Genomic DNA, 72,089 nt, shown 5'->3' with positions numbered 1-72,089 from the left:
TTGGGTAACTTTTAGTTGGGCGCTCGAGGCTGCATTCCTCGGCTGTCAGGAAACGAGTCCATCTGTCATTGAGTAAGCCCTGATTGTCTTGCAGTTGCTGTCGCTTCTTTTTCAGGCTTCTTGCTATGGCGATTAGCCGGCACTTGAAGCGCTCTTTCTCGAGGGGGTCCTCTGGTATGATGAATTCCTCGTCGCCCAGGCTCTCGTCCTCTTCGGAGGTTGGAAGGTAGTTACTATCCTCCGAGCCCTCGTCCCCGATAGGATCATCGGGGTTGACTTGCCCCTCTTCCCAATCATCCTATTCGGATGTTGGCTCGACAGGGGCTTCTTGGTCTTCGGCATTATCCAGAGTATTGTTGTTTCTGCTGCGTGAATTGTTATCTTTTTTGCGACGCGATTTTTATCAGCGTCGCTGACGTCGATGCTTCGTGGGTGCTTCAGCTGGTTCATCTTCTCGAATCTTCTCGGCGTTGGTGTCGTTCTCTTTGGGTGTGTCCACCATGTATACGTCATACGAAGAAGTGGCCGTCCAGCGGCTGGTGAACGGCGGGTTCTGGCCTTGCTCTGATGTGCAATGAATCAAGAATGACATGCATGAAAGAATTATGAAAGGTGGCTTTACCACAAATACTATATCAACTACATGATCATGCAAAGCAATATGACAATGATGAAGCGTGTCATAATAAACGGAACGGTGGAAAGTTGCATGGCAATATATCTCGGAATGGCTATGGAAATGCCATAATAGGTAGGTATGGTGGCTGTTTTGAGGAAGGTATATGGTGGGTGTATGGTACCGGTCAAAGTTGCGCGGTACTAGAGAGGCTAGCAATGGTGGAAGGGTGAGAATGCGTATAATCCATGGACTCAACATTAGTCATAAAGAACTCATGTACTTATTGCAAAATCTATTAGTCATTGAAACAAAGTACTACATGCATGCTCCTAGGGGGATAGATTGGTAGGAAAAGACCGTCACTCGTCCCCGACCGCCACTCATAAGGAAGACTATCAATAAATAAATCATGCTCTGACTTCATCACATAACGGTTCACCATACGTGCATGCCACGAGAATCACAATCTTTAACACAAGTATTTCTACAATCCACAATTACTCACTGGCATGACTCTAATATCACCATCCCCATATCTCAAAACAATCATAAGAAATCAAACTTCACATAGTATTCAAGGCACTTTATATGGAAGTTTTTATTATATCCTTCTTGGATGCCCATCATATTAGGACTAAATTCATTACCAAAGAAAATTACCATGCTGTTTAGATAGACTCTCAAAATAATATAAATGAAGCATGAGAGTTCAACAATTTCTATAAAATAAAACCATTGCCATGCTCTAAAAAGATATAAGTGAAGTACTAGAGCAAAATTTCCTAGCTCAAAATATATAAGTGAAGCACATAGATATAAGTGAAGTACTTGGGTTGGCTAGGCCTTGAGGCGCCGGACGTCCAGTCCTGGTCGGACGTTCGCTGGTTGGAGCTTCAGGCGCCGGACGTTCGGTCCTGGGCGGACGTCTGCTCACTAGAGCTTCTTTGGTACCTCTTCTTCTTGTCCTTCATACTCGGTGTCCTCGCCGTCTTGGGCATTGGATGTGGCTGTTCCGTGGCCTTCTTCCAAGTACCTGATCACACATAGTGTTTCTGCTTGAGGTAGTAGCCATGTCTCATGTGTAGGAAGGGGTAATTCGGAGAGGAGCGAGTTTACCTTATCTTCGATAGCCTTTGTTCGAGCTCTTGTTATTGGTCCAAGTGGTGTCGTGGGAGATGTAGATACGTCCATGGGGATGATCATGGGATGCTCCGCATCATCTCCCCCCCCCTTTGGGAAAGATCTGACCTCGGATCGAAAGCTTCATCACCATGGTATAGCGAAAGGTCTTTGAAATTGAAGATGTCGCTCACGTTGTTGTCGGATATCAGGTTCCGGCAAAACCCTTAAGGTTCAAACTCTGGGGTGCGCACGAAGATCTTCTCCCTACCTATCCACGCCCAAAACCTCGCCGCGATGCTAAGCTAAAATGATGAACAACACAAGGGACGCAGGGTTTATACAGGTTCGGACCACCATTGTGGTGTAATTCCCTAATCATGTGTGTGGTGTGGTGGATTGCCTCTTTGGCTGATGATGAACAGTACAGAGGAAGGACAGCCTCGCGAGGCGAGGTGTTCTTGTGGTGGTGGTGTGTAGATCAGCTAGGTTCCGATCCCCTTTCTACTGTGATGGCTATCTCTATTTATAGAGGCCCTGGTCCTCTTCCCAAATATTGAGCGGGAAGGGATTCCACAACGGCGGGATTTGAAAGGGGACAACCAGTACAAGCTATCCTGACTAAAGGTGGTCTTCGACTGCCAAAGGCACTAACAATGGCGCCGTCTTGGGCTCCATGGTGACCTCTGTCCTGCTGTCCGGCTGGTCTTGGTCTTGTTGCACCGATATGGAAACCTTTGCTTGATGCCTCGGTACTCCGCGCCTGCGCTAGCCCACTTTGCACCAAAGAGGAAACAAGGACACTGTGAAGTCTGGTGCTCGCCTGGCCTTGATCGTCATGGCTTGCGTCATGAGCACCTCGCGAGGTACCCTTGCCTTGATCTCTTGGCCTCCTTGCGAGCCTGCCTGGTGAGGCCGCCCCTAAGGTGGACTTGCGTCGTCCGCCCCGCGAGGCCTAGCCCCTCGCGAGGGTCTTGATCTTGGGTTGATGAAGACGGACCGCACTGGGCCACTGCTGAGCCACGCCGCTGGCCGCAGGCAAGCAAGTCTGGATACCCCCATATCCAGAACGCCGACAGTTGTACTTGTTGCTTGGGAGGTCGATCTTGTAAGCATTGTTGTTGTAGCATGCTAGCACCTTGAAGGGTCCATCGGCTCGGGGTAGAAGTTTGGACTTGCGTTCATTGGGGAAGCGGTCCTTGCGAAGGTGTAACCACACAAGATCTCCGATGTTGAATATCATGGGTTGCTTGTTGATGTTGAGCTTGGTCGCGAGTCATTGTACTTGGCGCTCGATGGTGTGCCTTGTATCTTCATGCATCTTCTTGAGGTAGCTTTCTCGTGCGCTCGCGTCCATGTTGGTGCGCTCTTGTAGTGCAAGAGGTAAGATGTCCAATGGGGACAACGGGTTGAAGCTGTAGACGACCTCAAAAGGGGACTTGCCGGTTGTGGAGTGTCTTGCATGGCTGTAGGCGTACTCGGTGATGGGGAGACGCTCCTCCCACTCCTTGATGTTCCTCTTGATCAGCACGTGTAGTAGAGTGGAGAGTGTTCGGTTCGTCACCTCCGTTTGGCCGTCGGTTTGTGGATGGTATGCCAAAGAGAACAAGAGCTTGATTCTGAGCTTGGTGCATAGAGTCTTCCAAAAGTAACTCAAGAACTTGACGTCGCAGTCTGAGACAATCGTCTTTGGCACTCCATGGAGGCGCAAGATTTCCCTACAAAAAAGATTTGCATTATGTGAAGCATCGTTTATCTTGTTGCATGGGATAAAATGAGCCATCTTAGAGAATTGGTCCACAACAACAAACACGGAATCCTTTCCATTTTGAGTTCTAGGCAAATCAAGTACAAAGTCCATGCTAATTTCTTCCCAAGGTTGATAAGGAGTAGGAAGAGGCATGTAAATACCATGGGATTGAGCTTTTGACTTAGCTTTGTGACATGTGTAGAGCATCGGTTGGTGAAGAGGGAGACGTCGTGGAACATCTTGGTCCAAAAGTAGTTCTTGGAGAGCGTGGCGAATGTCTTGTCGTGTCCAAAGTGTCCCATGAGTCCGCCTTCATGAGCCTCTTGCAAAAGGATCAAACAAAGAGAAGACTCGGGAATGCAAAGTTTGTTAGCTCTCATAAGATAATTATCCTTTATGTAATATCGTTCCCAAGATGTATGCGTCAAACATTTGGCATAAGGAATAGCAAAAGTAGGATCATGCGTATACAAACCTTTTATGTGCTCAAAGCCAATGACATTCAATTCAAGTTTAGTGACAAGCGTGCATATGCGGGGAAAGAGCATCCGCCACTACATTTTCCTTAACCTTGATGTACTTGATGACATAAGGAAATGACTCAATGAATTCACTCCATTTAGCATGATGCTTGTTCAACTTAGTTTGTCCTTTTAAGTACTTAAGTGTTTCATGATCGGTATGAATGATAAATTCATGAGGGCGAAGATAATGTTCCCATTCACGCAAAAATCGCACTAAAGCATATAGCTCATTGTCATAGATGGGGTAGTTGAGTTGCGCTCCAGAAAGTTTCTCACTAAAGTATGCTATGGGGCACTTCTCTTGTGTTAACAGACCTCCTATGCCATTACCACTAGCATCACAATGAATTTCAAAGGGTTTGTCAAAGTTGGGTAAGGCAAGCACGGGAGCATGAGTAAGCAAATTATTAAGCTCATTAAATGCGGTATCTTGGGATGGTCCCCAAACAAATGGCGCATTTTTCTTACTCAAGGAATGTAAAGGTGAAGTAATGGTGCTAAAATCCTTCACAAATCTATGATAGAAACCGGCTAAACCAAGAAAACTACGCACTTGTTGCAAGTTTGTTGCTTGGGACCAAGTTTTAATAGCATTGATATTAGATTCATCTACATGAACACCCTTAGAAGACACAAAAAAACAAGAAAACAAGCTTATCAACACCGAAAATACATTTGTCCGTATTAGCATAAAGTCACTCTTTCCTAAGGGTTTGCAACACAGTTCTAAGATGGGTGACATGATCTTTGAGGGATTTCCTAAAGACAAGAATATCATCAAAATAGACCACAACAAGTACACCAATATAAGGACGAAGAACAAAGTGCATGACTTGCATGAAAGTACCGGGTGCTTCGGATAAGCCCATTGGCATAAGTAACCATTCATATAAGCCAAATTTGGTCTTAAATGCGGTTTTCCATTCATCACCTTCTTGGATGCGTATTTGATAGTAGCCACTTTTAAGATAAATTTTAGAGAAAATGGCGGCTCCGCTAAGCTCATCAAGCATATAATCTAAGCGTGCAATAGGGTAACGATATCTAACGATGATAGCATTGATGGGACGACAATCGGAAACCATGCGATAAGTACCGTCTTTCTTTGGAACAAGTATGACCGAAACGGCACAAGGGCTCAAGCTTTCACGTACTTGACCATTGTTGATGAGTTGTTGTACTTGCCATTGGATCTCCTTAGTTTCCTCGGGGTTGATGCGGTAGGGATCTTTGTTAGGTAGAGGTGCTCCGGGTATGAGGTTGATTCGGTGTTCAATGCCTCGTAGTGGAGGTAGACCCGGAGGTAGCTCATCGGGGAAAACATCTTGGAATTCCTACAAAAGAGAAGACAACACTAAACATAGATCGTGAGAGGTGTTACTTTTTGGTACCTCGTCCTTGCACACGAGGACGTAGTGCATAACACTTGATGGGTTCACACACACTTCTCTCATCTCACTTTTGGTGGCAAATAGGACTAAGTTCTTCTTGTCGCTCATCGTGGAGGCACTCGATTTTGGCTTGTGGCACTCACTCTCTTTTTGGTGGGTCACTCTCTCACTCCTTTCTCCATGATGGATGGCTTGCTTGTCAGCGATCACTTGACTTGGAGACATAGGTCGTAGCACGTACTCCTTTCTTTTCATCTTGAAGCTATAGTGATTGGTACGCCCGTTGTGGATGCTGCCGCGATCAAATTTCCATGGTTGACTAAGGAGGTGGCAAACGGACATCGGGACGACATCACACTCCAAAGTGTCTTCATATGCTCCAATTTTGAAGGAGACTTTGACCATATGCTCAACTTGGATAGTGCCAGAATCGCTTAGCCGTTGAACCTTGTAGGGGTGCGGGTGCTTCATCTTGACCAATTGGAGCTTGGAGCATAGTCCCTCACTTGCCAAGTTGTGACAACTACCTCCATTGATGATGACCTTGACGGACCTTCCATTGATGTCGGCCTTGGTGTGGAAGATGTGGCATCGTTGGTCTTCGCCTTGTTGATGTTGAAGAGTCAAGACTTTGGAGACAACGAGAGCGGGGCTCGAACCCTCATCACAAAAGACTTGATCATCTTCATCTTCGTTCACGCGCCGGTGAATGGCCACTTGCTCAAGGGCTTCCGTTTCCTCTTCACTCATAGAGTCATAGGTTCTGTCGTCATTGAGGATCATGGTGCGCTTGTTGGTACACTCAAAGGACTTATGGCCTCGGCCGCTGCAAGTGAAACACTTGATAGAACTTGTCTTGATGTTCTCATCGGTTGGAATAGATGATGAAGCGCGGCTTGAAGTTGCTTGTAGAAGGAGGACAACTTGAGGTTGTTGAAGTTTTCTTGTAACTCGACTTGTCTTTGTTATTTGTAGATGGCTTGCTTGAGGTAGAAGGTGTTGGAGTCGTTGAAGCATGGGTGTTGGAGAAGCCGTAGCTCTTGGACGAGTACTTGGCGTACTTGAAGTCATCTTGCACTTGACATTCCGCTTTGGTAGCTTGATGCACGAGCTCGATGAGGTTGGAGAAGGGCTGGAAATCAGCAATCTTCTTGATGGGATGATTGAGGCCATTCAAGAAATGGGCCGTAGTTTGCTCGTCATCTTCCATAACATTGGCTCTTATCATGGCTATCTCCATTTCCTTGTAGTATTCTTCAAGGGTCTTTGTTCCTTGCTTGAGTAGTTGGAGTTTCTTGAAGAGATCGCGGTTGTAGTAGGTTGGCACAAAGCATGCACGCATGACATCTTTCATCTCCTCCCATGTGGTGATTGGTGGTTCACCTTTTGCTTTTCGGCGCTCAAGGACTTGTTCCCACCATATGAGCACATAGTCTTGGAACTCAAGGGATGCCATAGCGATCTTCTTCTCTTCCTCATAGTTGTGAAAACGAAAGATTGTGTCGACTTTCGATGCCCATGAAAGGTACTCTTCGGGATCATTGCTTCCATTGAACTTGGGCATGGTGAACTTGAGCTTGCCATAGTGTTGCTCTTCATTGTGTTGGGGTCGAGGGTGATGATGACGCCCTTGACATGGAGGATTATCAACCTCGTGTTGCTCTTGGCATGGAGGATTTCCATAGTCATCTTGCTCTTGATGAACTTGAGGTCGTGGAGGAGCTTTTCGAGCTTGTGGAGGAGCTTGAGGAACTTGTGGAGGAGCTTCAGGAACTTGACGATGCACTCTTCCTTGGTAGTGTCACTCTTGAATTTCTTCGCGAAGTGCTTCCTCTTGATTGCACCTATCTCGGTTGCGGTTGGCAATGGCTCGACTTGATTCTTGAAGGGCACGTTGCACCTCAAGAGCTTGTGCTTCACGTTATTGTTGTTGAAGACGTTGAGCTTCATCATCTTTTTCGTCTTGATGTTGTTGCTCTCGCTCTTCCTCTTGGAGACGTTGATGTTGCCTTTCTTATTCTTGTGCAAGAGGAGCTTGGTGTTGACGATGACGATGTGGTTGCTCATCAAATTGCTCTTGTGGATAATTGTCGTGTAGAGGATTGCAATTTGCTTGACGGTCTTGACGCACGGCTTGACGTAGAGTGTTTGATGTCGGTGTACTTGAGCCGGAGAGGGTGTCGTCGGATTGTAGACTCGAGCGGCTCTGTCTTGAGTAGGAAGAAGTGGAAGAATGGCGGTTCACCAACAAGGCATGAATCTCGTCCATTCTTGCATCATTCTCTTGTTTGTGAGCGTCGATCCTGTTGTCGAAGTAGTCTCTTGTTCGTTACTCGGAGAGTCGCAAGTCGGTGGCAAGATTGTCGATGTGGTTGCTCATTGCTTGTTGTTCTCGATGCAAAGCTCGCTGTGCACCGAAGAGGTGGCTCTTGGTGACATAGGATGACATGTCGTTGTCTTGTTCGATGAAGAGTGGGTTGGTATAAGAACTTGGCCTATCCATCATTCCAAGCAAATATGTGAGTGGGAGAAAGATAAGAACTTATACCAAATGTACCTTGACCGATGTTGAACATGGATCAATGATCACTCAAATGTGGAACAAGGAAATAGCACAATTGGTACCAATTCTTTTCGGTTCTCACACCTACACAAGTAAAAGCTTATGGTGGAGCTCGGTTAGGATGGTGGCACAAATTTGATGCAATAGTTAGTGAGCCTCAATAATGTTGGAAAAGATTCACAAATTTGCAAATGCAACAAGTAGACCAATAGCAAGATGTGGTACACGAAAACACACACGCAAATAGATAAAAGGGGTCGTGCAACCAAGGAATGAGCCAAAATGTGGAATCCACGAAAATGCTCTTGTTGCACAACACTAGAGAGATGCTAGCACGATTGCACAATAGGCGGATACGGAACTTGTGCACAACCTACTACGCGAAAAAAAATGCAACGACTTCTATCCCAAGTATGCTATATGTATGGTATTCCGGCGGTATGATCCAAGATGATCGAGTATGACAATATTAATGTAGTATGATGCTATGGTTCTTGCTTATAACCTCTTTGCTTATCTTTCCTTCTTGCCTAAAAGCTTGTTTGGCTCTTTCACTATTGAGCTCTTTTCTTATGCAAAACTTCATGAACCAAGATAGCAATTGTGTATATGCGATGACAACTTTGTGACACAAGAGATGATACCAAGATATGCACCACGATGATATAGTATGTATGCTTTGTGGAGTATGATCACTAATGTGCACAAGTCACGTTGCCGGCAATACTCAAAGGCTAGTCTCGGTGGGTAAGCAATGCAAAAGTAAGGCTATGTGGTTATCAATGCAATGGAATGGAATAGACAAAGATGTCGTCGAGGTTACCGCCATGGTAGTTATTTGTAAGCACGGACGGTTGTTGGCGATGACGAGTCCTTGGTGAAAATGAGCGGTGGTGATGTTGATGTCGCACCGTACCTATATAGCCAAAACACAATAGGACACGGGAACCACAACTCAAATTCTCAAAGACCAAAACGGGTCAAAATTGTTAGAGGTGGGAGCGGTTAAGAAATGGTGGTGCTTGCGGAAAGCAGTGGTGGTATAGGAGTGCATATGCGGTGGTGGAATGGTAGTTGAAGTGCGTATGCGGAAGTGGTGGTGGTGGCTGAAAATTTTCGGGTGCAAAAAATTCAGTTTCGTCAGGAAACAACGGACGTCCGGTCATGGGCCGGTCGTCCAGTCGTTAGACGTCCGGTGGCTAGTGGACGTCCGGTGCCTCGGCGATTGCAGGCACGGGATGAACAACTTGGGTTCGTGGTGGAGGCTGGGAATTTGGTCAAATCCGAGCGATTTTGTGGATGGAAAAGGTGTAGATGATGGGGGAAAGCTAGATCCACTCATGGCAAAACAGATCCATGGATCAAATCCAACAAAACTTCATCACACCAACAAATCACAAAAAAAATTGGGGCTATTTCTGGTGGGGATTTTCAAAAATGGGGAAGAAACACAACAAAATCAAGCTAGAAAACAAAGGGTAGGGGCTCCAAAATCGTGATCAACGTGGCTCATGATACCAAGATGATGTAGGGTAGAACCCTAGATGCCCGATCTTTCATGTTTGGAGGGGATCCTACCAAGAACACGAAGAACACAAGTGGGGAAATGAGGGGAACACGAGATAAATCACTCAACCAAGAAGATATAGTCACACATATGCTAGATCCTCGAAACACAAAGAGTGATACACGATTCAAAGTCAACAAGGGACGATACAAAGGGTCTTCTCCGTTAGGAGGTCTTGAAGGTTCTTGCCATGAAGGGGTCTTGAATCTGCTTGGGGGATCTTCTCCAAAGAGGTCGTGAGCTCCGAGGAGAAGTAACCAAGTGGATGAGCAAAGCTCTATCTCAAATATGAGCTATCACAATGCTAACCCTAACTAGGAGGAGGAGGAGTTCTATTTATAGTCTAAGTGCAAAAGGGGGTGGAATGAAGGGGTACATGGGCTTCAGGCCCGAGGCTGTGCACACACAGGCAGGGGTCGTCCGGTCTCTATTGGTCGTCCGGTTGCTCGCGCAGGTCCGGACGTCCGGTAGGGCTCAGACTTCCGCTAATTTCATTCTGTGATCGAGTTGTCGGACGTACGGAGGTGGTTGGTCGTCCAATTGCCGGTCGTCTGGTGGCTTCGGTTTTCCGCTGAAATGCTTCGGGTGTGGATTTGCCGGCCGGCCGGTGTGGCCAGTCGTCCGCTCGCTGGGCCATGTCACCGGTCGTCCGGAAGGGGTCGGACATCCGCTCACTGTAGCTCTCGTCGGCTGGGACTTGGGTTGGTTGGGCCTTCAGGTGCCAGACGTCTGGTCCTGGTCGGGCGTTCGCTGGCTGGAGTGTTAGGTGTCGGACGTCCGGTCCTGGGCGGACGTCCGCTCGCTGGATCTTCTTAGGTACCTCTTGTTCTTGTCCTTCATACTCGGTGTCCTCGCCGTCTTGGCCATTGGATGTGGCTGTTCCGTGGCCTTCTTCCAAGTACCTGATCACACATAGTGTTTCATCTTGAGGTAGTAGCCATGTATCATGTGTAGGAAGGGGTAGTTCGGAGAGGAGCGAGTTCACCTTATCTTCGATAGCCTTTGCTCGAGCTCTTGTCATTGGTCCAAGTGGTGTCGTGGGAGATGTAGATACGTCCATGGGGATGATCGTGGGATGCTCCGCTTCAGTATTCTAATAAATCATGATTCATGCGTGTCCCTCTCAAAAGATGTGTACAACAAGGATGATTGTGGCAAACTAAAAGGTAAAGACTCATATCATACAAGACGGTCCAAGCAAAACACATATGATGTGGTGAATAAAAATATAGCCTCAAGTAAATTTACCGATAGATGAAGACGAAAGAGGGGATGCCTTCCGGGGCATCCCCAAGCCTAGGCTCTTGGTTGTCCTTGAATATTACCTTGGGGTGCCTTGGGCATCCCCAAGCTTAGGCTCTTGCCACTCCTTATTCCATAGTCCATCAAATCTTTACCCACAACTTGAAAACTTCACAACACAAAACTCAACAAAAAATCTCATGAGTTCTGTTAGTATAAGAAAATAAAACCACCAATTTTGGTACTGTTGTGAACTCATTCTTTATTAATATTGGTGTAATGTCTACTGTATTCCAACTTCTCCATGGTAATATTAGAGAATTCTAGGAAAATCCTTTGTATGCAAGGATGCATATGAACAAATTGTCTTTCAAGTTCAATTATGAGCAAAGTTATAGCATCCGCAAGACTATTAGTTTTATTAAGAATGGATCCTCCTAACATAGGTAGCATGCTAGCACAAGTAAAGAAATCTTGAATAACACCTTTTCCGATGATATTACCGCTACCAATACGGATATTCTTTGTATGCATAATAGTAGTTTCTTCATGAGGATCATTATTAGCATAGTCATCAAAGTTTTCATCAAGATTATTATTATCTTTTTCAACAAAAACATCCTCGGATTCAGACATAGTGACAACAAATCGATCTAACAAATGGGCAAATAAGAAGCGAATGAAAAGACGAACGGAAGAAGGGCGAAGAAAAGGGCCAATCTTTTTGAAAATCGTTTTAGAAGTGGGGGAGAGGAAAACAAGAGGCGAATGGTGAATGGCGAATTATGTAATGCAAGAGATGAGAGTTTATGATGGGTACTTGGTAGGCTTTGCGTAGATCTCCTCGGCAACGGCGCCAGAAATTCTTCCTGCTACTTCTTGAGCTTGCTTTGGTTTTTCCCTTGAATAGGAAAGGGTGATGCAGCACAGTAGAGATAAGTATTTCCCTTAGTTAAGAACCAAGGTATCAATCCAATAGGAGAAACGCGCAAGTCCCCAATAGATGCACCTACATAAACAGTCAAACACTTGCACCCAACGCGATAAAGGGGTTGTCAATCCCTTCACAGTCACTTGCAAATGTGAGATCTGATAGGGATAGGTAAAACTAAACAAAACATAAAATATTTTTGGGTTTTTGGTTTATACTAAAAATAAAAGATTGCAAAATAATAGATCAGGAACTAATATGATGGAAAATAGACCCGGGGACCATAGGTTCACTAGAGGCTTCTCTCTTGAAGGCAAATAATATGGTGGGTGAACAAATTACTGTTGAGAAATTGATAGAAAAGCACAAAGTTATGACGATATCCAAGGCAATGATTATGCAATATAGTCATCACGTCCGTGTCAAGTAGACCGACTCCTGCCTACATCTACTACTATTACTCCACACATGTACCGCTATCCAGCATGCATCTAGAGTATTAAGTTCATAAAGAACGGAGTAACGCCTTAAGTAAGATGACATGATGTAGAGGAATAAACTCAAGCAATATGATGAAAACCCCATCTTTTTATCCTTAATGGCAACAATTCAATGCGTGTCTCGCTACCCCTATTTTATCACTGGGTGAAATCACGCAAGATTGAACCCAAAGCTAAGCACCTCTCCCATTGCAAGAAAAACCAATATAGTTGGCCAAACCAAACTCATAATTCAAACAGAAATACAAAGATATCAAATCATGCATATAAGAATTCAGAGAAGATTCAAATAATATTCATAGCTAAGCTGATCATAAATCTATAATTCATCGGATCACACACACCGCAAAAAAAGATTACATCGGATAGATCTCCAAGAACATTGAGGAGAACATGGTATTGAGAATCGAAGAGAGAGAAGAAGCCCTCTAGACCCATAGGTCTATGATAAACTACTCACACTTTATCGGAAGGGCAATAGAGTTGATGTAGATGCCCTCCATGATCGAATCCCCGTCCGACGGAATGCCGGAAAAGGCCCCAAGATGGGATCTCATGGGAACAGAAGGTTGCGGCGGTGGAAAAGTGTTTTCGTGGAAGCTTCTGAGGTTCTGGAATATATGTGAATATATAGGAGGAAGATCTAGGTCAGGGAGTCACTGAGGGGCCCACAAAGTAGGGGGTGTGCCCTCCACCCTTGTCGCCACCTCGTGTGTAGCGACCCGACCCGAATGGATCAAATCTCTGTGCATCAGTGTCATCCCTGGATCGGTAATGCTGACATGCACAGTACTCAAGGATTTATAACAAAGTTGCAATCACATACTTATTACAACGAATGTCTCAAAAGAGAACTTATTACAATAATATGGCTTAAGGCCATCTAAATATGATAACAGCGAAGGCTTGGAAGATAAAGTGAGTCCATCAACTCCAACGACATAGCTGAGTGAACGACAACGACCTATGGCACCTTACTCGTCGTCTGAAAAGTCTGCAACATGATATGTTGCAGCCCGAAAATGGGTCAGCACATGGAATATGCTGGCAATGTAACACATAGAGTAATGAACAGAATAATTGCTACCACTACATGCATATAAGGCTGGTGGAAAACTCTATGGTTACAGTTTTGCATAAAGCCAATTTTTTCCTACAACAAAGGAATAAATCTATTTAACTATCATGGTGGTTGTTAAACATTGAGAAGGTTCCTCCAACTCAGTCCCAATTAAACATCATCAATTACCCAACAAAATTAATTTAGAGTGATGAGATCAACATGATAATCCAAGATCCAGATACTCAAAATGTCCATAACCAGGGACACGGCTAACCATGATTAGTTTGTACACTCTGCAGAGGTTTGCGCACTTTTCCCCACAAGACTTGATCTCCTCCGTTAGATTTCTCGCACTACATGGTGTTTGAGAAACGGATGACCAAGACATAGTCTTTCAGAAGCATTAACTCTTTACTCTGGGTAGACAGTACCAACCTACATCCCCTACATCTGCTAGTCTACCACTGAAAGAGGTCACACAACATACTCAACTATGCTAGAGCCCATAATAGCTTGTGGCTGCACACAAAAAGTTTCTAGCACGAATAATCTTATGATCCCTTTGAGCCTGGGTGGCGGACCTTGGGATGATCACACGGAACCCCGGGATATCCTAGGACAACACTGGATTCTCCAGGTGCCCACAAGCAATCCACCCAGATGTGATTTTAAGTAGCCACCTTAAGTTAACCATTAATTAACAATACTCAATTTGTCATGGATACACTCACCCAATCCATGTCTACGAGCATAGTATAGCATAGCATTCTAAGCATAACGTAGAAGTAACTCCCAAAGGTTTGATAATAAACAGGGTAATAGGTTCTACCACATCATCTACTTCCGAAACCCACATGTTATTCAGATCCTAACCACGCAATATTTGAGGGTGTAGACTAATGCATAAAAACTGGGTAATAAAGGGGTATGATCAAAGTGTTACTTGCCTTGCTGATGATCCGCAAACCCTAGAGACTCGTAGTAGCACGCTTTGCACTCCGGAAACTCTATCGCAATCAAACAATAGCATACATAAGTACTCAACTAAATGCACAGGTAAAACTCAAATAAGAAGATCTAACCAGAAAGTTCAACTTAAAAACTCCGGTTTGCAAAAAGAATCAAAACGGAGAAATTAAACTCAAACTATAAAAGAAACAAGATCCGATTATTAATCTGGACTAAATTCAAATTTTATAGTACCAAATCTTGTTCAAGTTGGTTAAACAGAAAGAGGGCTTTGAGACGAAGATCTAGGCGCTTGAATCCCCTGATTTCGATAAACGAGCGAATAGATAAACTAAAACGAAGATCTGGGCTGAAATCGCGATCGAAAATAATCGCGGAAAAACCCTGGAAAAAGAAAACTGACAAACAGGCTAAAGAACGAACGTTCGCTGTCTGCGGCTAACTGACGAACAATGTTCGTTAAAATGAACGTACGGACGAATGTCCGCTAATTAACTAGACCAAAAAAACAAACCAGAACTAATAAAAAAACGCATCTAGGGTTTAAACAAAACCGAAAAAAACACGGCGCATCCGGATCGGATCGGGGACGGCGGTGGCTCCGGCGGCAAGGTGGCGGCTCCGGCGAGGCGAGGGGCTGCGGCCGCGGGGTGCGGCGGGGTGCGGTGGCGTGCGGCAGCGCAGGCAGCGACGGTGACAGCGGCGGGCGCTGCTGCGTGCTGCTGCTGCTGTTGCGGGAGGCGGGGGCGAGGTGGGGGTCGAGGCGGCGGCGGCGGTAGTATATAAAGGGGGGACGGGGCTCGACTTGGGCAAGGGGAAACCAAGGCGGCGGCGGTGTCCCGGACTCCGGCGGAGTCCGGCTCAGGCACGGCGTGCGGGCGCGGGGAAGGCGGCGGCGGTGCCGGGCCGGCTGGGCTTCGGCCCAGTTCTGTCCGCGAAGAGTTTAAAAAAAACAGATTCTGCCGAAAAATCCTAAATAAATAAAAATAAAATTCTAAAAATGCCACAACAAATTTTCACCGTCTAAATCAAAATATTTAGAACAAAGTGAACATTTTCTTGGCCTAAAATGCACTTTTGAAAATGATGCATATTTTTCTAATGCAAATAAAATAGCAATTAAAACTCCAAAAAGAACTAAAATTTGATTTAAATATTTTTCCTCCAATATTTCTTTTATTTTGGAGAAATCATATTATCTCCTCTCATTTATTTTTGAAATTGGAAATATTTAGGATAGAAAAATAATTAAAACCAAATTATCCTTTTCTAAATATTTGAGAAAACTCAAATATGAAAATAACGAAATCCCCAACTCTCTCCGTGGGTCCTTGAGTTGCTTAGAATTTCTAGGATCAACCAAAATGCAATAAAATATGATATGCAATGATGATCTAATATATAACATTCAAAATTGAAAATTTGGGATGTTACAAACCTACCACCCTTAAGATGAATCTCGCCCTCGAGATTCCGGTTGGCTAGAAAATAGGTGTGGGTGGTCCTTCCGTAGGTATTCCTCTCGTTCCCAGCTTGCTTCCTCCTCGGTATGGTGGCTCCACTGAACTTTGCAAAACTTGATAACCTTGTTGCGTGTGACTCGGCTGGCAAATTCGAGAATCTTCACTGGTTTCTCCTCATAAGACAAATCGATTTCCAGCGGAATCGCTTCTAGTGGAACTGTATCCCTCAAAGGAATATCGGCCATCTCCGCATGGCACTTCTTCAACTGGGAAACCTGAAACACATCGTGAACTCCTGACAATCCTTCTGGTAATTTCAGCTTGTAAGCAACCTCTCCCATACATTCCGAAACTTTCTATGGTCCAACAAAACGTGATGCTAATTTTCCCTTAACTCCAAAACGATTAACTCCTCGAAGTGGGGATATTTGAAGATATACTCTTTCTCCGACTCGTAAACCATTTCCTTGCGTTTAGAATCCTCATAACTCTTCTGCTTGGACTGGGCTACCTTGAGTCTGTCATGAATCAACTTAACTTTCTCTTCAGACACCTTAATCAAATCTGGTCCAAACAACTGACGGTCTCCAACTTCATCGCACAACAACGGTGTCCTGCACCTCCTTCCATACAAGGCTTCGAAAGGGGCCATCTTCAAACTGGCTTGATAGTTGTTATTGTAAGAGAACTCTGCATACGGCAAATTCTCGTCCCAACTAGATCCATAATCTAGCGCACAAGCTCTCAACATGTCCTCCAGAATCTGATTGACTCTCTTGGTCTGTCCATCTGTCTATGGATGAAAGGTCATACTGAACTCTAGCCTAGTACCCAAAGTTTCATGCAACTGATTCCAGAACTTTGAGGTAAACTAGGTTCCTCTATCTGATACAATGGTCCTCGGAACACCATGCAGACATACAATCCTGGTCATATATATCTTTGCCAACTTAGCACTTGTATATGTGGTCTTCACTGGGATGAAATGTGCTACTTTCGTCAAGAGATCGACTACAACCCATATAGAGTCATAGCCAGAACGAGTCCTGGGTAATCCCATAATAAAATCCATGCCTAGCTTATCCCACTTCCATTCGGGTATCGGCAATGGCTGTAGCAATCCTGCCGGCTTCTGATGATCAGCCTTCACTCTCTGACATACATCACATACTGCTACATACTCTGCAATATCCATCTTCATTCCGGTCCACCAGAACCTTTCCTTCAAATCCAGATACATCTTGGTGTTTCTTGGGTGAATTGAATACGGTGAATCATGGGCCTCCTGCAGAATCAACTTCCTGATCTCGGCATCATTAGGCACGTATGCGATCCTCAAACCATAAAGTATCATGCTCATCCTCACGAAATCCTTTGGCCTTTCCTTTGTGTTGGGGAACATTGCAGAAAATGAAAAAATTCTATGCTTCACCAAGATCAATCTATGGAGTCATCTAGAAATGAGAGAGAGGAGTGCATCTACATACCCTTGTAGATCGCGAGCAGAAGCATTCAAGAGAACAGGGTTGATGGAGTCGTACTCGTCGTGATCCAAATCACCTAAGATCCTAGTGCTGAACAGACGGCACCTCCGCGTTCAACACACATACAGTTGGGAGAGACGTCTCCTCCATCTTGATCCAGCAAGGGGGAAGGAGAGGTTGATGGAGATCCAGCAGCACGACAGCGTGGTGGTGGAAGTAGTAGGGAATCTCGGTAGGGCTTCGCCAAGCTCAGCGAGAGGGGGAGGTGTTGCGGGGGGAGAGGGAGGCGCCAGGGGCTTGGGTGTGCATCCCTCCCTCCCCCCTCTTTATATAGGGGCCCTGGGGGGCGCCGGCCCCCTAGAGGTCCAATCTCAAGGGGGGGGCAAAGGGGGAACTTGCCCCTAAGTCAGGTGGGGCGCCCCCCCACCCCTAGGGTTTCCAACCCTAGGCGCAGGGGGAGGCCCAAGGGGGGTGCACCATCCCACCAGGGGCTGGTTCCCTTCCCACTTCAGCCCATGGGGCCCTGCGGGATAGGTGGCCCCACTCGGTGGACCCCCAGGACCCTTCCGGTGGTCCTGGTACAATACCGGTGACCCCCAAAACTTTCCCGGTGGCCGAAACTGGACTTCCTATATACAAATCTTTACCTCCGGACCATTCCAGGACTCCTCGTGACGCCTGGGATCTCATCCGGGACACCGAACAACTTTTGGGTTACCGCATACTAATATCTCTACAACCCTAGTGTCACCGAACCTTAAGTGTGTAGACCCTACGGGTTCGAGAATCACGTAGACATGACCGAGATAGCTCTCCGGCCAATAACCAACAGCGGGATCTAGATACCCATGTTGGCTCCCACATGTTCCACGATGATATCATCGAATGAACCACGATGTCAAGGATTCAAGTAATCCCGTATACAATTCCCTTTGTTAATCGGTACGTTACTTGCCTGAGATTCGATCGTCGGTATCCCAATACCTCGTTCAATCTCGTTACTGGCAAGTCACTTTACTCGTACTGTAATGCATCATCCCGTGACCAACCACTTAGTCACATTGAGCTCATTATGATGATGCATTACCGAGTGGGCCCAGAGATACCTCTCCGTCCTACGGAGTGACAAATCCCAGTCTCGATCCGTGTCAACCCAACAGACACTTTCGGAGATACCTGTAGTATACCTTTATAGCCACCCAGTTACGTTGTGACGTTTGGTACACCCAAAGCACTCCTACGGTATCCAGGAGTTACACGATCTCATGGTCTAAGGAAATGATACTTGACATTAGAAAAGCTCTAGCAAACAAACTACACGATCTTGTGCTATGCTTAGGATTGGGTCTTATCCATCACATCATTCTCCTAATGATGTGATCCCGTTATCAATGACATCCAATGTCCATAGTCAGGAAACCATGACTATATGTTGATAAACGAGCTAGTCAACTAGAGGCTCACTAGGGACATGTTGTGGTCTATATATTCACACATGTATTACGATTTCCAGATAACACAATTATAGCATGAATAATAGACAATTATCATGAACAAGGAAATATAATAATAATCATTTTATTATTGCCTCTAGGGCATATTTCCAACACTTTGCTCATCCTTTCCTTTATCTCGGCAATCTCATGGTCCGTCTTCTGAGCTTCTCTTATCTTATCCATCAAAGTGGAATGAATTTCCAACACTGCTACATAACCTCTCGGAACTATTTCCAAACATAGGTCACGAAGATCCTCTGCTAACTCCTTGGGTAATTCTTTGGTTATGAGTGTATTAATATAGCTCTTGCGACTCAACGCATTGGCTACTACATTAGCCTTTCCGGGATGATAGTGCAATTTCATATCATAATCCTTAATGAGCTCCAACCATCTCCTTTTCCTGAGATTCAACTCCTTCTGCGTGAAGATATACTTCAGACTCTTGTGATCCGTGTACACCTCATAGTGGTTTCCGATGAGAAAATATCTCCACTTCTTCAAAGCATGCACTACTACCACTAACTCCAGATCATGGGTGGCATAATTTAGCTCATGAGGTTTAAGCTGTCGTGCGGCATAAGAAACAACTCTTCCCTCCTGCATAAGCACTGCTCCAAGTCCTCGACGTGAAGCGTCGCAATACACTTGATAATCCTTACGTTGGTCTGGAAGAATCAGCACTGGGGCTGTAACCAAACGCTTCTTTAACTCCTGAAAACTGGCTTCACACTCTTCAATACAATTGATCTTGGTGCCTTCTTCAACAACTCCGTCATGGGCTTTGCTGTCTTGGAGAAATTCTCAATGAACCTTTGATAATATCCTGCGAGTCCAAGAAAACTCCTGATCTCTCCAACTGATGTGGGTGCTACCCATTTGGTCACAGACTCAACTTTGGTAGGGTCTACTGTTATTCCTTCTCCGGATATAACATGTCCGAGGAATCCAACTTCCTTCAACCAAAACTCACACTTGCTAAACTTGGCATACAACTGATGTTCCCTGAGCTTCTCGAGAACCAAACGCAAATGCTCCTTATGCTCCTCTTCATTTTTTGAGTAGACCAATATATCATCCATGAACACCACGATGAACTTATCCAAAAACTCCATAAACACCTTGTTCAACATGTTCATGAAATAGGCAGGTGCGTTAGTCAAACCAAATGACATAACGGTATACTCATATAGCCTGTACCTTGTGGTAAAAGTTGTCTTAGGTATATCCTGCTCTCGAATCTTCAGCTAATGGTATCCTGATCGCAGATCGATCTTGGAAAATACTTTTGCTCCTTGCAACTGGTCAAACAAATCATTGATCATCGGTAGCGGGTACTTATTCTTGATCGTCACCTCATTCAACGCACGATAATCAACAACCATCCTTAACGATCCATCCTTCTTCTCCACTAGAAGTACTGGACATCCCCAAGGTGATGAACTTGGTCGAATAAAACCTTTATCCAATAACTCCTTAATCTGCTTCTTAATCTCCTCCAAATCTTGTGCGGGCATCCGATACGGTCTCTTAGATATTGGCCCGGTGCCTGGCAAAAGTTCAATAAAAAACTCAAGGTCTCTATCCGGTGGGATGCCTGGCAACTCCTCCAGAAATACATTTGGGTAATCCGTCACCACTGGTACTTCCTCCTGTACAACTCTTGATAAGGAATTCACTTGAGTCCTCTTTGGCATATGCCGGGATACATACTTAATCCTTATTCCTTCTGGGGTGGTGAGCATAATTGACTTACTGGCGCAATCAATGTTCCCTCCATACTTCAATAACCAATCCATGCCTAATATTGCATCCAGTCCTTATGACTCCAATACTATTAGGTCTGAGGGGAACACATAGTTACCAATCCTTAAAGGTAACCGATCACACCATAGGCTGACCATATACTCTGCTCCTAGCGAGGTTACTAACATGGGTGACCTAAGGGCTTGGGTTGGCAACTTATACTTATCCACAAATCCCCTTGATATGTATGAATGCGATGCACCAGCATCAAAAAGAACGATTGCAGTAAATGACTTAACCAAAAACTTACTTATCACTGCATCTGGCTGTGCTTCAACCTCATCCACGCTAACGTGGTTCACCTGTCCCCTGTTGAAAGGGTTGGGCTTCTTCCCATCGCTCCATTGCCATTTTCGTTCTTTGCTTCAGAACACTCCATGGCGTAATGTCCATTCTTCCCGCACTTGAAACAAGTAATGTGACTTAGGTCCTTCTTGGTGGGTGTTGCTGGGTTGGAACGATTCTGACTGTTGCTTCCTCCATTCCCATTCCCATTCTTGGGGCCACTATGGTTATGCGGAATTCCTCCATTAGAATTTTGGCCTCCATGGTTATGGTGAATGTGTCCTCCCGAGTTCGGGGTAAAACGGGGTCCTTGCTGAGCTCTAGAATTGTACTTCCCTTGTCCATACTTCCTACTGCGGTTGTCTATCTGCTGCTGCTTCCCTTCAATCATAAGAGCTCTATCTACCAACTCCTGGTAGTTGTTGAAGGTTTCCACCATCAACTGCATGCTCAGCTCATTATTCAGTCCTTCCAGAAACTTCTCCTGCTTAGCGGCATGTGTAGCAACATCATCAGGGGCATAACATGCTAACTTACTAAAATCATCCACACACTAACCTACTGTGCGTCCTCCTTGGCGCAAGTTGTGAAACTCACGCTTCTTCATGGCCATAGCCCCTGCTGAAACATGGGCGGTGCAGAAAGCCTGCTGGAACTGATCCCATGTAACAGTGTCAATGGGGTAAGTGGCTGTGAAATTCTCCCACCATGATGTTGCGGGTCCATCAAGCTGGTGTGCGGCAAAACGCACTCTCTCTGCATTTGTGCATCCTGCAGTGGTCAGCTCCCTTCCAATCTTGCGGAGCCAATCATCTGCAACAATCGGCTTGGTGCTACTGAAAAACACCGGGGGATTCAACCTTAGGAAACGGGCTAAGTGATCAACAGGTGGTGGTGGTGGTGGGTTGTTGTTGTTGCCTTGGTTCTGATTCTGGACTATTAGCTGCATCAGGGTATTCTGCTGCTGGATCAACTGGGTGAGCTCCGGTGGGAAAGCAAATCCATTGTCACGTCTCGGAGGCATCTGATAGGTTTAGAAAAGATGAGAAAACAAAATAGAATGAGGTCTAAAGGGAAAGCACTACCCATATGCACATGAGACAAACACAATCATATCACTTCAATCAATTCAAACAAGGGCATACAATCCGTCTAACTATCGTCACAAAAGTGCTTGGACTATACTATATACATGGGGGAATACTACTACTGATATGGTAGTCGACTAGAAAGTTTGATCGGTGGAGGACTCCATGATATCTGCTCCAGCTTCATCAACATAGTCATCATCACTATCGTCGGGGTCTAAGTCGGTGTCGTCGATGATGATGTAGTCCTTGGATTCGTCGTCATCTCCTCCTGGCGCGGGGTCTCCCATGAACACTCCTAGTTTCCTTGGCAGGTCGTCATTCTTCTCCACTTGTATCGTCATTTCCTCCTCATATCCATCGCGTGTAGACTTGAGTTCTTCTTCTAGCTCTGAAATACTGGTCATTGCCTTCTTCAGATCTATCATGCCTGCGCACATCTAGTTCTCCTGGAGACGAATATGTTTGTTTAATTCCTGGATGAAAGCTGCAATGGACCTGTCCCTCCTGGTGCTGGTCATCTCCCATTGCTCATCTCGGTGCCCAAAAATCTGGTAGATAGTATCCTTGAGATCCTTGTGGTAAACTTCTCCAATGCATCCCATGGCTATGTGGGCTGCCATGCTCTTTCCTAGACTCCATGTTGGTGTATCAAAGGAAAACTCTATGGGCTCAGTGGCTAGCCTGAACGTCCTTACTGGAACTTGAACTTGAATCATCCAACGCTCTTCTTCTGGTAAAGTGGCGATGTAGGTCCCGGTGAAGCTTGGTATTCCTATGTTCAGGTACCTAGTGACTTCCTTCAAGTGTCGTCCAAAAGGTGTATCTTCATCCGGTGGTGCATACTTGTTCCTTGCATCTAGCATCCTATAGCCCAAATCACTCGGACTAGCTGAACTCTCCAGAACAAACACAACCTAGGTGGAGTAGAAAAGGGAGAGGAGTCAGAAATGAGTCGAGAAGAGTGTACTATGGTCTTAGCTTAGTGGTCGTGTCCTACAGTCAGCATGTGCTTTGATACCATCTTGTAGCGACCCGACCCAAATGGATCAAGTCTCTGTGCATCAGTGTCATCCCTGGATCGGTAATGCTAACACACACAATACTCGAGGATTTATAACAGAGTTGCAATCACACACTTATTACAACGAATGTCTCAAAAGAGAACTTATTACAATAATATGGCTTAAGTCCATCTAAATATGATAACAGCGGAAGGCTTGGAAGATAAAGTGAGTCCATCAACTCCAACGGCATAGCTGAGTGAACGACAACGACCTATGACACCTTACTCGTCGTCTGAAAAGTCTGCAACATGATATGTTGTAGCCCAAAAACGGGTCAGCACATGGAATATGCTGGCAATGTAACACATAGAGTAATGAACAGAATAATTGCTACCACTACATGCAAATAAGGCTAGTGGAAAACTCTATGGTTACAGTTTTGCATAAAGCCCAATTCCCCTACAACAAAGGAATAAATTTATTTAACTATCATGGTGGTTGTTAAACATTCAGAAGGTTCCTCCAACTCAATCCCAATTAAACATCATAAATTACCCAACAAAATTAATTTAGAGTGATGAGATCAACATGATAATCCAAGATCCAAATACTCAAAATGTCCATAACCGGGGACACGACTAACCATGATTAGTTTGTACACTCTGCAGAGGTTTGCGCTCGATCTCCTCCGTTAGATTTCTTGCACTACATGGTGTTTGAGAAACGGATGACCGAGACACAATCTTTCAGAAGCATTAACTCTTTACTCTGGGTAGACAGTACCAACCTACATCCCCTACATCTGCTAGTCTACCACTGAAAGAGGTCACACGACATACTCAACTATGCTAGAGCCCATAATAGCTTGTGGCTGCACACGGAAGTTTCTAGCATGAATAATCTTATGATCCCTTTGAGCCTGGGTGGCGAACCTTAGGATGATCACACGGAACCCGGGATATCCTAGGACAACACTGGATTCTCCAGGTGCCCACAAGCAATCCACCCAGATGTGATTTTAAGTAGCCACCTTAAGTTAACCATTAATTAACAATACTCACATCTGTCATAGATACACTCACCCAATCCACATCTACGAGCATAGCATAGCAATCCTGAGCATAACGTAGAAGTAACTCCCAAAGGTTTCATAATAAACAGGGCAATAGGTTCTACCTCATCATCTACTTCCCAAACCCACACGTTATGCAGATCCTAACCATGCATGTTTGAGGGTGTAGACTAATGCATAAAAATTGGGTAATAAAGGGGTATGATCAAAGTGTTACTTCCTTGCCGATGATCCGCAAAACCTAGAGACTCGTAGTAGCACGCTTCGCACTCTGAAAACTCTATCACAATCAAACAATAGCATACATAAGTACTCAACGAAATGCACAGGTAAAACTCAAATAAGATCTAACCAGAAAGTTCAACTTAAGAACTCCGGTTTGCAAAAAGAATCAAATCAAACGGAGAAACGAAACTCAAACTACGAAAGAAACAAGATCCCATTACTAATCTGGACTAAAGTCAAATTTTACAGTACCAAAATCGTGTTCAAGTTGGTTAAATAGAAAGAGGTCTTCGAGACGAAGATCTAGGCGCTTGAATCGCCTGATTCCGATAAACGAGCGAAAAGATAAACTAAAACAAAGATCTGGGCTGAAATCACGATCGAAAATAATCGTGGAAAAACCCTGGAAAAAGAAAACTGACGAACAGGCTAACGAACGAACATTCGCTGTCTGAGGCTAACTGACGAACAATGTTCGTTAAAATGAACGTACGGACGAACGTCCGCTAATTAACTAAACCAAAAAAATGAACTGAAACTAATAAAAAAACGCATCTGTGGTTTAAACAAAACCGATCGGTTTTTACCTAAAACGAAAAAAACCGACGGATCCGGATCGGATCGGGAACGATGGCGGCTCCGGCGAGGCGAGGCGTTGCGGCGGTGGGGGGTGGGGGTGCGGCGGCGTGCAGCGGCGCGGGCGACGTGAGGCGCAGGCGGCGGTGTGCGGCAGCGCAGGCGACGGCGGGTGTTGCAGCGTGCTGTTGCTGCTGTTGCGGGAGGCGGGAGCGAGGTGGGGGTCGAGGCGGCGGTGGCGGCAACATATAAAGGGGGGAGGGGGCTCAACTTGGGCAGGGGGCAACCGACGCGGCAGTGGTGTCTCGGAGTCCGGCTCGAGCACGGCATGCGGGCGCGAGGAAGGCGGCGGCGGTGCTGGGCCGGCTGGGCTTCGACCCAGTTTGGTCCACGAAGAGTTTAAAAAAATAGATTCCTCCAAAAAACCTAAATAAATAAAAATAAAATTCTAAAAATGCCAAACCAAATTTTCACCGTCTAAATAAAATATTTAGAACAAAGTGAACATTTTCTTGGCCTAAAATGCACTTTTGAAAATTATGCATATTTTTCTAATGCAAATAAAATAGCAATTAAAACTCCAAAAAGAACTAGAATTTGATTTTAATATTTTTCCTCCAATATTTCTTTTATTTTGGAGAAATCATATTATCTCCTCTCATTTATTTTTGATATTGGAAATATTTAGGAGAGAAAAATAATTAAAACCAAATGATCCTTTTCTCAATATTTGAGAAAACTCAAATATGAAAATAACGAAATCCCCAACTCTCTCCGTGGTTCCTTGAGTTGCTTAAAATTTCTAGGATCAACCAAAATGCAATAAAATATGATATGCAATGATGATCTAAAATATAACATTCCAAATTGAAAATTTGGGATGTTACATCGTGGCTCTTCTGACTTGCTCTCCAAGTCCCCTGGCTGTCTTCTCTTCCAAGAAGAATCATCATGAAGTTTTATTCCGTTTGGACTCCATTTAGTATTCCTTTTCTATGAAGCTCAAAAACAAGGAAAAACATAAACTGGCATTGGGCTCTAGGTTAATAAGTTAGTCCCAAAAATAATACTCCCGTCGTTCCTTGATATAAGGTGTATAGATTTTTTAGAAAATTTCTGAAATATAAGGTGCATTGCGTTGCACCACTCGTTTCAATAATTTTTTAAGGGATTAGATTACATTTCATTATATAGGGGAAGCTCCTCTATTTTCTCATGTCAATTAGTCAGGTGTAATCTCGCCCAAAACTTGTGAAATTTTTCCTCCATGTGTGTTCTTTAATTTCCGCGCCAAAAACTATACATCCTATATGTAGGAATGGAGGGAGTATAAACTAGCATATAAACACATATAAAACATCCAAAAAACATAATATAATAGCATGGAACAATAAAAAATATAGATACATTGGAGACGTATCACATACTGGTGTAAAATATGCTTTGCTTGTGGTATAGTCTGATGTCCAACAGATCTGACAACTTTAGTTTCGTGTGTATCTTTGCATGTCCTAGTGTTTTCACGCTTTCACAAAATTCAATTTTGTGTGGACTTGGCCTTGTATATATGTGAATCACTAGCCAAACCTTGATTCCTCAGACTGAGCTATGGAGCAACTATCTACAATAGTGTTCCATTGAATGAAGCCATTTTGGAACCATACTAAGTTCATAAATGAACTTTATGATTCAACATCTTCTTTATCACTTCTAAAGCGTCAACATACTTAGCCTTTGTTATATAATTTGCCACAGTAACTTGTTTGGAACAATTTTCAACTACCATGCCACCTTATTGTGTATTACACAAAACCCTTAACTTAAATTGAAAATCACATGGAGCATTGATGAAGATTGTATCGATGTGATTACTTACAACGAGCACTTCATAATCTCTGGTTGTGAGAAAACATGTCATCAGTGCTACTTTAGTACTCAATGACATTTTTCACTGTTGTTCGATGATCAGTACTTTGATCACTTTGGTATCTATACTCGCAACAGCTTGGGAGTATCGGACATATCTGGTTGTTTTACATACCATGTAATACATGATTAATCCAAACACGAAAGTGTGTGGAATCTCCATCATGTATTTTGCTCATCAGTGTTTTGGGACACTGAGTCTTGCAAAACTCATTCCATGTGACTTTGGCAAGAATCACTCCTTGCGTTTTAATGCTAACTTGTTTTAGCATCTTGTCAATATGTATTCTAGGCTTAGCTTATTAAGCAATTCTATCTTCGTAGATAAATGTTCCTAATATCAAGGCTACCTAGCCCAAGCACTTCATGGAAAAACTATTTTCAATGAAGTCCTAATTTGTGTCAAGAAATTTATATTATTTCCAATCAACAGTGTGTCGAGCACAAAAGGGTTTTGGAAATATTATTATGCTCCCACTAAATTTCATGTAACAACAAGCATCTTCTCTTTCCATTGATGAAATCAAACTCGTTTGACCATTTCATCAAAACAAAGATTCCAACTCCATTTTGCTCTCTTCTGTCCATTGCTTGAACTCTGAAGTTTGCACACTTACTAGCATCCATTGAATTGGCAAAATATGTATTAAGTGCTAGTTTAACCTGATCTGACTTTAAGCATCGCTACGGTGAGACAATCTCATCGTAGTCAACTCCTTGAATTTGTTGCAAGCAACAAGTCGAGCTTTATGGATAAATCATTTTTATCTATATGAGTTTGTAGTTCCATTAATATTCGTTAGACTCCAAGTCTTTCAAAGGGTTTATCAAGATATAATCTTGAATCATTCATATGGAAACTATCTCAGATTATATTGGCATTTAGCCAATTCCGGAGTCAGGGCCCATCAACGCTTCCTTGTGTATCGTAGGTATAATGTTGTCCAACAACAATACCTCGTTTGCGCACCTGAGGGGTTTGCACGAGTTTGGCCTACGTGGTTCAGCTGCAAGTTTGACCGAAGTCCATACATTTTATTGTAGAGGCTTCCATATCAGTCACATGAGGAAACTCTAGAATTGCTTCTGCGGTTTTGTTCTTTGACCTGATAATGAAGATATTGTTATGTCGTCGAGTTGCACTGTTCTCCCACTCACCTTTTTGCAAGAACCATTTTCTACAAAATCATACCGTTCTTTGTGGCAAACCTTTTGCCTCGGTACAGTGAGGGAGCAATACCCAATAAATTAGGATAACCCACAAAGTAGTACTTGTCTGATTTGGAATATGTTTGTAAATATTTTACACAAACCCCATATTCCAAATGTTACGAAAGGATATAACATGGTTGGGGTTGCCATACCATGGCATCATTTCAACACATCCGATGGCGCTCTTTTTAGTGTAAAAGCCACAATCTCTAAAGCATTATTTTAAAAGTTATAATGGCTAATTGATTTATGTCATCTTCGATCTTACCATGTCATAAATGGTTTGATTACATCTTCACGGACATTTCACTCACAGTGGTGTCCCCCAAGGTGTAAGTTATGAAACTCTTTTCACAACTCATCAGACATTCGCTAAACTTCTATCTCAAATCTTCCTTTCCGCAATAAAATTGTAGAAACATAATTTTCTTGTTACAATAATTACTACTTCATTTTGAAAACCTTTCTAATGATTTCTAAAGATCCAGACTTACGTCTCATCAAGTAAATATCCGTATATGTACTTGAGTCATTTCTGAAGATAGATAAATCCACTACTAGCAATAACCTTTATCGGACTACACACATCAAAATGTATGATCATGATGTCTACTACGCAACCTTCTTCTTGTAGACGTTGTTGGGCCTCTAAGTGCAGAGGTTTGTAGGACAATAGAAAATTTCCCTCAAACAACCCTGCAACCAAATAACAAAGAGTCTCTTGTGTCCCCAACACACCCAATACAATGGTAAATTGTATAGGTGCGCTAGTTCGGCAAAGAGATGGTGATACAAGTGCAATATGGATGGTAAATATAGGTTTTTGTAATCTGAAATTATAAAAACAGCAAGGTAGCAAGTGGTAAAAGTGAGCAAAAATGGTATTGCAATGCTTTGAAACAAGGCCTATGGTTCATACTTTCACTACTGCAAGTTCTCTTAACAATGATAACCTAATTAGATCATATAACAATCCCTCAACATGCAACAAAGAGTCACTCCAAAGTCACTAATAGCGGAGAACAAATGAAGAGATTATTGTAGGGTACGGAACCATCTCAAAGTTATTCTTTTCGATCAATCGATTGGGCTATTCCTATAAGTGTCACAAACAGCCCTGGAGTTCGTAGTAAAATAACACCTTAAGACACACATCAACCAAAACCCTAATGTCACCTAGATACTCCAATGTCACCATAAGTATCCGCGGGGTATGATTATACGATATGCATCACACAATCTCAGATTCATCTATTCAAACCAACACAAAGTACTTCATAGAATGCCTCAAAGTTTCTACCAGAGAGTCAAGATGAAAACGTGTGCCAACCCCTATGCATAAGTTCACAAGGTCATATAACCTGCAAGTTGATCACCAAAACATACATAAAGTGGATCACGTGAATATCCCATTGTCACCACAGATAAGCACATGCAAGACATACATCAAGTGTTCTCAAATCCTTAAAGACCCGATCCGATAAGATAACTTCAAAGGGAAAACTCAATCCATTACAAGAGTATAGAGGGGGAGAAACATCATATGATCCAACTATAATAGCAAAGCTCACGGTACATCAAGATTGTGCCAAATCAAGAACACGAGAGATAGATCAAACACATAGCTACTGGTACATACCCTCAGCCCCGAGAGTGAACTACTCCCTCCTCGTCATGGAGAGCGTCGGGATGATGAAGATGGCCACTGGAGATGGATCCCCCCTCCGACAGTGTGCCTGAACAGGGTCCCGATTGGTTTTTGGTGGCTACATAGGCTTGCGGCGGCAAAACTCCCGATCTAGGTTCTGTTCTGGAAGTTTGGGGATATATAAGAGGTGTTGTCGCCGGGAACAAATCAGGGGGGTCCACGAGGCAGCCACGAGGTAGGGGGCGTGCCCACGGGGTAGGGCGCACCCTCCGCCATCGTGGTGGCCTCGGGACTCTTCTGGTCCATCTCCGATGCTCCATGGGCTTCTTTTGGTCCAAAAACAATCTCCGTGAATTTTCAGGTCATTTGGACTCCGTTTGGTATTCCTTTTCTGTAGAACTCAAAAACAAGGAAAAAAACAGAAAGTGGCATTGGCACTGGGCTCTAGCTTAATAGGTTAGTCCCAAAAATCATATAAAATAGCATATTAATGCATATAAAACATCCAAGATGGATAATATAATACCATGGAACAATCAAAAATTATAGATACGTTGGAGACGTATCAAGCATCCCCAATCTTAATTCATGCTTGTCCTCGAGTAGGTAAATGATAAAACCGGAATTTTTAATGTGGAATGCTACCTAACATATTTATCAATGTAATCTTCTCTATTGTGGCAATAATATCCAGATCCATAAGATTCCAAACAAAAGTTTAATATTGACATAAAAACGATAATACTTCAAGCATACTAACAAGGCAATTATGTCTTCTCGAAATAACATGGCCAAAGCAAGCTATCCCTACAAAATCATATAGTCTGGCTATGCTCCATCTTCATCACACAAAATATTCAAATCATGCACAACTCCGATGACAAGCCAAGCAATTGTTTCATACTTTTGATGTTCTCAAACTTTTTCAACTTTCACACAATACATGAGCGTGAGCCATGGACATAGCACTATAGGTGGAATAGATATGGTGGTTGTGGAGAAGACAAAAAGAGGGAGATAGTGTTGGAAATGTGCCCTAGAGGCAATAATAAAATGATTATTATTATATTTCCTTGTTCATGATAATTGTCTATTATTCATGCTATAATTGTGTTATCCGAAAATCGTAATACATGTGTGAATACATAGACCACAACATGTCCCTAGTAAGCCTCTAGTTGACTAGCTCGTTGATCAACTGATAGTCATGGTTTCCTGACTATGGACATTGGATGTTGTTGATAACGGGATCACATCATTAGGAGAATGATGTGATGGACAAGACCCAATCCTAAGCATAGCACAAGATCGTGTAGTTCGTTTGCTAGAGCTTTTCCAATGTCAAGTATCTTTTCCATAGACCATGAGATCGTGTAACTCCCGGATACCGTAGGAGTGCTTTGGGTGTACCAAACGTCACAACGTAACTGGGTGACTATAAAGGTATACTACGGGTATCCCCAAAAGTATCTGTTGGGTTGACACGGATCGAGACTGGGATTTGTCACTCCGTATGACGGAGAGGTATCTCTGGGCCCACTCGGTAATGCATCATCATAATGAGCTCAAAGTGACCGAGTGTTTGGTCACGGGAACATGCATTACGGTACGAGTAAAGTGACTTGCCGGTAACGAGATTGAACGAGGTATTGGGATACCGACGATCGAATCTCGGGCAAGTAACGTACCAATTGACAAAGGGAATTGTATATGGGGTTACTTGAATCCTCGACATCGTGGTTCATCCGATGAGATCATCAGGGAGAATGTGGGAGCCAACATGGGTACCCAGATCCCGATGTTGGTTATTGACCGGAGATTCGTCTCGGTCATGTCTGTGTGTCTCACGAACCCGTAGGGTCTACACACTTAAGGTTCGGTGACGCTAGGGTTGTTGAGATATTGGTATGCAGTAACCCGAAAGTTGTTCGGAGTCCCGGATGAGATCCCGGACATCACGAGGAGTTCCGGAATGGTCCGGAGGTGAAGAATTATATATAGGAAGTCAAGTTTCGTCCATCGGGAAAGTTTCGGGGGTCATCGGTATTGTACCAGGACTACCGGAAGGGTCCCCGGGGTCCACTGGGTGGGGCCACCTATCCCGGAGGGCCCCATGGGCTGAAGTGGGAGGGGAACCAGCCCCTGGTGGGCTGGTGCGCCCCCTTGGGCCCCCCTGCGCCTAGGGTTAGAAACCCTAGGGGGTGGGGGAGCCTCCACTTGGCTTGGGGGGCAAGCCACCCCCTTGGCCGCCGCCCCCCTTGGAGATTGGATCTCCTAGGGCCGGCGCCCCCCCAGGTGCCCTATATAAAGAGGGGGGAGGGAGGGCTGCGCACCCCATGCTCCTGGCGCCTCCCTCTATCTCTACTACACCTCTCCCTCTCGTAGAGCTTGGCGAAGCCCTGCCAAGATCGCTGCTGCATCCACCACCACGCCGTCGTGCTGATGGATATCCATCAACCTCTCCTCCCCCCTTGCTGGATCAAGAAGGAGGAGACGTCTTCCCAACCATACGTGTGTTGAACGCGGAGGTGTTTTCCGTTCAGCACTAGGATCATCGGTGATTTGGATCACGGCGAGTACGACTCCCTCAACCCCGTTCTCTTGAATGCTTCCGCTCACGATCTATAAGGGTATGTAGATGCACTCCTCTCTCTCGTTGCTATATGAACTCCATAGATTCATCTTGGTGAAGCGTAGAATTTTTTTTATTTTCTGCAACGTTCTCCAACAGTGGCATCATGAGCTAGGTCTATGCGTAGTTCTCTTTGCACGAGTAGAACACAAATTTGTTGTGGGCGTAGATGTTGTCAACTTTCTTGCCACTACTAGTCTTATTTTGCTTCGGCGGCATCGTGGATGAAGCGGCCCGGACCGACCTTACACGTACGCTTACGTGAGACAGGTTCCACCGACTGACATGCACTAGTTGCATAAGGTGGCTAGCGGGTGTCTGTCTCTCCCACTTTAGTTGGAGCGGATTCAATGAAAAGGGTCCTTATGAAGGGTAAATAGAAGTTGGCATATCACGTTGTGGCTTTCACGTAGGTAAGAGAACATTCTTGCTAGAACCCTATTGCAGCCACGTAAAAACATGCAACCACAATTAGAGGATGTCTAACTTGTTTTTGAAGCATGTGCCTTGTGATGTGATATGGCCAAAAGTTGTGATGAATGATATATATGTGATGTATGAGATCATGTTCTTGTATAGGAATCACGACTTGCATGTCGATGAGTATGACAACCGGCAGGAGCCATAGGAGTTGTCTTAATTATTGTATGACCTGCGTGTCAATGATTAAACGCCATGTAATTACTTTACTTTATTGCTAAACCGTTAGCCATAGTAGTAGAAGTAATAGTTGGCGAGCAACTTCATGGAGACACGATGATGGAGATCATGATGATGGAGATCATGGTGTCATGCCGGTGACGAAGATGATCATGGAGCCCCGAAGATGGAGATCAAAGGAGCTATATGATATTGGCCATATCATGTCACTATTTGATTGCATGTGATGTTTATCATGTTTTTGCATCTTATTTGCTTAGAACGACGGTAGTGAATAAGATGATCCCTCATAATAATTTCAAGAAAGTGTTCCCCCTAACTGTGCGCCGTTGCGAAAGTTCATTGTTTCGAAGCACCACGTGATGATCGGGTGTGATAGATTCTAACATTCACATACAACGGGTGTAAGACAGATTTACACATGCAAAACACTTAGGTTAGCTTGACGAGCCTAGCATGTACAGACATGGCCTTGGAACACAGAGACCGAAAGGTCGAAATGAGTCGTATGGAAGATACGATCAACATGGAGATGTTCACCGATGATGACTAGTCTGTCTCACGTGATGATCGGACATGGCCTAGTTGACTCGGATCATGTATCACTTAGATGACTAGAGGGATGTCTAATCTGAGTGGGAGTTCATTAAATAATTTGATTAGATGAACTTAATTATCATGAACTTAGTCTAAAAACCTTTGCAAAAATGTCTTGTAGATCAAATGGCCAACGCTCATGTCAACCTCAACTTCAACGCGTTCCTAGAGAAAACCAAGCTGAAAGATGATGGCAGCAACTATATGGACTGGGTCCGGAACCTAAGGATCATCCTCTTAGCTGCCAAGAAAGCATATGTCCTAGAAGGACCGCTAGGTGAAGCACCCATCCCAGAGAACCAAGACGTTATGAACGCTTGGCAGTCACGTGCTGATGATTACTCCCTCGTTCAGTGCGGCATGCTTTACAGCCTAGAACCGGGGCTCCAAAAGCGTTTTGAGCAACATGGAGCATATGAGATGTTCGAGGAGCTGAAAATGGTTTTCCAAGCTCATGCCCGGGTCGAGACATACATCTCATTCATAATGAAAGTATGGCCCTTATGTTATTCATAATACCAAACATCAAAAGTTCTCTTATGAACAACCTTCTTGCAACAAACATTGTGCAATGGGCTAGAGTGTATAAAACTCTAAATGAATTATGAAAATAAATATAGATGGTAATACACCAATGGGATCTATAGTAACATTTACTATGTTCCCAGCGTGTATCTAAACCTCATTTGTGGCAAGTCTTTCAGGACGTAGTAGTTCTTGTATCAAGTCGCAACAGGATGCAATCGAGCGGGTATCTCTGTGATCAACTCACAATACCCAAGAATTAGTGATTAACATGTTTAATCATAATTCCCAAGAATTATATCTTTGACCAGCCTTCTATACATCAATAACTTGTATGACATTCATACATGAGTTGGATATTCCAGTCTTCTCTCTTTTCGCCTTTATACTTCTAATAGTTTTACTTCCAATATTTCTCCTACTCTCAGAAGAAGCACCCAACTTTAAGAGTGGCGATAGCCCCGGACTTCCTAGGTGTGTCAGTCTTACTAACTTTGGACATTTCCTTTCTCTTTAAGTTGTTTGTTATATTCACCATCGTCACATGATAGGCATTCTTCTGGATCCCTCTCTTATTAGGATAATGCATAGCAAACACTTTACTAATAATTTGCAAAACAAACATCACTTTGGTTATTCCATATCTTCTAGCCTTTGTTTGTATCTGAAACTAATTTCCGGTTCCATGAATATCACATAGCTATCCCAAAATTTTGAAGTTCGGGTCTCATGGAAGCAAACATGTTGCATTTGACCTTAACGGAATTCTAGCTTTTGGACCGAAGGACAAGAGTCATATCATCCATATCATTAGCGGGAGAATCCAAAAAGCATGCAATAGGATAAAGTCCTTCTTGGCACTTTTGAGGACAATCCTCACATTACATTACCAACCGTAAAGTTTTAATCAGATATTTAATTGACAAGTACTCAATTTCAATAGGGAAGGTGGAAATGTGAGCCATTATTCTAGATCTATTATACAAATAACACTTTAGACAGTGTTCATAATTAATTGCACTAAGAATTAAAACAACTAATTCTAAAGTGCACTCCCACTCAAATCAATATCTCTCATAATTGACTGCGAGTGATTCAAGACCCACATTTCCATTCAACGGCACAGTTAGAGATGAACTCAAATGGCGTGAACTTCAATCGGTAGGCAAACTTGCCGATCACATCTCTATGTGATTCTTGTTCATCTTTCGATGTGTGTGTTTCGAGCTCAGGACTGTCCTGCCCGAACATCAAGACAATCGCTGTGAGGTCTCAACTCACCCACCTCACACTTGTCTAATTGTTCGCACCCATGGAGATCATGTGATGCCCCGAAGAGATAGGTGTTGTGACTGTGCTACACTTAGGAGAACACTAACTACTTGATATTTTAAGTGAGAGATCACCCTAATAAAAGTGACTACCACGCAATCAAGAAGGGTGCATCATAAGGGATAAACATCTTAGGCAATTCATAATAGCATGATATGGCATAGCCCTTTCTGACGAAGAAGTCTCTTATTTCTTCGTCTTCGGCATCCGCGTCGGTGTTCACCTTCGCGAAGATTGCCACCACCTTGTCGATGCACCAGATAAAATTGCTATCTCCATAGCTAATAAAATAAGTGTATTACATAAGGTTGACATGCATGTCATTGAAAATGACAATCATATGGATCTAGCCATCATGCCGAATCATGACACGCAACCAATATGCCACATCATATGCACATCACATGTCATCTGATACGTCCATTTTGCATCATGCTTTTATATCAATATTTATTGCATTATGGACTGTTATTACACGTTATATCACAATACTTATGCCTTTTCTCTCTTATTTTATAAGGTTTACATGAAGAGGGAGAATGCCGACAGCTAGAATTCTAGACTAGAAAAGGAGCAAATATTAGAGACCTATTCTGCACAACTCCAAAAGTCCTGAAACTTCACGGAGATCAGTTTTGGAATATATTAAAAATATTGGACGAAGAAAGCACCAAAGGGGGGCCACCAGTCGGCCACAAGGGTGGAGGGCGCGCCCTACCCCCCTGGGCTCACCCCTGCCTCATGGGCCCCCTGGCAGGCCTCCGACTCCCATCCTCTGCTATATGGTGTCTTTTACCCTGAAAAAATCATAGAGAAGCTTTCAGGATGAAGCGTCGCCGTCTCGAGGCGGAACCTAGGCAGTACCAATCTAGGGTTCCGGCGGAGCTGTTCTGCTGGAGAAACATCCCTCCGGGAGGGGGAAATCATCGCCATCATCATCATCATTGATCCTATAATCGAGAGGGGGTCAATCTCCATCAATATCTTCAGCAGCACCATCTCCTCTCAAACCCTAGTTCATCTCTTGTATCCGATCTTTGTCTCAAAACCTCAGATTGGTTCCTGTGGGTTGCTAATAGTGTTGATTACTCCTTGTAGTTGATGCTAGTTGGTTTATTCGGTGGAAGATCATATGTTCAGATCCTGAATGCTTATTAATACCCCTCTGATTATGAACATGAATATGCTTTGTGAGTAGTTACATTTTTTCCCGAGGACATGGGAGAAGTCTTGTTATAAGTAATCATGTGAATTTGGTATCTGTTCGATATTTTGATGAGATGTATGTTGTCTCTCCTCTAGTGGTGTTATGTGAACATCGACTACATGACACTTCACCATGATTTGGGCCTAGGGGAAGGTATTGGGAAGTAATAAGTAGATGATGGGTTGCTAGAGTGACAGAAGCTTAAACCCTAGTTTATGCGTTGCTTTGTAAAGGGCTGATTTGGATCCATACATTTCATGCTATGGTTAGGTTTACCTTAATTCTTCTTTCGTAGTTGCAGATGCTTGCGAGAGGGGTTAATCATAAGTGGGAGGCTTGTCCAAGGAAGGGCAGCACCCAAGCACCGGTCCACCCACATATCAAATTATCAAAGTAATGAACGTGAATCATATGAGCATGATGAAAACTAGTTTGACAATAATTCCCATGTATCATCGGGAGCACTTTGCTTTATATAAGAGCTCGTCCAGGCTTGTCCTTTGCTACGAAAAGTATTGGGCCACCTTCCTGCACCTTGTTTAGTTTCGTTACTTGTTACCCGTTACGAATTACCTTATCACAAAACTATCTGTTACCCATAATTTCAATGCTTGTAGAGAATACTTTACTGAAAACCGCTTGTCATTTCCTTCTGCTCCTTGTTGGGTTTGACACTCTTACTTATCGGAAGGACTACGATAGATCCCCTATACTTGTGGGTCATCATCATCCTGCAAAACCAAGTTAGACGCCTCTAATCAGTTTATGCAAAATTTTATTTTACATGGCTTCTAGGTTTCAACCAAACCGCAACTACCAATGTTTATCATCAAGTATGATTATTCAAGTTGCTAGATTAACTTTCCGGGGCGTATGAAACACAAGAAAAAAAAATATCGAGCCCCATACTGAACTTCGTCATACGCATGATCCCCGTGTAGATCATATCTGTATTGCTCTTCAGTCTACGAAACATTCATCTTTCTTAACTATGGTGGAACCCAAAGAACTGAAGCACTTCGTTGATCTGTCAACCAGCATACTCAAGAGCAACATGGAAGGATCACAGATTGCCAGAACTTTGTAGCAAAACTCCACCATGCCGTCAAGATCAGAACTGCGCAAATTCAAGGGAAGCAACAAGAACATCGGGTAATAGATTTCATCTACTACCCGCACAAATAATTTTCAGGAACAAAACTCATCTACTAAAAAATTATATTGTGCAACACCCATACATCTCATGTATTCTAGATCGTAACCTGCATCAATGCATAGCACGGCTCTGATACCACTGTAGGGTAACACAACATAAAACAAAAAAAATTCCGACCTACGCACCAGCCCAGGACCACTATGAAGATGCATACAGGGTTTTGATCTGATCGTTACCGACTCGTAGCGCAGCGGAAGGAGAGTCGGTGGAGATTGTTGGTGTAGATCCCCATAGCTAGGATTTTACAACCTCCCAGCCGCGAGGATGTACTCCCCGGATAGCTCCTCAGGTGGTCCCTCAAACAGCCCTCCCGGAGGCCCTCAGACAGAAACTCGATCAGTCCATCGGACAACCCTTTGGGAGGCACATGGTCAGATCCTCGGACATAACCTTGGAGAGAACCTCAGGCTATCTCTCAAACTAAGATCGAAACTATGACTTCTCTACTGGTTTGCACACATACGGTTTCAACTATCCAGCAGGGCTTCACCGTCCAGAACTAGGCCCTACCGAAGAACAACCTTTCGGCGCACGAAACTATTTTGTGGAGAGGGAGATAGAAAGCCAGATCATTGCATGGCATGTGCTTGAGAGAGATTGAGTGAAATGAAGAGCTCTCTCCACCTCTATTTATAGTGGGAGGCAAGGGGTAGAGGGTCACTTGAAAATACCAAAAGGCCCTTTGATATTTTCCACCCAAAAGCCACCAAAAGTGGGAGGAAGCCCCATGGGTGGCCCCCCCATACCAAGGACGTTTTGGGCTGCCACAAAGGGGCACCCACCTCCCCAAAATATGCTCCACAACTTTAGGGACAAAGCCCCAAAAGGTGGCTTTCCAAAAAGCCACCAAAAGGGGGTTGCACCCTAATAGTGTTACACTATTCATTGTACTATTCATGACAACTTTTCATGAAATATTTTCAGTGTTTGAAAAATCCATAAAAAATCCGAATGGTCCAGAACATTTCCGGCACCCACTAAACAATACCTTGACTCATTCCAAAACATTTTTGGTATGTAGTTTGTCTCTGAAACGTTTCCAGTTTTACTCTCTGAAACTTTTCTGTTATCTCCAAAACTTTTTCGAAAACAATCTCCCAGACTCCCTATCTATTACTTAGCAGATAGATGACCCTTAAGTGTGTGACCCAATAGGTTCGGTGAATATAGACATGACTGGAACTCTTTTCGATCAATGATCAATAGTGGAGCCGTAGACATCCATATTGATCCCTATACACAGACGAACGAATATTCGAGTGAACCTGTAGTTGTTGTGTGCTATTCCCGTTGCTTCATGATATGTTACAAAACCCGAGGTGAGATTTAGTAGCATCCCTGTGAATCAACAACTTGTTCACTATGCCAGTTTCCTCGCTACCAGTTTTGTTCTCTTTTCTCGTTCCCGTATTCCGGCATCCTTGTGATCAAATCACACCGTGTCTGGCTAGATGATGATGGATACTGTAACACCGAGAGGGCCCAAAGAATATCTCTCCATCGTCAGAGTCGGAGGAGCAAATCCCAATCTTGAGCTTTGTCTTACTTTTCCATGAACCCGTAAGCCGCCGTAATAGCCACCCTTTTACGGATGACGTTTAACAAACCCCAAAGTTCATGAAGCAAGCATGAAGGAAATCGATACTCTCATGGTCTAAGAAATTATGCAAACATTAACTTTCTCCGTGTTATTTACCATTAACTCATGACGAGCATATCTCATAGCATAACATCAAACGGGTCGATTTAACACAAGTGTTCTTCTAACATTGTGTCCTCAAAATTGCTGGCATAGACATGCCCATGATTAGGAAAATTTAATCATCATGCAACACTTAAGCTAGTCTTAGAGGCTTGACTAGGAATACATTTTACCGTTTATTATTCCACATGTGCATATGAGTTTTCCTCCAAGCCTCGTGGTTATTGTAGACTCAAGAACCATATCAGTTATAGCACGGAATAGAAACTTAATTATAAACATGGAGATAAATAATAACCGTTATTGTTGCCTCTAGGGCATATCTCCTATAATAACATCACTAGTACCCTTGCGTAGTTCTCACTGTTCAGCTTCTTGCTCAACTCAAATAGCCATAGTTTATCATCTTGTGTTTCATCTGCTTTAATTGCAACATACAGTTCTTGGTCAGATATCGCCTAGACACATTGTGCCATATTACACTCCATTAAATAATGCATCCATGAATTAATTGATACACTACAAAAATAACATGAAGCCGTCGTAATCATGTGGCGATGGTGTCGAACCTCCCCCGTGGGCAGTGACGGCCGAGCTAGGCACCATGCAAACATCCAAATATTGGGTGGTAATTTTGCACCCCATAATCTCTTCCACCCTCATTGCTCTTCTGCCACATTTGATGCTTGTGGAATTTTATCAATCCATGTTTCTCGCCTTCTTTTTATCTCCATTATCATTCTATAAGCTGATCACACCGAGAACACTCCACTTTTTTCAAAATGCCAAGCCCAAAAGTCATCTTGTTGTACGTGACTGGTCGGTATGCACTGGATGGCCTCAACATCCATTGGCAAGAAATGTGCTTGCTGCTTGTTCATATCCCAACTCCTTGTGGCTGGCTCAATCAGCTCAGAGACCCACTCCGGAGGATTTTGTGATTGCATGCAAACCAGCCTAAGAAGGTGATCACGTGGTATCTAGTTGTCTTGCATTACCCACGTCGCTGCACCATCACCGATCCTCCTGATCAGACCTTGCATAAGAACGTCATGCCCCTCGCATATACTCCTCCATATTTGCGACGGCTTGCTACCAAGCTCGGCATCGAGAAAAGTGTTGTTAGGGTAGTAGCGAGCCTTCAAGATTCTTGCACCAAGTGAGCACGGGTCTTGCAGAAGCCGCCACGCATGTTTGGCAAGCAGGCACAAATTAAATATCTCGATATCTCGGAAGCCTAAACCTCACATATACTTTGGCATAATCATGGAGTCCCACGAGACCCATGCCTTCTTACTTTCTCCCTTCTTCCTACCCCATCAGAAATTCCGAATAAGATATGTGATATGTTGGCATAGTCCTCTTAGCAATTTAAAACAAGACATTGAGTATGTCGGAACATCTTGAGCTATAGATTTTATAAGCACTTCTTTTCCGGTAGCAGTAAGAGTTTTTTCAATCCAACCCTGCACTCGTTTCCACACACGATCCTTTAAATATGAAAAGACTCCATTCTTTTGGTGCCCAACATCAGATGGAAGCCCCAAGTATCTCTCATTGAGGGTCTCATTCACTACCCCAAGAATTTGCTTAATCTCCTATCTACTAGTTTCTGGGCAGCCCTTACCGAAGTAGATTGAAGATTTTGCCGAGTTAACACGTTGACCCGAAGCATCACAATATTGCTGCACCACATCCCTTATCCATGTGGCCCCTTCCACCGAAGCCCTCATGAACAAGATACTATCATCTGCGAAAAGAAGGTGATTAACCACATGTGCCGCCCGAGCCACTTTCACTCCAATGGAGATCCCCTCCTCTCTCTTCAAAAGACATAAGACCCTCAGCTGCGAGCAAGAACAAATAGGGGGATGGGATCCCCTTGTCTAATGCCTCGAGTTGGGGGTAAACTCTCTTGATGATGCACCATTAAACAAAACAGAGAACGAGACCATCGTGACTCCCTTCATAATGAGTCGTACAAAACTGGGGCCAAACCAATTTTCTTCATAATAGCTTCTAAGTAAGTCCACTCGACTCAATCATATGCTTTCATCATATATCCAACTTGGGAGCACAATGAGAATAGATTTACCCTTCTTTGTTTTCATGAAGTGAAGGCACTAGTAAGAGTGCCCTGACTAGTGCAGAGATGTCTGGCAAGGTCGATGCTCAGTATCTCATCTGAGTATGGATCAACGGATGAAGGAGGTGACGGCCCTTGCGGCGTGTGCATGTGATGCCCACTGAAAGTGCGTCGGACCAGTGTGTAACCCAGTACAGGTATTGTGGCTTGGATGGGGCATCCGACATTAGATGTTAGGTGTTGGTGCGATGTCTGTTTGGTATTAGGCTCGGACATTCGGCACCCCTTCATCATGGGGATAGGAATAGCGATATGTGTTGCCAAGATGATGACTTCAATGTTACTGATGTATTACCTTGTAAGGGGTTGGTGAATAATTAATAGAATGGCTGCACCCATCGTCCAGGTGCAGAGGGGATACATCCTCCTGTGGAAAAAAAACTAGCGATTTCGACGAGCATCGCAAATTTGTTTTTTCGGCGAGCATCGCAAAGAGGCTTGGCGAGTTTACATGTACTTGTGTTTTGCGCAGATCTCGACGAAGCGACGGCCCAGAAAAACTGGCCCATATGATCCACGAGAGGGGTTTGGGGTTGGTGGTCGACCCTGGAGCAACTGGAGAGAAATATTAGCGGAGCATCCGAGGGAGGGGATAAACAAACCTTCCGCTATCTCTTCCTCCTCTCGAAACACCCGAACGGCCGGATGGAAGGGATGGGGCAGAAGAGGCGCCCGCTGGTGGTGATGGCCTCCTCGTCGACTACGGCGGCGCAGTCGGCGTCGCGCGGCGGGGCCAACCCGCTGGCCGAGCTGACCGACCGCTTCAGGTCGCTGGAGGTCGGGGTGCGCGAGTGGATGGCGAAGCAGCCCACCCACATCGAGGCCGCCGTCACCACGGCGTTTGGGGCTGTGCAGGGCGGCGCGCTCGGCGGGCTCATGGGCACCTTTGCGCCCGAAGGAGGGGCGGGGCTCCCCGTGCCACAGCCGCCTCCCGGTCTCGACCCCAAGGCCATGGCCACCTTCAAGCAAGCGCAGGTCTCCTCCTCGCCCATGTATATCAATCCTTCCGCTACAGATTTACCTGGAGACCATCATTTTTGGTAATTTTCTGGGATATTTACTAGAACATAAAGCAAGTGACCCCTTGCTCATATAATACTTAAAACATCAACAGTATCAAGGTTCTTTTGTTCGACTTTAGACTTGAGATTGGTGGATTTGTCATTTGGAATCAAGCCAAATTTGTTAAAGATCAAATCAAGATAGCTAGTACGTAGTACTTACTATACGCATGTGATGGCGTTTCCTTTTCGTAGACATGGCTTTTCCTTTCTCGTTTCTTAAAGCAATCATCACTCCTCCTTTAGTCTTAGTGCAGCAAAGTCTTTATTGGTCCTTAAGGATGTCTGGCATATACTTAGAAACTAAGAATATGCAAAGACAACGATTACATTCTGTCGATCATGTACCAAGTACAACATTATCCTGGTTAATGCAAAATCCAGTCATCCTCTAATCCTTCAGGTTAATGGTATCTTTTTTGGATTATAGGCTTTGGCAGGTGGGCCACTGGTGCAAGCTCGAAATTTTGCAGTCATGACTGGTGCAAACGCAGGCATATCTTGTGTTATGAGAAGGGTACGAGGAGTGGAGGATGTCCAGGGCAGGTGAGGGTTCATAACTTCTTGTTTCTTGTTATTTGAATATTTGCAAGTAACAGGGAGCCAACAATACATTCGACAGAATAGGTGCATCTTATTGTGTTCGCATAAGATGTTCTCCTTTCTTTCTTAGCTACTGGTCAGTTGCATATCAGCTGGCTAGGATATAAAGAATGTTTGGTTCCGAAGAGTATTTGTTCTACCTGATGTTTGTGTAAGCCATTAAAGATAATATCTGTACTAACCATTATCTGGCAGTGTTGCTGCTAAATTATCAGTTAAATGGAACCCTCAAAATGACTTTGTTAGGCAATTGATAACTAATTATTTTAGTGTGGTGTTGTATTGAATAATAGCAAATAATATCCTTACAATCATGCTGGACAGCCGCCTCCATGCAGGGTAGGATTGAACTCAGCAATACACCACTACTCGACTCTTCATTTCCATTTCGGTTGCCTTTTACCACTCTTTAAGTTTGGTAATTGCTGAAGCAACGTCAGGGTCTCTTCAGTGATCCCCACCGTTAGTTGATAACTACTCCCTCCGTTCCAAAATAGATGACCCAACTTTATACTAACTTTGTACTAAAGTTAGTACAAAGTTGAGTCATCTATTTTGGAACGGAGGGAGTATTTCCTACATGATGGATCTCATATGGTTGCTCTAATATGTTCATGATTATCTTATGAGCTATAAACAGCATAACAATGACAAATTGTAAGATGGACTTGACATCCTAGGGACTTCAGCAATAGTAAATACAAGGAAAACGGAAAGTGATATCACACCCTTCGTCCTTTCAGTCAATCATGTTGGGCGTTACAAATTCAGCGGACCAATTGTTAATAAGATAAACATATTTCGTATATATTTCCAACTGTATGATTGACCAGCACTCTTTTATATAGCATGGCAGCAGCGTTTGGTTCTGGCGCTCTGTTCTCCATTGTGAGTGGAATGGGAACCCCAAACCCAGTTGTTAATGCAATTACAACTGGTATGGCTTTTGCAGTATTTCAAGGTGGCTTTTTCATTGTAAGTAAGCTGTACACGTTTCCTGCAAATGAAAGTCATTTTTTCCAACTTGAATTATGTCTCTAGGTTTTTACTGAATGTGTTGGTGAGCCTTCACGTTGCATTGTAACTTCACTGTTATATACACCCTCCGTCCCATAATTCTTGTCTTAGATTTGTCTAGATACGGATGTATCTAATACTAAAACGTGACTTGATACATCCGTATTTAGACAAATCTAAGATAAGAATTTTTGGGACGGAGGGAGTATATCAGTAGGATAGGGCAATGTATTTATCCATGGTTGTTATACTGTTTAAATTCTTACGATCAATCCTATGGTCAATCTATCTCGATTGTAGGTTGGGCAGAAATTCTCGAAGACAAAGACACATAATGAAGATATGAACTATTCTCGTGGAAGAAATATGTTGAACCAATTAGGCCTCCAAAACTATGAGAAGAATTTCAAAAAGGGTCTTCTGACTGATGAAACATTGCCTCTTCTCAATGAAAGGTACATGTCTTTAATATTCAAATAACAATCTTTAAAAATTAGTTATATGCTTACTGAAATTTACCATTCGGTTGATGAAAAATCACGTTTGTCTTGCACTATCCTCCAGCGCACTCAGAGATGTGAATATCCCCCCTGGTCCAAGACTTGTCATACTTGAGCACATTAAAAGGTTTGGAATTATTGCAGACATTTCCGGTTTCTGGTGCGTCAGTGTTCTTCATCTAATATCTTATTTTGCAATTTTGCAGAGAACCTGGGTTGACGAAATCAAACTGAAGTGATTGTCTTGGAAACAGTTTTTTCTCAAGTTGCATAAACTATGGTCTGGGAAGTCCGTCCAGTCCAGTCGAGCTCTTTCAAAGACGATGAGCTCTTTAGGCAGCAGTATGATTGTAAAAGATAACTAGCAAATGTTTTGTAGTAATTAGGCTGATTAAGTTATATGGATTCATCTGTATTGAAGTTTCAGTCGAGCTACTATCTGCTGTTGTCATGTCAGAAATTTTATTTCCAGAACACTTGAGCTTGTTCAGAGTTATTTTTTTGAAAATTATTCAAGAGTTTTTTGTGTAAAGACAAGATGAAATGTCTCAGTCTGGCTAGAACATGTTAATACCCCTTTCTCCTGTTTGCCAATCAGATAGTTAAACGCTGGTAGTTAGCAAGTACTGTAGTACTCCCTCCGTCCGGAATTACTTGTCGCATAAATGGATAAAAATTGATGTATCTAGAACTAAAATGCATTAGATACATCCATTTCTTTGACCGCATAAATGGATAAAAATTGATGTATCTAGAACTAAAATGCATTAGATACATCCATTTCTTTGACAAATATTTACGGACGTAGGGATTATAAGTGAAGGATTGCTGTATGCTTCAACATGGAGAAATGGCTTGAAGCATGCACAAACTTTTCCAAGAACGTATCTTAAGGGTGCAATACTGTTAAGAGAAAAGTGAATCCTCTCTCTTTCATTAGATGATTGTAAGCATTTATACAAGGAGAAGGGATGCGATGAAGAGGCATCCGTTCGGGAGAGATGGCAGTTACAAGGGGAGATTTACCCCATAATTAACATACATTAATTAAACTTTAACACTTCCCCTAATCTACACTTGTTCATCCAGAATCATCATCTTGATTAGAGGCTCCTCCAAAAACCCTGTGGGAAAAATATGAGGAGTATAGTGTTTGATATGTTGTCAAAACTTCTTCAAACCCAATGGGAAAAATAAGGAGAAATGATACAACATATAATGGTTATTGTCTCTTTTAACTCAATACGAGAAAACCCATAGAGTTCAGAGGACAATAAATATGTCGTATATACTTTCCTAAAAAAACCCGGTGGGGAAAACAGAAAGTATCACATATGATCTCATGTTGATATTACCTCATTAAAAACCTTTATGAGAACCTGTAAAGTAAACTTATGAAGGGAAAAAGAGTATAATATGATGCATTGAACAGGAACAATTCAGGAAGATACTTCCCCTGATTCTTGCAAAAATTCGAAGTCGTCACATACCAAAACATAAAAATTGGTAGAGACTCGCTGAACAAATCAGTCGTATGATTTGATTTGCAAGATATGCAATATAGTGATATTGCTTATTATGTAACCTGTTTGCATCTGGGCAATACAAGAAACATTATCGTTGAGATAATGGTTGGTGAATGTAGCCATGAGGTCTGATTTGAAGACTCTTTATGAGAAGGGCTACCACACCTAGTAGGAATACTAAATTTGTCTATGATCTGATAGTGGGGATCTAATCCATGTAACCAATGATATTGGTGTTCAGATTTCTCCGAAACTGAAAAACCAGGACAAGATGTTTCATACCTTGGAGATATCGAAAGATATTCTTGAGTACCAACCAATTTGTGTTTGGTGGATCCAATGGCATTATGGAACGTTGAGTCCCAATATCCCATTTCCATCATCTCTTGGTCTAATAGATCTTTCTCTACGTCTAGAGAATGAACTACCATGAGAGTTGTGGATAGATAAGATTTGTCCACAATGAATTTCTCCAATATATTTTGGATATAGACAACATAGTATACCATAATGCAAGAATGAAGGTGCTCAAGTTGTAGTAACGAGCGGTATTTTGGTTTACCCAAATCCTTCATTTTAAAGTCCGTCACTTAGATGATTACATGCGCCGTCATTGCAGACACACAACACATGAATAATCATCATTGTATGAGTAATCCTTGTGTATAAGGATCTCACTACGTCGGTTGTACCATATGTACCGACAACAATAAGCCGTATGGTGGCTTACCGATTTTACACAATGTATGTTGGATTTTGTATTTCGATTCAGAATTGAGATTCCATCGGAAATCAATCATATATGTCTGAATCTAGTGATCCATATGGATATGTGATCACTACATCTATCAACTGCAGAGATAGATGATTTTGAACTGCCAATGATATAAGTTATCGGAATGAGATTGCACCTCTGGAGAATAGTTGGGTATCTGCGTGAACCCTTGTGCTACAATACTTGCTCTTTGTTTCACCACCTCGTTGTTCTCAATTCTGTTTCCAGAAGAAAACTGGTGTAGGTATTGCTTATGAATACCTTTCCATTATTGAGCAAGATCATTTCTACCTAGATTATACCCTTTGCTTGAGTTCAGTCCGAGTGTTGTTCACACTTTGCCATGGCCATGGTCTTTGGATCTGAATCATTTGAAAGGTTTTTGCAATCTAGTTGAGAAATGTATGTCGACAATTGTAGACTTCCGGTTATATGGTTCTCCAGAATCTATATAACAATATATAGTTGATGGAAATATTGTTACCCATGGTGACTGCTCGTGATTTCCCAATGCAATTGAGTCGGGTATTCCGATGTCCCGGTCATTGTGTGCACTATGACCTGGGTTGGTGGAGGTTTCCCGTCCACTGGGTGTATACTACCCATTAGGTGCCTGCCAACGTGAAGTTGACTTGCATTTACTGATTCACAGGCCTTGATATCCTTGCTTGCAAGAAGCTGAATCCTAATATACTTCTGCCATACATCTCCCCCTGTTGCTTTGAACGGGGAGTGGAGTGGATTTTGTTGATACCTCCACTCTTTCAGGCATACTTTGCAGGATTGTAGGATTGTGTGACACCTTTATAGTCAGTAAATGAATCTGGCAGGTTATTTGCAATATGTTGCAAATCTTCTAAACACACGGTTCAGCTCTTTGATTACGTGGATATGAGGCAGAAATGTGTTGAACATTCCACTAATTTCCTGGCATTCTTTATGGTACTTGAATTCTCCCCCTAATGCCTGGAAATATTCCTCATTGAATCAACATACTGACCTTGAATAACTCCCCATGTGAGGGGCTTGAGGTATTGACGGTAATACAGTTATTCCTCACATAGATCCCAACTATATGTTGAGGGGCCAATGATGTATGTTGGGGTGATGATATCGGTGTGTAACCGAATTACCGCAGATAGGAAATACTTGGTAGATTTCCACGTATCAAAAATAGAGGGGAATAAAATTATGCAGTTTGTTCATAAGCGTGTAAAACTCCATGACTCCAACGTAAAGTTGGTAAGTTGCAATTTCAAAGTAAAGATCATGCAATGAGCTCAATTCTTTGGATGGGATTATACTAAACCATTTTGAGTCTAGACATTAGGAAAAATTGCTAAACTTCAATCCGAGGGCCATAGAAAAAGGCACTCAAGGAGAATTCTGCAAATGCTATCCATTCGATTTGCTTGAAATCTATGTCAAGATAATGAGTCAATGGTTTCGTGTGAATAAAGCACACTTGAGACCATCATGTAGATGTGTCTTTGGAAAAAACCATGGATACCTAAATAGTCTAGTCAATGGTTGGGAAAAACCACTTATCTTGACTTGATGCATTCAAGGAGTCTGAGTGGTTCAGCGTAAACTTTAAGGCGCGCAATCCTTAAAATTAGCCTCCCTGTGTCATATATAGTGCACACAAAATCCAAATATTGTTAGAATTTAGCATCATAATAATCATAAACCAATGGAATTGCTGATAGTTTCGGTTTCAACCCAATGTCTCGATGACCAAGGCGAGTATGCCAAGTTTGTCATGTACAAGACACTCTGGAAAACTATCTCGTACGCAACCTGTGCTACGGGTTGAGTTGTATGTGTAGTACAATCCAGATGATACATAGAAAATGTGCTTGCCATATCTGTTGCATATGGTAAAGAGAATGTATTTCTCTTTCTTATCAGCATAAGTTTCGCTATGGAAACCATGTTGACGAATATCTCTATAGCTTAGTAGGGTCCGAGTTAAACTTGGGAAGCAATGAAGCATCTTGACATTACTCGAGTACCCACAGGGATAGTAAATATGACTCGAGTTGAGCCAACAAATACCTCATCGCATCTAGCGATTTTAAAATATCTCCTTTCTCTCAATGAGAGTGGAAACATTGGACTTCCCCGAGTATAGAGTTTGTGGTGCATATGCCCACAAGGCACATATCATTTTTCATCGGATTGACTCCCATAGAAATCTATATATAGACATGAAGATTCTCAAGAAAATCATTGTCGGATATATATATATAATACATACAAATGAATTTGTATCAAAGTGCTGATACAATATATTGTGGTATACAATATATGATGACAATAATACTTATGTTGTTGTTACAACATCATAAATAGACATTAATTATATTGACCACTCAGGAGATTGGAAGACTATTCATAATCTCTAAACATGTCGGTTGAAGCATATTCAACCATCACATGTCATAGCTAGTGATGTCGGATTGAAGGTTGAAGTAAAATTCAAACCTTTGCCCTTGAGGTTCATTGTATCCCAGGAATCGCTGATACAGAATAACCAGATGCTGTGATCTGGTCTAATGCCTTATGATTATAAGACACCATTTTTCTATTAGCGGTGTCATCCTGACCAGAGGTGAATCCAGGATTGCACATATTATCCCACGAGACACAAGAGCGGTCATGATGTCCATGGCCCATATAGGGCAGTGGTGGCCATTGAGGGCGAATGCCTCAAACTCTATAGCAATATGTTACCTCTATGGGTAAACCAGAGATAATTAATTTACAACCAGTAAATTAAAGACCATCATGGCTGATGTTGTAATGAACTTAGCAAAATCAATGGGTATTTCAAGAAGTTATCTTGAAACCATTAGTGTGAATCTCAAATAGCTAAATATGACATCTTGAAGATAATCTCAAAAATGAAGTAGATCTCACAACACTAGAGAGTATAATCTGATGGAATCAGTAGATACGCGCTCGTAAATGCCTTATGCCATGACTTAGTAAAATGTGTATGAGAGCACTTTGTAAAGCAATTATAATGTCAAAATGACAAAATATAGGCTTTAACAGTAGTCATTGACAATCTGCGAAGGCAGTAGATCTAAATGACTACCTTGTGATCCCAATACATCAGTTTGAAGAAATTACTTTGAATTTTGCATTCTTATTTGCAAGAAATTAAAAATCTCAATTGCAAATAGACGTATTAATCTCAACATGTAGCGAACATGGAGATACATACATTCCGGAATACATCATACTCAATAGAAATACACCACTATTATAATGGATAGTAATGATGTTGCAAACTTGATGTTCAAGTGAAAAACTTGAATTGTACAGATCTCAAATTAAATGAGATGATCCTGTATCAAGTTGCATGATAATTTAGCTGGGTGAATTAATATTTTGCGAGAGAAAATTAATCTTAATCGCTATGAGATTGTTTTGCGAGAAAAATTATATTTCTCAATTGCAAATCAATATTGTTGTGCGAGAAAATTTAATCTCAATCGCGAAAAACATGTTCTAGAGAATGTGGTAAACACATTGAACATGTCAAATATAAATATACACATATTTCTGGAATTGTAAAACTCAACAGAAAATGGGTTGAAATGCATATCTATACATACATGGTCTAATAAAGATGACAAGTGCTAATGAATAGCACGAGTAGTTGAACCATGTTAAGTTATCCTGAGACATACAGGAATTACTCCAAGATTTATACACGCAAGCCTATTATGAAAATAGGTAAAGCCACATGGGTGAAGTGTATAATCGCGAAGGGATAAGGCTCCATGGCCGCTCTTCCAATTTCCATGTGCGGTTACGAATCGAAGGATTCGTCTTGGCTCACGCCGCCGTGCTACGCACCACCATTCGCTGCCGATGGGAGGGCACTGCCGCACGCATTCGTGCTGCCGTAGCGCTAGAAGATGCTGGTGCGCCGCGGGCGGCGGACGGGCACGCGGTGCGGCATGGCACACGGCCAGGCGGAGGCCGTGGCCTGGGGCGCTGCACGGCGCGGAGGCCGGGCACAGGGCGCTGGTCAGGCGGCACGGAGGCCGTGGCCTGGGGCGCGGCGCGGCGCGGAGGTCCAGTGGACGGGCGCGCGGCCAGGGGCAGTCCCGACCCGGGTGGGCGCGGCCACGGCCTGACGCGGCCGGCGCAGAGGCCGGGTGGACGGGCGCGCGACCAAGGGCAGCCCCGACCCAGGCGGCGCCCGGGTGGATGGGCCCCAGGCGCGTCGCAGCGCCCGGCCAGGCGCGGCGGATGGGCGCCGGGCGGGCGAGGGCGAAGCCTCGGCGCAGGCGACGCGTGGCCATAGCCTGGCGCGGGGTGTGGCGCAGTGTGCGAGGGCGAGGCCTCGACGCGGGCGGGCGTAGCCTGGCTATTCCGGGCGCGAGCGCCGCGCGGGGAAAGGTGACCCACAACAACGGCCGGAGGGAGGCGACGCCGGCCGGTGGCCGCTATCATGACCTCTGCAGGAGAGGCCATGGCCGGGGAGCGGTCGCGCCGTCCCTTTTTCTCTCAGACCAAATCGCTCTCGGGAGCGTGCTGGTAACGTGTTAAAAGAAAAGTGAATCCTCTCTCTCTTTCATTAGATGATTGTAAGCATTTATACAAGGAGAAGGGATGCGATGAAGAGGCATCCATTCGGGAGAGATGGCAGTTACAAGGGGAGATTTACCCCATAATTAACACACGTTAATTAAACTCTAACAAATACAATCCCAAAATAGTTGTAAAATCCAGAAAATTTACATGGTGAAAATAGTTGCGAGAACCAAAAAAATTACATATTGAAAAACCTGATTCAGGAAAAGGAAAACAGGGAAGTATAAAAAATTCATTATTCCGAGAAAATAAAAACGCTAGAAGGAGGGCTCGAACCTCCGACCTTGTGGTTAACAGCCACACGCTCTAGCCATCTGAGCTATTCCAGCTTTGTTGATGCACAGATACTTTCAAGTGATAACAAGAAGCTAGAGTAATACTCGTCCCTACTACTCCATGAACATTACCGTTTTATTTGGCAACTGAATAATCAATATAGTACAACGTACAGGTTAAAGCCATTCGGTGTATTATCCATCAGTATGATGGTAAATGGAGTGAAATACGATATAAAGTTTGACGCCTAATCATATATTCCAAGCCTTGTCATACCATATCACATATTCACGTTACAAGATTTAAAATATGTTTCTGGTTCCGAGTGTTTAATCTAGTTGATAGATATCGTATTCTTCACAAAATTTGCCCCGAGCTTGATTGACGAAATCAGATTGAAGTGATTCACTGCCTGTCGGCGACAGTTATTTCTCATGTTGAGTGAACTGTGTTCCCGGAAGTCTGCGCCAGTCTACGGCAAAATTTGTTGCTCAGAACGCTTGAGATTTTTCCTCTGAGCAAGTAGATACTTATTCAGAAAGCTTACTCAGAGTGCGTCTGGAAATAACCAGCAGGTGTTCAGCAGGATATGCTGAAGCGCGGCACAATCACAATGTGTACATTACAGTCTGACGAAACAGTGTACATATGTTAGAAATGCAGCATTATGTACAGGTGATGTAAGACTTCAATTCACATATATTCACGGAGAAACTCCAGCATGTGGAGACTATGTACATGAACTACGGAACCTATACCGCTATGCACGAAAGAATCAACAAGTTTATCAACAGCAAAGAATAACGCAGTAAGCATCACTATACACGGGTGCTCAAGCCTTCAATGCATTGGCGTTGGATCAGAAACTTGAACAGTCTGATCATTCAACCGGCTCAAGCAAGGTTTTCCCTTGTCATCAGTGTCCATCATTATGGTATCGCCAGGTTTGTACTGCCCAGAGAGAATTGCTTCGCTGATGACATCCTCAACCAACTGAGTGACGGCCCTTCTAAGTGGCCGCGCACCATAGCTCTTGTCGTATCCTTGCTGAGAAACCATGTTCTTCATGGCATCAGATACTACTAAGCCGATACCGAGCGCCAACAGCCTACCCTTCACCTCTTCCAGAATTATATTAAGAATAGCCAGCATCTGAAAAATGTCGGAAACTGTTAGTACGCCATTTGCGATACGTAGCATGATTTCATAAACGACATGTTAGAAGGTGTAATACAACATTTTTCAACAAAAAGACAGAAAAAAGATCTTGATGTACAAGATTTTACAAGGTACCCCCTTTGTAAACTAATATAAGATCTTTTACAGAGGGAGCACGTAGGTGCAAAAAGGAAAGGGGTTGCAGCACAGGTATTGTGTAATGGCATACAAATGGACCGGTGATTTTAGTTTTATAATAATCTGATATGATATCTAGAATCACATGATAATAACCAAACAACCTAAAATGAAATAACAGACCTCAGTCTTCTCCAGTGGACGGAACACAACCACCTCATCCATTCTATTGAGCAATTCAGGTCGAAAAAATGCCTTCAACTCTTCCATTACCAAGGATTTCATTACAGCATATGTGTTCTCTTCTGTATCATTCTGCGTCTGGAAACCCATGCTCATCGTTCCTTTGGAAATCGATGTAGAACCAACATTTGATGTCATGACGATTAATGTATTCTTGAAGGAAACTCTGCGGCCCTGTAGTTCAGAAAAAGTAATGACGGTTTCATTTCACTAAGATGAATCCAGGATCATGCCTAAGAAAAGTTCACACAAGATTTAGCAATGCACATCAGACTGAGTCTCATCAATAGGATCGCCCTTCTAGGACAAAGTCATAACAATGAACATTTAGCTTGTTGAATTTGCAAAAATAGCTAGCCTGACTTTTGAGGTGCAAAGTACAGTATGAATTTTATTTATCGACTGCAGAAAGTAATATCACGTATGTCAGGATCTAGCACCTGTGAGTCCGTCAAATGACCATCTTCAAACACTTGGAGAAGAATATTGAAAATATCAGGATGAGCTTTCTCTATTTCATCAAACAATACCACAGTGAATGGTTTTCTTCTGACTGCTTCTGTCAAAGTACCACCTTCACCAAATCCCATGTACCCTGGAGGAGAGCCTATCAGCTTGCTCACAGCATGCCGCTCCATGTACTCACTCATATCCAATCTAACCATAGCCGACTCCTGTTAAACGAAAGAAATAACCTTTTAAGACAAATTCAATGTAACATGTTCTGTAGGTTGAGTAAGATATAACCAGGAAAGAGTGACCTACAGATCCAAAATAAGTTGATGCTAGAGCTTTAGTTAATTCAGTCTTTCCAACTCCTGTTGGACCACAGAAAAGTAGAGTAGCAATAGGTCTGTCAGGATCACTCATGCCAGTGCGTGATCTCTTCACAGCTCTTGATATAGCCACAACAGCATCATCTTGACCTATGACACGCTTTCTGAGTTCATCGTCTAGTCCTACTAGAAGCTTTCTTTCATCTGCAGTCAACTGCTGGACTGGTATGCCTGACCACAATGATGTGACTCTTGCAATTTCCTCTAACCCAACCACAGATGGTCTGCATCATTAATTGTGTTTTAAAATTTTGGATGCTTATATTGTGAAATGTGAAGTCTACTCGGGATGAAATCATGAATGAGAAAACCTACTCATCAGCTGAAGCTGAGGGTGTTGCTGTCGGGCTTGTCTTGCTATCATCCAGTACTTCAACATTAACCTCATTCTCTTGGTCATTTTCATTTAGAGAATATTTCAACCTGTTAGTCAGTGCCTGAAACGTGTTGCGAAATGAATTGAACATCTACCAGCAGATGGACATGCAAAAATGTTACTTGGAACAGCTCTATTTAAATATTCTATTACCACTTCATGCATGGCCTGGACAGCTCTAATCTCTTGCCAATATTCATCTGGTGACTTCAAAATAATAGAGCACTGCTCTTCCTTCTTCTTTTTAAATGATTCCATCCGAGCTCTGCTACCGGCCTCATCAATTAGGTCAATAGCCTTGTCAGGAAGATGCCTGTCAGGGATATACCTCACTGATAAATAAACTGCCGCATTGATGCCTTCTAAGGTGTATTTGCATTTGTGATAAGTCTCATATTTTTCACGCAGACCAAGTAATATCTTCACAGCATCCTCCTGCAGAGAGCACAAAGAGAAATTAAAAGAAGCTGATAATGAAGAGTCCCAAGAGGTTTCGAGAATTGAAATTCTGCACTACCTGACTGGGCTCATTTACATATACTGGCTGGAATCGGCGGGCCAAAGCCTTATCCTTTTCGAAATGCAAACGGTGCTCATCCAGAGTTGTAGATGCAATGCACTGTGAGTTCAGACAAGTATCAACACATGCAAAAGAAAAATAAGAAAATATGATATGTTGCAGTATGTCGCAGACGAGATATAATATACTACTCCCTCTGTAAACTAATATAAGAGCGTTTAGATCACTAAAGTAGTGATCTAGACGCTCTTATATTAGTTTACGGATGGAGTACTTAGTAGCATGGAAACGGTCCATGTGGATCATGACTGCTGATTAACACAAATACTTCACAGGTATTTATAAAGGGACACCACTCAAGTGACAAACTACAGAGTACAACATCAGGAATATGTGCAGCAGTAAAAATCAGTACAACATCAGGAATAGCCATAGAAGGAGTTCCTTGTGTGGAAACAATACCTGCAATTCACCTCTAGCAAGTGCAGGTTTCAGCAGATTAGCGATATCAAGACCAGCTCCCTTATTTCCTCTTCCAGCAATTCCAGACCCAATAAGAGTATGAACCTCGTCGATAAACAAAATAACATCATCTGCATGAAATTTGGAGCTATTTGTAAGATCAAAAAGCGGAAAGAAATGTTTAAGTGTTCCATTTATACTGCACAAATCAGATAAACCTGCTTTGCGCACTTCACGTATTAAACTTGTAACCCTGGCTTCCAATTCACCCCTCTCTTTTGCACCAGCCATCAGTAAAGCAACATCTAGTGACAATATACGTTTTCCCTATATAAACAATGTGAATTAGTAGTAAGTATTAACTACTGTTTGCGAGCAACTTTTTGACATCAAACGTGGCTGTTTATCTATAATTGGTTGCGGAAACTCACCACAAGAAAAATAGGTACATCTCCATTAGCAATTTTAAGAGCCAACCCTTCAGCAATGGCAGTTTTGCCAACACCTGCTTCACCCAAAAGAATTGGATTGTTCTTTGTGCGCCGGCATATAATCTGAACTACTCTTTCAATCTCCTTCGTGCGACCAATAACAGGATCGATAAACCCTCCACTGGCTCGCATAGTCAAATCTATACAAAATTGAGCTAGTGCGCTCTTCTCTGAAATGACAAGTAAATAAGCTCATTCTTTCCACACTCAGTGTCATAAAGAAAATTAGCACAAACACCTGCAGAGCAGCTTAATCCCTGACCTTTCTTTTTATTGGAGTATTTGGCAATGGCAGTCCTCCCATTTCCAGCAGTAGACTTATCACGCAATTTGAAAGAAGACAAACCCAGAGGCTCTCTGCCATCCTTTGCTAGCTCCCCTTTGACTCGGGTAAGAGCCTGCTTTGCTAGCTGAGTGGGAACTACTCCTAAGCTAGAATAAACATCATTAATTAGCTAGAAAATAATTAGAAGTGCGAAAAGGCCAACATTTTATTTAATTTTCAGTTAATTGGATTCCCATTTCTTTCGAGAGTCCACATAAATTCAGTTGCATTTCCCGTTTTGATGACAGTTCAACAGAAAAATCTAATGTTGCTTATTGTTTAGACGATCAATAGATAGTTTGATGCATTATTTAGCTGTTCACGTTTTTGCTGACATGAAACTACAAATTGCAAGCTCTTCGGGAGAAATGGAAAAGGAGAACATCAGCACCAACCTCTTGAGGATGCTGTTGGTTGTCGGATCGTCCAGGTCGAAGAGGCCGAGCGCAATGTGGTCCGGGGAGATAAAGTTGCACCCCATATTCCTGGAAAACTCGACGGCCGCGACGAACACGCGCTTGCTGGCCCCAGAGAAGGGCACGTCCGTGGCCAGCCCCGTCGCGGCCTGAGCAGGCCCGCCCTTCCCGACGGCGGCACGGCACGCCTCGCGGGCGCGCTCGATTCGGACGCCCGACGCGAGGAACCCCGCGGCGGACCGGTCTTCTGCGACGAGGCCCAGCAGCAGGTGGTGCGGCGCCACCACCTCGTCCCCCATCCCGCGGGCCTCCCGCTGCGAGAGCACCACCGCCTTGACCGCCCGCTCGGTGAACCGCTCGAACACCGCCCTGACGACGAGGCCCGCGGCCCCGCGCCGCTGCTGCCCCCGCCGAGGCGGCGCCACCAGCAGAGCCGCGGAGGAGGCGCGGAGCGGGGGTGCAAGCGCTAGCGCCACCACCCTCCCGCCCGACGCCGCGGCCGTCGCCGGGGAGAAGCGGCGGCGGAGGCCGGCGCCCGTGGCGAGGATGGAGGCGGGCGGGGCCGACGACGAGGAGCAGCAGCACGCCTCCATCGTCGTCGGTTGTTCGGTGTGTGATTGGATGCTCCCTCCTCCTCCGCCTCTGGGATTAAACTATGGGCTCGTACCCGCTGTAAGGTGCGACCTTAAAGTTGCACGAGACGGAATAGAGTAGCTGCAGCGGTTAGCTGTGTCTGCGTGCCACCGCTGCTGGGGAATCGAGTGATTGCATGGGGAGGAAGTGACCCGCGGGCGGCACGCAAGGAAGGAGGGGAGGGTGGGGAAACCGGCGCGGCGGCGCCGTGGCGGACGGAGATGCGGTGCGGTGCGGTGGAGGAGGAAGGAAAGGAATCTGCTTGTGTCGGGAGGCGAGGAATGGTGTTCCACCGCGCGGCGCGGGGTTGGTGTTCTTCGGTGGCGCGCGCGTGACGCGGGTTTATCCGATCGGGATGGCCGGTCGGGGATGGAGGATGGGCGCCGGTGGCCAATGTGTGCGGCTTTCGGCACAGGTTTGCGTCGCGCGCCGGTTGGCGAAATGTGCAGTTCGGGGCATCGTAATCCGCACTTCACACAACAGAGTGGCTAGTTCGCGACGTGTTTCATGCGGAGAAGTGGTTGGTTACTTTTTTTTTTCCGAGAATATGTAACGTTATCAATGGTCATAGGGATAGGTACAGATACTGAGGCTGGTCGTAATGATAGTATCATAGCTAGTACATGCATGTCAACTAGGCAATTTTGATGAGGTGTCATAGCATTAAATGAAGAAAGAGAGGGCGTAATATCATATCATGATACTGTATCATATTAAATGTTATGCTACTTTGTGTCATGCATGACAATAAATAGAGTACTACATGATACTACTATATGATACTATGCATTAGGGAGGTAGTATCATACATTAGTATCATATGCATGATACTAGTATATGATACTTCCCATTACAACCAGCCTAAGCTCCCTCAAAATGCAGCTCTGGGGTGAATCGAGGCGTGAAGGGTGCGTGGGGTCCACCTTGTCAGCCTATGTTGACCCATTTTGAACCGCCTTGAACCAGGCAGGTGCGTTGGGCCGCTAGACTTTGAGGGAAGGAACATGCGTCCCTTCGAGCTCACCGTGGGCGGCATCGAAAGAGGAAAAGGCTGCAGGGCAAGGGGAAAAACTGGTGGCCTTGTTGTGTAATTTTTCTTTGTGAAGAGGAGTTATGGGGCGGTCGACGACGGCGAGGTCTGATTGGCAGACCTCATGTGGCGGCGCCTCTCCTCGAAACTCGACCTCGTGCAGCCGCGCCAACCGCGGCTCATCATCTCACATGCAGCGCCTTCATCCTACCTCACCGGCCATGCCTTTCCTTGCAGGTGTGAGGAGCAGCAGCCATGCGTCCACTGCTTCTTCCTCCGGCCATGACTTTTTTGATATCACGCTATCACGGTATCACCTCCACACAAGGTATGACACACCAGGCATCACAGGTTCTGCATGTTGTGGAAGAGTTCTAGCCATAGGTAACGTCGTTCCCTTTGGGTGATGCAATAATTAATATGGATTTTGGTAGCACTTTCTATATAGATCTGATTACGTAATGTGGTTCTCATAATCAAGGAAGAAACGACTTATGAGGATCACCTATGTTTTTCTTATGTTTCTAGCAGCATCAATAATTACAAACTAACTTAACTTTACAACTTTACTGTTGTCAGTACATAACATCTGAATAAGAAAGCTGAAAGTTTCTACGGCGGCAGATATATTATGTAATATTTCTGCGACAGTGATATGGATTTCCAATTGGTCCCACCTGCGCTATGTTTAATTGATATATCATGTATCATTCCTAGAATTGCCATGTCCTCCAGCATATATATTTGGTAATCTTTATGCAACGGTGATAGAAATCTGTCTAGCCATCTTGTGATCCCCAATTGACAAGTAATGTCAAAAACCATCAATATATTTTTCTTTGTGACTTGTGACTGTCAAATTCTCATTTTGCATGCCTCATACAGAAGAACTAGAGTTGAAGCAATACGAGTATACCAAAAGGATCTCAAATTTTCAACAAATGGTTCAAGAGCTGGCATATAAGCTATATTGATTTGCAGTATTTCAATACTGCACACTACTTCCATGTTTGTTCTGATTACAGTTTTGGTTATTTTCTTGGTTCTGAAGGATTGAGTATTACATTGGGAAGCTAATTATCCCAGCCAACCTAGCATATTATATTGTTGCATAGTCACCATCTAGGGTGTTCCAAGTTTACGTTGCTAAATCATTGCCATCAGTACATATTTAATTATTGGGATTCATCTCACACCAGGAGTGCTACACAATTGGCCATGTATGTTCACTTTGGTATCATATTGTTTCTTTGATCCTCATGGCTCTGCAATTGTGAGGTAAAATACTTTTTGAATTTATTGTGCTTTGTGTTTACAAATTGTCTCATTTTACATGTTTATTATGTATTTCTATAGTAGGCAAATAGGACATAACCTTGTTTTATTAATTTTTGGTGCTTCTTTCTCGATTCTTCTTCGAATATGTCTGCCTGGGACAAAATAAAAATACACAGAGGGTTTCGACTTTGCGTATTATAAAATTAAAGGATTATATTGGTAAAAACATGCTTAGAATGAGGGAAGGTATTCTTTTCTATAGGCTTGGTTTTGTGACATGCAACGCATTGCTTCTTGATTTTTTTTCTTGAACGATCATCTTGAATCATTGTCCGTATTTATTTTTTGTGATCATTCATTCTCTACATCCATGGATAATTTAACTACCCAAAATATGGGGTTTCTAAAAAAGATGCAAGTGCATGATGGTATGCAAATTTGCATTATAATGCAGCATTGGTCTTTAGTTATTATCTATAAGCCTTCTTTCATCATTGTTTAGTTACTATCCTGATATCCCGCACTTCTGCTTGCTTTTTTGTGGATGACCCGAAGAGCAATTACTTAACATGAAGATGTATGAAAATTGTTATACAAACTAGAGTAGATTGTCTAGACATACTAAGAAGCTATATTTTCCTATATTTAATGCTTAGACTAAGAAATACTAGAATATGATGATTTCGGCTAAACCTTTAGGCCAAGTTTGCTCCTTATACTTGCTCTCATGTATGGGTTACAGTTCACCTAGAGATATATACTATTTCGAAGCAGCATACCTCACTAATCAGTTGCAAGAGTCTACTCTTTCTGCTAGAAACATCTAATAATCATGTTTTCACCTTATATTCTGTCGGCAAAGATGTCAATCTTGCATGTGCCTTTGTTTGTTAACATAGAAGTACCACGTCAATATGATTACTGAGATTGAAAATGACATATTGTGTATAAAAGAAATTGAATAAAATTTTAACTGTGATTTTAGTATTACCGTAGTTTATGCTTTCTCTCTTACACGCTTAAAGCATTGTGGTTATTGGTGCTACAAGTTTCTTCACTGAGCACAGTGGAGTGGATCGCACTAGAGTGCACGAAACTACATGACATAGGTTCAACATTATCATGTGTCCTTCATTAGTTATTCGCCTGTTTTTTTTTGCTTTATACAGAATGCTGCATACAAGACATGTATGCTATATTACACCAGTCACTGTATATAATGGTTAGCTTATTACTTTTGGAAGGCGTTCAAGCAGGCCACTATATTCCAGCTATAAAACTAATTTTCCTCTTCTTCTTATGTTGACTATGTTATATCTATTTAGAACACCAGTCGCTCTAAGTTCTTCCATGATCAACACGCTCTATTATGAAGCATCTATTCACATTAGATTCACCGCTCTGTTATGAAGCATCTGCCGGATCAGTTACATAAATTTTTCTCACACTCTTTGCCGCAAAAAATAACTATTAAAGTTCACTTCATCAGTGAGTAAGTAATGCCATATCCTACTAGCCATGTTGGTCTTCCCTTAACAAACCATAGTTCCCTCTTTGATCAAAATTTCCGTATAGCGATTGACCAATACCATACTATTTTATTGTAGATTTAAATCTTATGCTTCATGCCTTAATAAATTTATACATAAACCTATAATTCTATCTGAAAAACGGATGGGCGCAGCAACGTGCGCCTTCAATGATCTAGTGTACATTTCAAACCGGGCCATCATAGATGGAACACAATACAAGAGGCATACATACATATCGAGTGATACATGGGAGGACATTTGTAGTACATGACCGGCAAGACTGAGTCGTAAGGACTAATACGATCACCGCTCAACAAGCATTGCTATTAAAAAATGCGCCAGGAACTGTAAGTAAGGGAAGTCTGGACTATCTTCATGGCACATGACATGAAAGCTCTGTCATTTCCTCCGGTTCGAGCTTAGGCCCAGCTTTTTTTGGTCGATTCTCCCAGAATCATGAGAATTGGACCCCCCCCCCCCAAGATTCTCTCAAACTCTTAAACCCATATTTCTTTTACAATCCTAGATAGTTAGAACGTAAACAACTAGAATTGTAAAAAAATGGTTCAAAAGATTATGGGAGAAGCTGGGTGGAGGGTCGATTCTTAAGATTTTCTTTGACAATTCTAGTTGTTTACGTTCTAACTATCTAGGATTGTAAAAAAGATATGAGTTTAAGATTTTGGGAGAATCTTGGGGGGGGGGGGGTCCAATTCTCAAGATTCTGGGAGAATCGACCAAAAAAAGCTGGGCCTGAGCTCGGATTGGAGGAAATGACAGAGCTTTCATGTCACGTGCCATCAAAATAGTCCAGACTTCCCTTACTTACAGTTCCTGATGCATTTTTTTAATAGCAATGTTTGTTGGGCGGTGATCGTATTAGTCCTTACGACCTAGTCTTGCCGGTCATGTACTAAAAATGTCGTCCCATGTATCACTTGATATGTATGTATGCCTCTTGTATTGTGTTCCATCTATGATGACCCGGTTTGAAATGTACATTTAATTATGATTGAAGGTATGGTATAATTTTCTTTATGTACTTAGCATATTCGTGATAGATACTTGCATACTTTTTCGTGACAAATATCTTCAGTTTCCTTGCATAATTAGTGATGATGTACTGAAATACACATGTCTTTGATGAAATAGATATGTGCAAAGATTTTTGTAAAACTAATAGGGAATGATGCGTCATGACTGTGCAGATCTATAAATGGTTGCTGGACAGAACAATTGTAGAGAAAGATGAGACAGTTGAGGTTGTTACTGCAAAAGTTATGTTATATCTAACTGTTAGTACGTACCCCCCCCCCCCCCCCCCCCCGCGTAAAATCTACACTTAAGTGGCTTGCCATCCTCCACTATAATATGTGCCATCCATTATCCATCCAACCGTTGAGCCTTGCTTTTCCTATTTTTGCAATGTAAGCTCAGATTCTATCCTAGTAGTTCCCAAACCTCGAAGGGCTGATACACACTTTTGTAAACAATCAACCTTAATTATATTTATATTGTGTTAATCTTCCTTTCACAAGAAAAAATTATGTTAATCTTCATGTGAGGTAAAAAAAATTTGGCGAGAAGAAACCAGTCAGATATGTTTAACATACTTTCCATATCTATATGAATTAAGACGAATCGTAATGGATAAGTTCAAATGTTATTATGATAATTGTTCATATAAGTCTTAATACAATCCATCCCACAGGAGGGCGCCATAAATATGCTGTCACATATGAGTTGCATACATATGTGACCATCACATATGGCCCACATGACATGACTTTTTGGACCCTCGAACATATGACCTATTTTATGATAGTGAATGGTTGGTAATCAAGAAAATTTTAATTTAATCATATTTTTAAAATTGTGGATGCTACAAGTCTGGTTAGTCTGCGAGAGGTGCTGGTGGTGTACGCATGGTGAGCCTGAATAGGGCTGCTGACCTGCTGTTAGAAGCAAGAATAATGGTGCACACTTGCTTTAAAAAAAGTACCGCTTCTTTTGATCAATGATTTCACATGTCGTCAGTCTGCATTTTATCTTGTCCATACTAGATTTATTAATTGATAAGAAAACATGTGGTTCACACTGTATGCGGTGCTGCAGGGGTTTGATGCTATCCGGTTTTACCAGATCATGTCCTTGTTTCATCATCGGAAACATCAGCTATTTTGGCTATGGGTTTGTTAATCGCCCTCGCGTTGCGCAAGCCCCTAATGGTGTACATCCTTGACTGTTAATTTAGCTTGGCATGCATCATGATACGTCATACGGGGAACTCCAGTGGTAACTAGAAATGGCTACTTATATACTCCCTTCGTCCCAGAAATAAGTGTCTCAATTTTGTAGTACTAACTTTAGTACAAAGTCATACTAAAGTTAAGATACTTATTTCGGAACGAAAGGAGTATGTATTTGACATGTGCATATGAGTACTGTCGTGGAAATATCACGTCAGATGTCCTCGTGAAAGGACTTAGTCGTGGAGCCATCGCGACGGGTTAGCTTAGGGGGGTTAAATCGGACAAAGGACACGAGGATTTTATACTAGTTCGGCCCCTTCGATGAAGGTGAAAGCCTACGTCTAGTTGTGTTGGGATTATTGGGGTCTCGATAACCAGGGAGTTAAACACGCTATGCCTGGCTCTCGAGTTGTTGTTTCTTGTCCTTGAACCGCCGCCGGGTCGTCCCCTTATATACACGGGTTGACGCCCGACCGGTTTACAGAGTCCCGAGGCCGGCTCATACAAGTGTCCGGCTCGGTCTCTCCTTTCCTAACTTACAATACAAGTTACATAACCATGGCGGTTTACCACTATGGGCCCTAATCCGCCTTTGGGCTCCGGGCCTCTAAGCTTCATTAGTAAAGCGCCATCTTTTGGGTCTTCGTCGGATTCAATATAGTTGAAGGTGAACCGACCCCTCCTGGGCGGTTTACATTTAGTAGTTATATCCCCAACACTAGGCCCAAGTTGATTTGAACTTGTTCATGTCAATCTTCAATACTTAAATATGTTCTGTGCACATCTCCTAATATTTCTTGTAAACCGCCATGATGTCTTCTCCTGTAAACTTTGTTAAACCGCCATGACGTCATCCTCTGGACACAGCAACAGATCAGCATGACGTCATCTCTGTATAAAAAGATTAAAAAGATTCCCTTCATTAATGGTATCCCGAAGATCGAGGCGACAGCCGCGCCCACTTTTGCCGCTTCAGGCTCCTTGATTCCCGCGCCTGCCATTTATCCCTTTGCATTATACATAGGCTTAGGGGTCCTTTCTTTCTTCCCCTTCCGTGCATCTTCTTCCTCCTCGCGACGCTCAAGCTCTGAAGCTCCGCCGCCGCCCTCAACCTTCGAGCACTGCATCGACAAAGGCCGCTGCATCAACCTGATTGTACCAGAAATCTGCGGCTCTTCTCCGCTATCCCTGCGCATCTGGTAAACCTCTTCCTCTCAACTCTAGATCTGTATTTAGGGTTTCTGCGTTCATCCGTGTTCATACGTGTTCATCTTTGCTTGCTGCCTTTTTGTGTATTGTTGAAACTAGATGAACTTATCCTCCTCCTCCAGCGGCCATTGATACATAACTTTAGTTTACCTCGCCGTAGTATCTCCTCTTGCCTTGATAGTTCCCTTCTGGACTTATGGTGTTCTGTCGTCGCCATTTTAGGGCTCAGAATAATCTTCTTACTGAACCACGGTAGATTCAAATTTACACTATCATTTTGTGAAACCTGTTTCTGTCGACACTTAGTAGATTTTCAGCTCTGGCTCTTCCACCTAAGGGCGGTTTAACTTTTAGTGGTCAACAATCCGCCATATACCATTAGCCCTCACTTAAACCGCCATCTTGACTTGAATAGTAATTTCCGGTTTATCTCACATGTATGCTTTGATCAAATTCCCGGTTTAACACCGATTAGTACACTTGAACCGTCAATCGTAAACCGGCCTTCATTTTTCCTTTACAGTTTGCTTTCCAAGATGACCAAACAATTCTCTGCTTGCAACTGGGTTCCGTCCCGGATCACGGGAACACAAATCAATGGATATGTTACCACTTGCGCTTTAGCCTCAAAAAGGGTCCTTCATTGGCGAGTCCCTGGCCCTGAGTGCCCTCCTGAGCCTCAAGATGGAGAGGTGATTATATTTATGCAACACTTAGACCGGGGATTCAGCCCGCCCGGATCAAAAAATTTCCGGGATGTCCTTGCGAGCTTTCAACTCCATCCACAAGATATTGGACCGAATTCCGTGTCCAATATATGCAATTTTCAAGTGTTCTGTGAAGTTTACCTTCAAGAAGAACCATCTGTGGAGCTTTTTCGGGATTTTTTCCATTTAAACCGCCGCACGGAGTTCTCTGATGGTCCCAACACGGAACTTGGTGGGGTATCAATCCAGAAGAGAAAAGAAGTTGATTTCCCTCATGCAAAACACCATAGCCATCCCAAAGATTGGAACCAAACTTGGTTTTATTGCCAGAACACCGCCCCTGCTGGAGAAAATCCTTTGCCGGGTTACTGCCCTCACCGGCTTAGCAATGGCCACCCGTTACCTCAACGATTAACTGCCAAACAACGGCAAACTTATGCACCTCAACTCGCCAAGCTTCGTGCTCTCTTGGCCAACGGTTTGACTGGTATTGATCTCGTCCACTGCTGGGTTTCTTGGGGTATTCTGCCTTTAAGTCGCCGCCCCAGATTAATGCATGAATACACTGGCAACGTCAAGGATCCTCAATGATATCATGAAATAGAGATGACGGACGTTGAAGTTACTGAATCTGTGAAGAAGATGCTTGACGAACCGATCGCCGCATGCAGCCAAACCGGGTTGCCACCTTTTTGCACCTCCAACAAACCGCCAGCGGTAAAGTTTAACTTAATGCTTACTGATCCGCCTCCGCTTTAGTAATGTGTTAATACTCCTTTGTTTAATCTCACAGGCCAACATCTCCTTCTGGAAGCGGAAAACTCAAGATAAACCGGTTAGGGCTCCTCGTGCGAAAAGCAAGGTCACAAAGAGAGCTGCCAAGAAGAAAACCGCCAAGTCTTCTGATCCGCCAGAAGATATTGACGAATCAGATCCAGAGGTAGAACTTGACTCGCTTGGTTCCTTTTTCATACACCTTATTGACAATGACTATTCCCAGGATGATGCGGAGGCCAGCCGTGCGGACCATGTTGTGGTAATCTCTCTTTCCTCCGATTCAGATCTTGTGCCGGTTCAAAGATTTCGCCGTGCAGTTAAGAAAGTAAAATACTCTCACCTTCTTGCTTATTTGGATCCAAAATTTTCTTTGAAGACATAGCAACGTGAAGAGCGTTGCACAACCCGGCACAGTGGCCAGCAAATCACCTCATCCAGTTTACCAGATACACCAACCCGGAAACGTCGTCCAGAGGTTACTTGTTCTCCCGAAAAACTTTACCCTTTGAAGGGTTTCTTCCGATACCCACTCAATCCGTCTGATCCGAATTACCAGGTGTATTCCAATTCGTCTGGCAATTCATCAACCACTCAGCTGCCTTCCCTTAAAACCGTCCTTGGGTAAGTATACTGCCCTTCATATTTTTTCTTCATAGTTCGGTTTACCGTGCTAATCTTTGTTTTGATATCATAGTGCCAAAGCCCGTATGAGCAAGAAGGCTAAAACCAGTACCCCTATTGGTGAAGTTAAACCGGAGAAGGCTCCTAAGGGTATCAGTAGAAATACTGATGTTATGGATGATTCCACCCCACAAGGCGGGAACACTGAAGCTAATCCGCTGGAAGCTGACCCGACCGCTCAGATTGATCCATCGAGCCCTCATGCTACTCCTTCGAGCCCAGCTGCTGATCTGCCAAGCCCAGCCGCTAATCCGCCAAGTCCAGCCAGTGGTACCGTCAATCCGCCGAGTCCACCAAAAGGTGATGATGATGATGTTGTTATTACTGGCATGGGTCACACTAGTCCTGGTAATCCGGTTGTCTTGTCCAAACATACTACCAAGGAGGAATTCACTGCTATGGGCAAGGGGAAACGGAAGACGAATTTATCCAACTTCGTCAACCTTAGAGCCAAGGAGCTTCATTCCGGTTTTTTAAACCGCCTTTACACCAGCCGTGACTTTGAAGCCGGTTTGGTGAACCTGATGAAGGAGCGTTATGAGGTAATCTTCAAGAACACTCTGAAACTCACTCTATTCTGTATATCTCTTCCATTGTAGCCCCCAAGGGCCGGGTTATCTTTTTAAAGATAAACCGGGACTTCGATATAAAGAGTACTTCAACTGAGTAGCCCTCAAGGGCCGGTTTGTCTCTAGAAGACAAACCAGGACTGTCTGTCTTTGTTAATTATCTTTACTTAAAAATTGATCAATTGTGCATTAGCCCCCAAGTGTCGAGCTTAATACCTGGATTGAGCCTTGGGACTTGAAAAAATACTCACTTTTAAAAAGCAATCCACATTAGCCCCCAAGTGCCGAGTGCATAACTTGTCATGTGCTTGGGACTTTAACAACTTCATCTTCTGACTTTTGCAGACCGAGAAGACCATCAAAGAATCTCAAATCGACGACCTCCAAGAAAACATCAAGTCCCAGCAAGAAGAGACCTCTAAAGCCAAAGAGAGGCTAAAGGATGTTTTGACAACCATGGAGCAATTGAAGGATAGTTTCAAAAATGAACGCACCAACTGGGAAACGGAGAAAGCTGCTTTGTTGAAGCGGGCTGAAGATGCCGAAGCAGCTCTTAAGCCGGTGACGGAAGAGCTGACAGGGCTAAAACATCAAGTGGATGCTATGACTTCTGCAATCTTTGGTAAGTACTTTGTCATAGCCGGTTTGAAAATATCTTGAACTCTGCCGGTTTAACATCGAATTCTTAAACTGTTGCAGGTAATCGCATTGCTCAGCTGGGCACAGATATGCGGATGAAATTGAAGGTAACGTATATTTTGATTGAGCAATTATACACCGGTGCCCAACGGGTTATCTGTGCAGTCTCATACAACAAACCGGCATCAACATTGATCAAGGACACATTAGCAAGATTATCCATGACACCGGCTCAGATAGAAGAGGTGAAGCGATCTGCTGCTAGGGCTGGCGCTTTACTGGCACTGACTTGGGCCAAAGCATGGATATCTGACTTGGATCCAGTTGATATCGCTAAGGGATTTCCGGATGAACAAGCAGACGGGTCAGCATTTGACAACGAAGCCCTCAAAGCCCTGCCAAAGGAGATGCGTCCGCTATCAAGTCGACTGGCTGCAGAGGCTAACTTGACTATTCATCGGTCCTTTTATGATGAAAGGAACCAGCGGGTTGATATGACTGTGACAAAATCGCAAAACCTTATCCCGCCAATCGTAAGCACACTTACGCCCCTGATGTTGAACTGTCCAATCTGATAAGTGAAGAAGCTATATTTCAGGCTCTAACCTGGATCGACTGGACCACCATTGACTTCCAGCCTCTGGGTGGAGAGGAGGAGGTTGAACCGGCACCTGAAGATCCATCAACTTCACGTTGTCCTGGCAATGAATCTTAATCCGGCATTCGAGTTACTTTGACAGACTTTGTCGTGTAAAAACAATCAACATTGTGGGCCTCAAAGCGCCTTGTAATAGGCTAGTCCAAGTACGTTAATTTTTGGCACTGATACATAACGTTGGTTGATCCGTCATGATATTTGTTGTGCTTGGTTACACTCTGATATCTGCATAAAAAAATTGTCCTGGCGGTTTACCGCCGGACGGGTCATAATGCCCAAGATAAAGCCTGGCTAATAACCAAAGCGGAATAAACATAAAATAACTCATACCTGTGATATGAAATCACTTAGTTGGTTAACCAACTTTTATTGTAGTAAGGGTGAAGACCCAAATCTTGAGCTGTTATAACTCTCACCATGTAATGATGTTATGTATTAAGTCATGCCGGGTTACAATGAACACCAGATGATCAAAACTGGCGACGTATAGTCAAAGCCAGACCTGATTTTGTAAATACCGGTTTGATAAGATGGTCTGACAACTTGTAGTTGAAATCCAAGCCGAGTTAACAAACACCGGGTTATTATGATGACTGAAAAGTCATACCGGGTTTAAGAGACACCGGTTTAACATAAAATTCATTCAAAGAGAAAAAACTTGACAAAGGCAAATAAAACCGTGTAGTCGAGGCTTTTCGAGGGCTGCCAGGCCCAAATACGGGGCTTTTCATGGGCTGCCAGGCTGCTGAGTTAAACCATTTGACAAAGCCTTTTAAGATGGGCCTCCAACTAACCAATCGTCATTTTAACTTTGACAAGTTTAGGGTCTCAATGAGAGTAACTGTCAAACGTTCGGCGGGTCATGCCAGGATTACCTGGATAGGAGTGGCTTACTTGATGAAGGCAGGTTAACCCAGGTTTTTAGGTGAATACACCAGGCTTCCAAGCCATGGGTCGATACCCAACTACAAGGGTCCTTTCAAACTCTTTGTTACTTTACACAAAGAGCCCCCAAGTAATTTTGTGAACTGTGCTCATGGGTGCCTATGTTTGAGCTGTGCATAGCATCCAGACTCTCTTTGACCCCTTGGGTGTGAAGCTCCCAAGCTGTATTATGGCACGATAGCCGGTTTAACAGGTAGTACTCCGCTTTGTCAGCTGAAGCCCCCATGTAACTCAAAGGATATTGGAGAAAAAACAGCAAAGGCCCTACTTATAGCAAGGATGTCGGTTTATTATATTGATCATAATATATACATTTTCGAAATATGTACATAAGAGAAGCCTATGGCTCAAGTATAGTAAGGCCGAAGGAGAGCTATGTTCCACGGTCGCCAGGTCTCCTCCTCAGAACTGCGTGAGTTGTCTCAAACATCAATGAGGTAGTATGATCCGTTGTGCAGATACTTGCTGACCACAAAGGGTCCTTCCCAAGGTGGGGATAACTTGTGCATATCAGTCTGATCCTGGATGAGCCGGAGCACTAAGCCGCCTTCTTGAAAGGTTCTTGTTTTAACCCGGCGGCTGTGATAACGCCGCAGGTCTTGCTGATAAACCGCCGAACGAGCCAAAGCCATGTCCCGTTTTTCATCTAACAGGTCCAACGCCTCCTGGCGTGCTTGCTCATTGTCCGCTTCAACATAATTGGCAACCCAGGGCGAATCTTGACGAATATCGCTTGGAAGGACCGCCTCTGCCCCGTCGATCTATTGGGGGTGGTGTTGATGCTCCATAACACAGAAGGCAATTCTTCCACCCAACAACCCGGCGTCCGCTTTAAAGGAACCATAAGCCGGGGCTTGATACCCTTCAAGATTTCTTGATTCACCCTCTCAGCTTGACCATTGGACTGGGGGTGTGCCACAGATGCTAAATCAAGCCAGATGTGCTCCCTCTGACAGAAATCCTCCATCTCACCTTTAGAAAGGTTTGTACCATTATCCGTGATGATGCTGTGTGGAAAGCCAAAGCGGAAGATAATCTTTTTAAGAAATTGAACCGCTGTAGCTGCATCACACTTGCTGACGGGCTCTGCTTCAACCCATTTAGTGAACTTGTCAACCGCCACCAACAGGTGGGTCTTCTTATCCTTGGAGCGCTTAAAGGGTCCCACCATATCAAGCCCCCAAGTGGCAAACGTCCAAGTGATGGGAATCATCCTTAATTCTTGAGCCGAAACATGAGCTCGTCGTGAAAACTTCTGACAAGCGTCACACCGCTTTACCAGATCCTCAGCATCAGCATGGGTTGTCAACCAGTAAAACCCATGACGAAAAGCTTTAGCAACCAGGGACTTTGAACCGGCGTGATGACCACAATCCCTTCATGAATTTCTTGTAGAATCTCTTGGCCTTCTTCAGGAGAAACACAACGCTGGAATACGCCTGAAACGCTGCAGCGGTGTAACTCGCCATTGTGAATAACCATGGACTTGGATCGCCGGACTATCTGCCGGGCCAGAACTTCATCATCTGGTAACTCGCCCCGGTTCATATACGCCAAATATGGAACCGTCCAATCCGAAACAATATGTAAAGCGGCCACCAATTGGGCCTCTGGATCAGGAACAGCTAAATCCTCCTCTGTAGGCAACTTAACAGACGGGTTATGCAAGATATCTAGAAAGGTATTGGGAGGTACCGGTTCACGCTGAGATCCCAGCTGGCTTAAAGCGTCTACCGCTTCATTTTTACGCCGATCAATATGCTCAACCTGATACCCTTTGAAGTGACCCGCCACAATATCCACCTCGCGTCTGTAAGCCGCCATGAGTGGATCCTTAGAATCCCAAGTGCCAGAAACTTGCTGGGCCACCAGATCAGAATCTCCAAAGCATCGTACCCAGCTTAAATTCATCTCCTTGGCCACACGGAGCCCGTGGAGTAAAGCCTCGTACTCAGCTGCATTGTTAGTACAGGAGAACATTAAACGGAGGACATAACGAATTTTATCACCTCAAGGGGAAGTAAGGACCACTCCAGCCCCCGAGCCCTCCAATTGCCTGGATCCATCAAAGTGAATAGTCCAGTATGTATTATCCGGTTTGTCTTCTAGTGCTTGTAACTCGGTCCAATCATTGATGAAGTCAACAAGTGCCTGAGATTTGATGGCTGTTCGAGGCATATACTTCAACCCATGTGGACCAAGCTCAATCACCCACTTTGCAACCCGGCCAGTTGCCTCCCTGTTCTGGATTATATCACCCAAAGGAGTTGAACTGACAACTGTAATGGGATGGCCTTGA

The 72,089-nt window shown here is 43.5% G+C and overlaps 2 protein-coding genes and 1 non-coding gene across 3 annotated transcripts; 1 reads left to right on the top strand and 2 right to left on the bottom strand.

Moving 5' to 3' along the window:
- Nucleotides 1-42,126: 42,126 nt before the first annotated feature.
- LOC123045370 (chloroplastic import inner membrane translocase subunit HP30-2) lies at nt 42,127-45,256 on the top strand. The gene is made up of 6 exons (XM_044468400.1): nt 42,127-42,518; nt 43,035-43,150; nt 44,056-44,182; nt 44,525-44,679; nt 44,789-44,851; nt 44,931-45,256. The coding sequence occupies exons 1-6, from the start codon at nt 42,189-42,191 to the stop codon at nt 44,956-44,958; spliced, it is 819 nt and encodes a 272-aa protein (XP_044324335.1). The 5' UTR covers nt 42,127-42,188; the 3' UTR covers nt 44,959-45,256.
- Nucleotides 45,257-51,894: 6,638 nt separating this feature from the next.
- Nucleotides 51,895-51,968, bottom strand: TRNAN-GUU (transfer RNA asparagine (anticodon GUU)). The gene has a single exon. It is a non-coding gene; the product is annotated as a tRNA-Asn (tRNA).
- A 577-nt stretch (nt 51,969-52,545) lies between these two features.
- Nucleotides 52,546-57,905, bottom strand: LOC123045369 (chaperone protein ClpD2, chloroplastic). Its single transcript, XM_044468399.1, has 12 exons — nt 56,860-57,905; nt 56,402-56,571; nt 56,080-56,309; nt 55,867-55,975; nt 55,649-55,779; nt 55,184-55,285; nt 54,820-55,101; nt 54,606-54,727; nt 54,220-54,514; nt 53,895-54,128; nt 53,395-53,628; nt 52,546-53,067 (listed from the first exon to the last, which is right to left on the bottom strand). Exons 1-12 carry the CDS (start codon nt 57,471-57,473, stop codon nt 52,756-52,758), a joined length of 2,835 nt encoding a protein of 944 aa, XP_044324334.1. The 5' UTR covers nt 57,474-57,905; the 3' UTR covers nt 52,546-52,755.
- Between the last annotated feature and the right edge of the window lie 14,184 nt (nt 57,906-72,089).

This window comes from Triticum aestivum, chromosome 2B (assembly GCF_018294505.1).
Source record: "Triticum aestivum cultivar Chinese Spring chromosome 2B, IWGSC CS RefSeq v2.1, whole genome shotgun sequence".
NCBI lineage: Eukaryota > Viridiplantae > Streptophyta > Magnoliopsida > Poales > Poaceae > Triticum > Triticum aestivum.
The sequence above is the reverse complement of the archived record's forward strand: the minus strand, read 5'-3'. Positions and strand labels throughout refer to the sequence as shown.

Excerpts from the sequence above, each read along its gene's own strand:
- LOC123045369 (XM_044468399.1), bottom strand. The coding sequence starts at position 57,473 with ATGGAGGCGTGCTGCTGCTCCTCGTCGTCGGCCCCGCCCGCCTCCATC. Across the intron at positions 56,572-56,859 it reads ACCAACAGCATCCTCAAGAG|CTTAGGAGTAGTTCCCACTC; the intron begins GTTGGTGCTGAT and ends TGTTTATTCTAG. Across the intron at positions 54,129-54,219 it reads CATCAACTTATTTTGGATCT|GAGTCGGCTATGGTTAGATT; the intron begins GTAGGTCACTCT and ends TTCGTTTAACAG.
- LOC123045370 (XM_044468400.1), top strand. The coding sequence starts at position 42,189 with ATGGAAGGGATGGGGCAGAAGAGGCGCCCGCTGGTGGTGATGGCCTCC. Across the intron at positions 44,183-44,524 it reads TTCAAGGTGGCTTTTTCATT|GTTGGGCAGAAATTCTCGAA; the intron begins GTAAGTAAGCTG and ends TCTCGATTGTAG. Across the intron at positions 44,852-44,930 it reads ATACTTGAGCACATTAAAAG|AGAACCTGGGTTGACGAAAT; the intron begins GTTTGGAATTAT and ends GCAATTTTGCAG.